We start from the raw sequence: 72,089 nt of genomic DNA on the forward strand, positions 1-72,089 counted from the left end.
AAGATTCAATAATCATGCCAAAACTGTTGGAAATATTCAAGATATAACAGGTTACTGAGAGGGGAGGGGTAAATCAGTAACAATACACCTTTTAATCAATTCAACATAAACCAGTAAAGTATTCATTCACCTAATTTGTAGCATGTAAGAGATAAATAAACATCCAAAACATATATAGACAAAGATTTTGGTGACCTAGAAACCTTCCAAAATAGAAAGCAAAACTAGGGTGGGGATGAAATCCACAAATCTTCTTTACTGCAGTAGGAAGTTAGCCAGTTAAGGCATACAATGATCACTTCTGATGGTCTGCCTTGTTAAGAGCATGAAGGATTGCTAGATCCACCTTGTTAAAGGATTTGAAACACACTTTATAAGTATGCACTCTGTTAGGAGATTTTATACAAAGACTGTTAAGTCTACCTGGTTAGACGATTTACAAGATCATTCACCTGTTAGGATGAACCAATCAGATCTATATATGACTTGATTAGATCTTTTACAATTGATCATCTCTTGTGATTGATGAAGTCATTGCTGCACCTTGTAGACCTTGCTAATATACTGTTCTGCTGCTATATTCACATCACACATCCTTTCATTGTTATTATTATTATTGTCATCTCCTTTTTACAAAATGTAAAGAATTATTTATACCATTCTAGTAATAATAGATGCAAGGTTCGCTGAACACAAGTAAACAAAATACAACTGAGTCTGCCAAATGGTAAAATAAACTCGGGTTCTTCAGACAGACATGATGACCTTCTGATACACGGCAACCACCACATTACATGGCATCATCATGCACTAGGTAGAGGTAGGGGCATGGTTCATACTAGTCATACAACGTTGCTTGGAACTCGGTAACCATTGGTGACTTGGTAGATATAGTGTCACTCGAAAAAAACTAACTTATTTGCTTACCGACTGAGCTTGGTTAACGTTGAGTCCTTCTTTACCTGGTTAATACTGCTTCCATCTTCACTCAATTAATACTACACTCAATTAACACTGCTTCCATCTTCACTCGATTAATACTACACTTGGTTAACACTAAGTGCATTTTCTACTGAGTCCATCTGCTCGGTTTGAACTGTTGTCATCGACGCTCGGTTTGAACTGAGTCTTCAACACTCGGTTTGAACTTGTCTTCGATGCTCAGTTTGGACTGTGAGAAAAGTGTTGTCACTAATGGAAAATAACTTTATGCCAACAATCTCCCCCTTTGGCATTAGTGACAAAAACAATTATGAATCAAAGTTTATGTACAAAAATTGACATACAGTTCAAAAGTTTTCAAAAATTCAAATCTTATTAGATGTGTCTACATATATGTCTCCCCCATACAATATGCACAGTATTTACAAGTCAATACATATGTCTTTGTACAGTTAGCTCTTGAAGTTCTATCTCCCCCTTTTTGACAATAATGCCAAATAATTTACACAGAGATTCCAAAATGAGAGATAAATCCTGAATGTACCTTGAGAATAAGAGCCAAAGTCTTATCCCAATTTTCTTGCAAAATTTTGCTGGTGGAGAGTGCTATTTGAATTTCTGCAGAAAGTTCAATCATATGATCTACAATTGAGAAGTTGTTGTCATGGATCAATGTTTTGGAATGGGCAATATGCTTCTGCATTGTATCCATGATAGGAAGAATCATATTCTGGATATCAATCAGAGTAGACCTGATTCTTGCTTCCTCTCTCAGCAATTCTACCTGTTTCTCTGACAAAAATCTTATTTTATGATGATGGGATGAACTTGCACTGTGGTCAGATTGCAGCATTTGGGCACTGACCTTCATGTCCTCGTCAATTTTATTCAATTTTTCTTTGATTTCTTTGGTATGCTCGGTAACATCACAAAGTTTTCCAAAAAGTGAAGTTACATTATTAAAAGAATTCTCAAAATTACTCAGAATTGTAGACAATTCTACCTGTTTTAATGCAATATGCTAAGCAATGTGCTCAAGCACCTTATTGTCAAATTTCTTCTCTTCCTTTTCAATCAATTTTTCTTGGTTGGAGGTATCCTCATTGAATTTATCTACAGCCTCTTCCAACTGAATCAAAATGTGTTGAGTAGAATCTACTTCAACACCTATAGCCTCTGTTATTATATTTTTAGCACTTTCAATAATGCTATATTCCTGGTCTCTTTCATGCCTGAGCTATTTTTGCCTAGCCTTCTGCTCTAATAGCTGACTGAGCATTCTCATTTCATCAACAGATGTTGTATCTAGATCTATTTTAGGAATGACAATGTCCTTATCCAAGTCAATTTCCTCATCCATTGTCTTGATGGAAAACATGTATCTTTTTGCTTTTCCTGCAAAGACTTCACCTTGACCCTTGAAAACTAAGATTATAGTTGATGAGGCAGGGCTGGCTGACAAAACTAGAATAGGACTAAGTAGAGGCAGACTGAGAGATGTGCTAATAGTATCAAAAATTGATGTTACTCCCAAAATTGCTGTATAGGATGGAGTGGGAGAACTAACAGTTGCCAAAATTGGAGCAGGAGAAGTCAAAATTGTAGTACCTGTAGGTACACTTACTATACACTTTGTAGTAGAAGTTGATGTGCTTGATGATCTTACTGCTATGAATGAGGAAGACTCGATCAATGAAGGTGGCTACAGCTCGGTTGATGAAGTGGTTGACACTTGCATAGATGGTACCCGGAGCTGAGAGGAGACAGGTGAAGATTGATCAATTGATGAGGTCAATGAGCTCACAATCTCACCAGTAGAAGCTGTAACTATTTTAGGTGGAGAGTGTGGAAGAGATGCAATGACTTTAGCTGCAATTTTTACTGGATCTTCTTCCTCTTTTTCTTGTTCATCTTCTTCTTCCTTCATTTCTTTTTCAGCATCTTCTTCCTCAATTTCTTTTCTAGCTTCTTCTTCAAATTATAACATTATTGAATGGAGATCCCCTAGAATATCTTCAATATCATCATCATCATCATCATCACTGTTGTCAATGACCTTGATTTCAACAGTATCATCACTGGATTTGTGTAGATGATAGATGTTTTTCCACATGTTTGTTGCATCATTTACCACATGCTCAATATCTTTGACAAGTATCAAATAGGTGTGGAATCTAATCATCATGTTACCTTTGTGGTCTTTCAGTAATGTCTTCACTTTAGCATCAGTGAGACACGGCAGGAGATTCCTCAAGGTCTGCTCATAGATGTCTTTGATAGCCTTGGTTGTAGCTTCCCATCTTGATTGCAACCTCTCCAATAGTTCTTTGGAGATCTGAGAGGCTATCTAATCCGATGAGTATTTCCATTTACCCATCTTGTTCAGTACCAGTTCCTCAATCTGCATCTTTTCCTGTTCTGTTCTGGTTTCAAACTTCAATGCTTTGAAGTTTGTGAAGCTAGCACCTGCTTCTAATTGCTTCAATCTTGCCTCAAATGTGAGTGGAGGCTTAATGAGTACAGGTTCCTTCTCCCCTGTCTTGTTCTTTTGGAGAAAGCTACAGTAGTTTCCCTTTTAGGTTTGGTGATGATCACCTTACCTTTCTTTCGTTGAGGCTCTTTTTCTTTTTCTGACTCGGTTTCCTCTTCTCCTTCATCATCTTCTCCTTTTCCTTCTGTTATCATAAGAGAACCAACTTCTATTTTTAGTTTTGCTACCCTTCTCTTTCCTTTGCTAATGGCCTGAGGGATTTTAATTTGAAGCTCAATTCTGGCCTTAGCTTGATCATATGTTCCAAAAACTGGTTGCCTTGGGTCTACTGGTTCATTCACCAGTGCTTCTATGATGTCCTTGGTTTCATCAATATTTACCTCATAGGGAAGAGGTTTCACCCATGCTACCTAAGGCCTGACTGCCTGTATGTATACCTTGTCATAGTCTACCATGAAGCATACTTCTTCCTTGTATTCTTCAACAAGTCTGGGTGGAATTCGGAACCTATGGTTCATTCTTTCCTTAAAATCTTCAAAATAGTTATCCAAAACACTGTCAAAATTTTTGCCTAATTCTGCAATGAACTCATTTATCTGATAAAGAATTGGAATATCTTTACTCCATACTACTGACCCCTTTGATGGAAAAGACTTTTGAATATAGAAAAATAAACAAATCAAAAGTGAACCGAATTTGCAGGGATTGTTTTTGGAGGTTCTTATGCTTTCCATATTCTTATTGAATTGGGACAAAAGAAATTCTGATAAATCAAATTCTACATTCTTCTTTACTATTTTGTATGCCAAATTCACAGCTTCACAGGATACACTGTTTGGATGGCTTGAACTGTAGATTTTGTGAGCAATGACATGAATACCAAATCTCAATTCAACATTAGCTACTGTACTGAGCTTAAGTCCCCTACCATCCCATTCTTCTTGGGTTAGTCTCTACAATTCTTCCCGACCTAGGGTTTTGGTAGTCTTGTCTTTGCTCAACAAAGAGAGTCCAATAATTTTGCTAATCATTTTCTTTGTGATGGGCACTGGTTGCTCTAACCACAATTGGCCATTGTGAACCTGACTGAGTACATACCTAACCCATTTTACATGAAATCTCCTTGGCAAGTGCAAAATTTGGGTTAACCCTTTTGTTTCAAGATGTTTATGTTCGGATTTTAGGTTTCCATTTATGCTCATTTCACCTTGGGCATTATCAATTTCTAGGTTTCCAAGTTCTTAAATGGAGCATTTGAAATGAGAGTGGATATCATTAATAAGAAGTACCTTTGTAGGGATTTGAGATTGAGCACCGTTAGGGTCCAGTGATTCTGCAATAGCTGGTGCCAATTTGAAGTTTGACACCTTCCATTCTTCTCTTTTAACCAGCATTTCTGAACCTTTCTTGGTCTTGGAGCTGCCACTTCTGGATGCCATTGCTACTCAATAGGTGTAGAAGAATTCTGAACTGATTCTTTCTCCCTTTTGAAAAATTTGCTCGAGAATGTTTTAAGCTTGCTCTGAAATCGTAGAAGATGACTTAGCTCTTTGTTCGCAGTAAAATTAAGATCAAATTGTGCCCCTTTTGATAACAAATTTGCCATAAATTTTTTGGTACGATGGTAGATGAAATGAGAGGTTGTCATCCACTAGCTCGGTAGATATTATCAACTCGATGATCGAATGAAAATATTGAAGTACCGACCTAACTCGGTTAGGTCATGAACTGACCTCGCTCGGTTGACACAACTTGGTTAATGAAACTTTGTTGCATCCGACCGAACTCAGTAAAGTCTCTTACTGACTCAACTCGGTAACTGCTACTCGGTTAATGAAGCTTTCTTACAACCGACCGAACTTGGTAAAGTGTTGAACATACCTGGAATCAAAGTGTATCTAAAATACTGATTTGATCATTCTTCTTCCTTTGGAGCTACTTAGGATAAATCTTGGAGGATGCAGTTCCAATATTTCTTATATGAATATTAATTGGAAATGGTGGAGTCACCCATTTCTTGAGTGACATTTCTATCTGACTTATCTTGCTCGGTAGATTTTGGAATCCATTGTTGTTTCATTTGCTTTCAAATGTTGTCTACTTTGATTTTCTTCTCATCTTCAATTCTTTTGATATTCATGCAATTTTTAGCTATATGACCAAGTTCTGTACATGTATAGCACCTTACAGTAGTGTCCTTCTTCCTTAGGTGATGTCTAGCACAATTTATGCCAGTATGTCCATATTCTCCACAATAGTGACATCTGCACCAGGTGTTGTAGTCTCATCTGAATATAGCTTTGACAAGTTGTTCAGCTGGATTGAATGATTTGGATTTGCACTAGAATGCCTTATGACCATGCTTTTGGCATTTGTGACAATTGCCCTCAAATTTTGGTTTTTCTTTACACTCATTTGCCTTGTGACCATGCTGATTGTAGTTGAAGCATTTACCATTGAATTTTTCTTTCCCATTGCTCCAGCATTTGTTTGATATATGACCTAACTTGCCATAGTGATTAAAAGTGAGTCTTTTATTCCTTTGTTCACCTTGTTTGGAGGATTCACCAGCTTCCTTGTATCCAAGACCAGCTTTGCCTGTTTGTCTGTGAAGATTCTGCTCATTTAATTGATTCACATCTGCCTGAGATTTCATCATCCTTACATTAACTTTCCTTTCAAAGATTAGGTCATTTTCCAAGCTTTGATTGATTTGTCTCTTAGATCTTAAGTCACTCTGTAGAATTTCATTGATTTTCTTTTCAGTGTTTAAATCATTCCTTATTCTTTCATTTTGTGCTCTGACAATCCTGATTTCTTCATTTGCATTAACAAGTTGATCTATAAGATCATCATGCTGATGAGATTGATTGTAGATTTCATGACTTCTATCTTTCAGTTCTTCTTGTGCTTTTTTTCTTTGATCCAAAACTTCACATAGCCTGATTGATTGTATTTCTTGTTCTCTCTTAAGATTTCTTACCTCTTCTTGTAGAGATCCATTCTTTCCTCGAAGTTCTTTGATTGCTTTGTCAGCTTCTTCTAAATTGCTTGATGGTAACAGATCTTCAATCCTTTCTTCAACATAAAGATGGTCATTCATTTGTTTTGCAAGTTCCCTTCTTCTTTTTAGGGATTGATAAAGATGTTCCTTTGCTTCTTTGAGTTGAGCCATGGCCATTTCTAGATCTAACTTTTCATTTTCTATAACTTTCTCCAGTCTCAATATCTCCATTGACTTTGATCTTTGCTCAAGCTATCAAGCTTTGTCCTAAGAACCAAAAAAGCTCTGATACCAATTGTTGGAAATATTCAAGATATAACAGGTTACTGAGAGGGGAGGGGTGAATCAATAACAATACACCTTTTAATCAATTCAACATAAACCAGTAAAGTATTCATTCACCTAATCTGCAACATGTAAGAGATAAATAAACATCCAAAACATATATACACAAAGATTTTGGTGACCCAAAAACCTTCCAAAATAGAAAGTAAAACTGGGGTGGGGATGAAACCCACAAATCTTCTTTACTGCAGTACGAAGTTAGCCGGTTAAGGCATACAATGATCACTTCTGGTGATCTGCCCTATTAAGAGCATGAAGGATTGCTAGATCCACCTTATTAAAGGATTTGAAGCACACTTTATAAGTATGCACTCTGTTAGGAGATTTTATACAAAGATTGTTAAGTCTACCTAGTTAGAGGATTTACAAGATGATTCACCTATTAGGATGAACCAATCAGATCTATATATGACTTGATTAGATCTTTTACAATTGATCACCTCTTGTGATTGATGAAGTCTTTGCTGCACCTTGTAGACCTTGCTAATATACTGTTCTACTGCTATATTCGCATCACACATCCTTTCATTGTTATTATTATTATTGTCATCTCCTTTTTACAAAATGTAAAGCATTATTTATACCATTCTAGTAATAATAGATGCAAGGTCGGCTGAACACAAGTAAACAAAATACAACTGAGTCTGCCAAATGGTAAAATAAACTTGGGTTCTTCAGACAGACATGATGACCTTTTGATACACGGCAACCACCACGTTACACGGCATCGTCATGCACTAGGTAGAGGTAGGGGCATGGTTCATACTAGTCATACAACTTTGCCTGGAACTTGGTAACTATTGGTGACTCAGTAGATATAGTGTCACTCGGCAAAAACTAACTTCTTTGCTTACCGACTGAGCTCGGTTAACATTGAGTCATTCTTTACTTGGTTAATACTGCTTCCGTCTTCAGTCGGTTAATACTACACTCGGTTAACACTGCTTCTGTCTTCACTCGGTTAATACTACACTCGGTTAACACTAAGTGCATTTTCTACTGAGTCCATCTGCTCGGTTTGAACTGTTGTCACCGACGCGCAGTTTGAACTGAGTCTTCAACACTCGATTTGAACTGTGTCTTCAATGCTCGGTTTGGACTGTGAGAAAAGTGTTGTCACTAATGGCAAATAACTTTATGCCAACAAAAACTTGATGCATTCTGCTTCACTCACCATAGCCCTTAAACCATCATAAGGACTCTTAACCTCCAAATCTTGTACTTAACCTTGTAGGGGTTTGGAGGTATTCCCAAACACTTAAAATAAACCAACTAGATATGTTAGTATTCTCACTTGATTCAACTTCTCATATGATTACATTGATTCTTTACAAATAGCCCTAAAATTCTACTAGCCCCAATTAGGTCTCATATTGTGAGAAAATAGGTATTTTATCCTAGTCTTTTCAAAGAAACCCTACAAATTTTCTTAGGATTCTTGGATCAAATGCCAACCTCTCAAGTATTTTTAGGATCATGGGGTCGCCACCCTCTGTACAACACCCTAACTTAATTTGAGTGGTTTACAAGGATTTTAGGTTCTATCTCATTGCTCTGCAAGTTCGAAAGTGTAAGGATATCAAATTGATTGGTATGATCACACCTTCTTCATCAAACTTTGGAAAGACTCCTATCTTGAAACTTCAAAGGTAATATGGCTCTAGATATCCACTTTTGCAAGTTATTTTGTGTACACTTTGGTCTTCCCTAGCTGAACTCACCATAGACTCGCCTAGGGAAAGACTTTAAAAATAGTGTTCTTATATTTTAGGGCCCAAGATCTTGTAAAATGAATAGTCATCGAGTCTACTTACTATTCCCAAGAGGTTTTTCTAGATGGATTGAGGGAAAGTGAGTTAGAACAACACATTTGCCAACTACCTAGACAAAACCAACTACAGTGCAAGAGCAAGCATATTTGCAAAAGGAAAATAAATCAGCAAAAATTGCCTATCTAATGCCACACTGAATTATGAAAACATCTAAGCAACCCACACTAGTTATTAGAGTAATACATTCAATCATCTAATTACCCATTATCATGAAAAATGGATCAAATATGCTTAGAAAATCACTTCAAAACCCCAATTTCAAAAATTATATCCATACAATGGGTTTCCAACCCTAAATATTTGCCATGTAGGGTGGTTGGGTAATTATTTTCACCTTAGGGATTCTTATCATCATTTTACAACTTTAGGATAATGTTGTCCGAGCAACTTTTACATCTTTTTGGCAAGTTTTGTGCAACTTAGCCAAATGAGTTCCAATACTTCCCAAACATTACCAAAGACCTTTACTATGGTAAAAAAAAATTTATCCTAGCACATCCTAGGCCCTACTAACCTCATGCTGATGTCATCATCAACTTTTTGTAAATCAAGGGCTTTTAGATCTTGTTGATCCTGAGTTGCACTTACAAGTGTCCTAAGACTCTTCTATTCCAACACTATTGTACTCCTACCATGGTCCACATGACCTTATACAAAAAAATTCTGAAATTCCTTAAAGACACATAGACAAAAAAGAACTTGGATTGATCAAGCAATCCTTGGATGCTCCTACACCATATATACTAGAATGTCTCTAGATTCACATAATTTTAATATTCTAGGAGAAGTTGTATATCTAAGGCATAACTATGTATATTAATGTAATCTTACTTCAAAGAAATACATAAGGAATTAATATTTTTAAGTGAAAAGACATGGGAAAGATTATATTATGTTCTTAGCATGTGGTCAACATGAAAAGGAAGATGTTTATAAAAATTTAGTATATTTATCCTATTCTCTTATGATGTTTTTGATTAGATAAATAGATTTTATAGGGACCCTGAAACCCAAGAGTTAAAACATAAACAAGGCTGATAATAAGGGTTAAAAGCCCAACCAAAAAAGAACATTTCTAAAGGATAATGTTAGTTTATGAAGGTATTCAACATAAATATTGTTATCTATTGATCATGTATATAGTAAACCATTTACTATCTCCTAACAAAAGTTATAAATGTAATTATTGTGAATGAAAAATTGATAATTTCAATTATAAATTATAAATAATTATTAATTAATAAAATAAGATAGTAAACTAATTGTAATGTTGAATATTTGGTTTATATTTACTTAGTGGATAAATTGAGTGTAGATTTATCAAGCACATAAGATACTACATCTTAAAGCATCACAGTCTCTTACCTAAATAATTAAAGGAAAGTGTTAGGGATTACACGAATGTTTATGAAATCAAAACCAATTAATGACATGAGTTGATCAAAGGAATAATTATATTAGATAGTTAACTTATATTTAATCAAAGTAACAAGTTAGGAACATTTACCTTGCATCTTAAAATAAAAATAGAACAATCAACACCATAAGTTAATAATAATCTTATTAATGTGTTACGCTAAGAAAATGTTGCTTTAGCACCAATGGTACAAAACCTCTAAGGATATAGGTTGATTAAATCTTGCATTCAAGTTTATCAGTAAGTGTATATTAAGTTTTAGGAATATAAATAATGATGTAGATTATTCTCATAAATAAAATTATTTCCATCATTAGAATTTTAATGTCTTATCCTTTTGGGTTGTTAGTGGGTAAATACAAAATATTAGAAAAATATAGAAACATTAAAATAAAAAGATAATCGAAGTAGATAAGCACATGATGCTCATTACTTGATAGAAGAAAAATATGAATAAAATATCTTTGATTGATTTTGTACATATAATTACAATAAAATGTTCAATTATAATTGTATTATTATATTTTATTATATATAAATTATTTTAAGGCTGATTTTGGATTTGATTGTGTTAGTATTTTTGCATCGATGTTTCTAGTTTGAATCTTGATCCATCATCAATATGATAATGGCATAGCATAAGAAGGAATTCATTGATGTGCGACAATAAACCAAATTAAAAGAGAGGGATGTATGTGGAGGGAGAGAGAGAGGGGGGGGTGGGGGCGTCGACTCGGGTAGGCATAAGAAGGAATTGAATGGTGTAGTGAATGCAAACCAAATTAAAAGAGAGGGATACACACACACACACACACACAAAGGTGGGGGGAGGGGGGGGGGAGGGGAGGGGGGGGTGGACACATGTAGGAAATCAAATGGCAAAATAACAAGCAAAGTCAATGAAGAGAAACAACAAAATTTGAAAAAAAAAACTTAAAGGTTTTTAAATGTCATTAAATAAGAAATATATATATATATATATATATATATATATATATATATATATATATATATATATATATATATATATATATATATAGTCTTTCTTATCTAGTAGTATTTTTTCAAATTTTTAATAAATTTGTGTTTCTTTTAAAAAAAAAATCTCTTATTATTTAGAATATTTAGTATTGTGTCTTTTCATTTGCCACTTGACATTCTCTCACTAATTATTATTCTTATAATAGATCATGAGTGGGATAAAATATGTTTTTGATTAAGGCTAAAAAGATTTTTTTTACTACGGACTAGAAATGCCAAAAGTTTTACATTAAAATGAAAGCATCCAAATTTGGCAAAGACTGACACTATAAACCATATAGCTAAAAACTAGATAACTAGCTAGCTAAAACAACAAGGAAAAAATGAGCAGCATAGACAAAAATATTATTTCTCTTATTATTCACTTTATTTATTATTTTATCTTTTCATTTGCAACTTGACATTCTCTCACCAATTATTATTCTTATAATAGATCGTGAGTGGGATAAAAATATGTTTTTGAAATTAAAAGTGACCAAAAGAAAGGAGGTCAGCCCAAATACACTCAAAAAGCTAGTAACCAACACATTACCAACCAAAACACTAGTAGTCAAAAAATTAACTAAGCAAAGATCCAAAAGTATGTAACCATGAACAAAGACCAGCACATAAGCTAAAACCAAAAAGGAGACAAATTAACTACTAGATTTCCACACTATCCAAAAAGGTACCCAAGCCAACCCAAGACTTAATTACAGTTGATAACTAGCAAAACCAATACTGCCACTCTAAAGAATTAAAAGTCTTCGGATCCAAAGATCCTAGTAACTCATAAGAACATTAAAAAACTTAGTTTTCCTTTTTCCCCTTCCCCTTTTCATGTAGTAGGATCTAGGCCCAGTCCTCAATAAGAAACTTGAAGAGCAACTTATGGTCCTCCATGTTGAAGCCCATGTCCTCCTTTTCCTATGGTAGCAATTGAAGGGTTGTTGCTATAGCATAGGTAACTTTAACACCAAATTTGGAGAAGCTGAAGAGCCCCTCCTCCAAATATTTGACCCTTCTTTCCAGATGCATGTATCACTCGTCCATCACATCAGTCCTATCTTTAGGCCTTGTGTCTCCCTTTGCAACAACCTCCTTTATTTTCTACACCTATGATTTATCCTACAAAAATCGTGGGTTAGAGGAAACCTTCAAATTATCCTTAATAGTGGATGAAATGGTTATGGGGGAATTATTCTTCTTCCTATTCTCTTCAAAAAAGGCAATAGGTTTGAGGGAGAAGCTGGCAGACACATGGGTAGTCTCCATTTTCCCTTCTTTTTCATCAGACGCCTAGGTTTGAGTATCATCCACCAAATTGTTCCTTGAGTTAAAAAATTTCTCCCCCTCCTCATTACCATCATCCTTCTTGGAGTTGATAATATCTTCCCCATCCCTTCTATCACTTTTGTTGCCAGAGCTATCTTCTTTGACCTCCTCCACTAGGTATCTAAGCGACTTCTATTTGCACCTAGCCTAGGATTAGGCAAGCCTACTAGACCTCCTTCTAGGTTTACCCTAATTATCTTTCCCCAAGTCTTCTCCAACAACCTCCACTAATTTTTCAATTTTAATCTTCTTGTTTCCCTTTTTTCCTAAGTCTATGTCAATTTTTTTCTTTTTCTTAGTTTCCTTACTAGGGGATGGCTTGGGGGTGTGCATTTACACCCCCATACTTGAGCTCAAGGGGAAGTTTTGACCATGGTGTGAGTTTTAAACAACCACCTCTCTAGGAAAACATAAGGCAAGGTGAAACTAATAAAGGCAGAAAATTAAGCCTTGATGAATTATGGTAAAATTTAAACCTTTACTCTTTTTTTCCCTAACATCAACAACCATGTCTTCAAGAGAGTGCAAAAGAAAAAAAGTAATAGAAATGAAGTCCTTATTTCTAAAATGATTCAATAGAGGAAAATGGTAGTAATATCATACACCAAACCTACCCTCCAGTGTCAGATACCTCATAAGGACTAGGCACACATCATCCTAGGGAGTGCATAACTTATCTCTTTTAAACCCACCTCTGTAACGAATCAGTTCCTCATCTTCTACGTAAAAGCTATTCTGATGTAGGAGCATCTTGCATGGGAAAATTATTTTTAAAAAAAATAATTGAAAAAAAAAACTTTGAAAAAAAAATTGTGGAGGAGAGAGAAAGTGACAAAAATTAGAGGAGAAATAATAAAAAAATAAAAAAGAGAAAAAAGGAAAAAAGAAAGGAAAATGGGATTTCTATTTTCGAGGTGCATAGGTGGCATAACAGAAAAAATAAAAAATAAATGGTTGTCATTCCATTTATCGAGGTGTGTGGGAAGAAATCTAGAAAGTTATGAATATTGTAGAAAGTTATGGATATTGTAGAAGGTTATCGAAGTTGTAGAAGGTTGTGGATAAGTCATGCATCGGGTGGTAAGTGTCTATTTAAGCAAGGCATATGAGCATTTCTAATCAAGCTTGAGAAGTGGAAGCTTGAGAAGTGAAAGCTCGAGAAGGAGAAGCTTGAGAACTGGAAGCTTGAGAAGGAGAAGCTTGAGAAGTGGAAGCTCAAGAAGGAGAAGCTCGAGAAGGAGAAGCTCGGGAAGTAGAAGCTTTGGAAGGAAAGCTTGGAAAAGTGAAAGTTGTGGAAGGTGTGAAGGCTTCAAGGTGTGAAAGAGAAGGAGGAAGTGAAGGGTGAGTTTTCCTGAGTTTGTGGAAAGAGCGCCGAATGTGAGGTAGTTTACAGAAGGATTATGGTGGAGTTGTGAGTGTAGACAGAGCACTGAATGTGAGGCAATTTACACTTGAATCTTGGATAAAGTTGGAGAGGAGCTAGTGGCTGCAGTTTAGAAACAAGGAGGTTGCTTGGTGGCCTGTGAGCACAAGTTGAGATCTCAGAGGTTTCTACTAGAATGTGGATTTGGACTAGCTTGGGTTTGGATTGAATCTTGAGAGATCTTGTAGAAATGTTATTGTAATTGCTAAGGATTTTAAAATTTAATAAAATTTCTTTGGAAGCATTTTATCTCTCTTTTTCTTCATATAGTTGCATTCTTGGTTGTGAGTTGGTAAGGGTGGTGTGGCCCTTTGTTAGTGGTATTAGAGCATACTACATCAAGTGGTATCAGAGCCCTACCTTCGTCAGTAGTATCAGAGCGGACCCTCATTAGTGGTATTAGAGAAGGAGTTCCGAAGTGTACAAGAAAATCGCTTAAGTGTGAGGCAGTTTGTACTAGGACCTTGGTTGGGTGAAGTTTATTAGGGTGAGAGTTCCTAAGCATGTAAACAGATCGCCGAAGCTGAGGTAGTTTGCACCAGGACCTTGGGAGGACACGCAGTTTGATCGATGGATGCAAAGATGAAAGTTTGATCTAGTTGAGGCATAATCATAGAGAGCTTGTGGATTGCAAATCCATTGTCCTAGACTTGTGATGTGGTTCTTGATTGTTTGTGTGAGGTGGCAGGTTGCGATCTGACTTGCAAACAATTCAAGGTTGTCACAAGGAGCGTGGGAAGGATTTTTTGTAGAGGGTTTATGAAGATCTTGGGAGATGGCTCCAAGAGGATTGGACCCTAAGATGATTGCGAAAATCCATGATATAGTGGAGAGGAATTTTTCTAAGATGATTTCTCGGTTGGATGCTAGATTGGCTGATCAAGCTAAGAAGGTCAAGGTGGAAGAGGTTGGTTTTGTTGATCAGTTTGTGGAGCTTGATGCAAAACCTGCAGAGCAACTAGAGGTTGTTGCTAAAGATATTCATAACTTTATTGATGTTGGAATGGAGATTGGTTCTCATGATCAGTTGGTTGAGTCTAACATGGAGATTGTGGAGCACTTGCTCATGGATGATCCAGATGTTGGTGGTGACTTGTATCTTGCAGAGCATCTTGTTGTGAGTAGTGAGGTTTTTGGTGTTGGTGTTAAGAGTTTGGCATGTATTGATGGTGATCCACAAGTTGGCGCTGATATGGAGTTTGTTGTTGCTAATGTGGAGTTTGTTGCTATGGGTGTGGATTCACTAGTTGCTGATGTGAGTGAGGTTTTGTTGATGAAGCATTACATTTAGTTTGTTCCTATGAGTGAGCATGCTGATTGGATGGTTGAGATGTTGGTGTTTGACATATGGATGCAGATGTGGAAGATTTGCACGTTGGTTTTGTTGTCCCCGTTGAGGTGGAAGCCTTTGGTGAAGATGAAGATGGTTGTAGATCTTTCTCTTTTGGCATCAAAGTGTGGGACACACTTTTCTATCTACCAGGGTAGTCTGATGTGGGAGCATCTTGCATGGGAAAATTATTTTTAAAAAAAAAATTTGAAAAAATAAAATAAAATCGTGGAGTAGAGAGAAAGTGACGAAAATTAGAGGAGAAATAAAAAAAAAAAAAAGGGGGGAAAAAGGAGAAAATAAAGAAAAATGGGATTTCTATTTTCGAGGTACATAGGTGGCATAATAGAAAAAATAAAAGAATAAATTCTTGTCATTCCATTTATCGAGTTGTGTGGGAAGAATTCTAGAGAGTTATGAATATTGTAGAAAGTTGTGGATATTGTAGAACGTTATGGAAGTTGTAGAAGGTTGTGGATATTGTGTAGGTGGAATTCTAGAAGGTTATGGATAAGTCATGCATCGGGTGGTAAGTGCCTATTTAAGCAAGGCATATGAGCATTTCTAATCAAGCTTGAGAAGTGAAAGCTCAAGAAGGAGAAGCTTGAGAAGTGGAAGCTTGAGGAGGAGAAGCTTGAGAAGTGGAAGCTCAAGAAGGAGAAGCTTGGAAAGTAGAAGCTTTGGAAGGAAAGCTTGGAAAGGTGAAAGTTGTGGAAGGTGTGAAGGCTTCAAGGTGTGAAAGAGAAGGAGGAAGTGAAGAGTGAGTTTTCCTGAATCTGTGGACAGAGTGACGAATGTGAGGTAGTTTACAGTAGGATTATGGTGGAGTTGTGAGTGTAGACAGAGCGTCGAATGTGAGGCAGTTTACACTTGGATCTTGGATAAACTTGGAGAAGAGCTAGTGGTTGTGGTTTACAAACAAGGAGTTTGCTTGGTGGCTTGCGAGCACAAGTTGAGATCTTAGAGGTTTCTACAAGAGTGTGGATCTGGACTAGCTTGGGTTTGGATTGGATCTTGAGAGATCTTGTAGAAATGTTATTGTAATTGCTAAGGATTTTAAATTTTAATAAAATTTCTTGGGAATAATTTTATCTCTCTTTTTCTTCATATTGTTGCATTCTTGGTTGTGAGTTGGTAAGGGTGTTGTGGCCCTTCGTTAGTGGTATTAGAGCATACTACATCAAGTGGTATCAGAGCCCTACCTTCGTCAGTGGTATTAGAGCGGACCTTCATTAGTGGTATCAGAGAAGGAGTTCCTAAGTGTACAAGCAGATCGTTGAAGTGTGAGGCAGTTTGTACTAGGACCTTGGTTGGGTGAAGTTTATTAGAGTGAGAGTTCCTAAGCATATAAACAGATCGTCGAAGCTGAGGTAGTTTGCACCAGGACCTTGGGAGGACATGCAGTTTGATTGATGGATGCAAAGATGAAAGTTTGATCTAGTTGAGGCATGATCGTAGAGTGCTTTTGGATTGCAAATCCATTGTCCTAGACTTGTGATGTGGTTCTTGATTGTTTGTGCAAGGTGGTAGGTTGCGATCTGACTTGCAAACAATTCGAGGTTGTCACAAGGAGTGTGCGAAGAATTTTTTGTAGAGGGTTTATGAAGATCTTGGGAGATGGCTCCAAGAGGATTGGACCCTAAGATGATTGCAAAAATCCATGATATAGTGGAGAGGAATTTTTCTAAGATGATTTCTTGGTTGGATGCTAGATTGGCTGATCAAGCTAAGAAGGTCAAGGTGGAAGAGGTTGGTTTTGTTGATCGGTTTGTGGAGCTTGATGCAAAACCTGCAGAGCAACTAGAGGTTGTTGCTAAAGATATTCATAACTTTATTGATTTTGGAATGGAGATTGGTTCTCATGATCAGTTGGTTGAGTCTGACATGAAGATTGTGGAGCACTTGGTCATGGATGATCTAGATGTTGGTGGTGACTTGTATCTTGCAGAACATCTTGTTGTGAGTAGTGAGGTTTTTGGTGTTGGTGTTGAGAGTTTGGCATGTATTGATGGTGATCCACAAGTTGGTGCTGATATGGAGTTTGTTGTTGCTGATGTGGAGTATGTTGCTACGGGTGTGGATTCACTAGTTGCTGATGTGAGTGAGGTTTTGTTGATGAAGCATTATGTTCAGTTTGTTCCTATGAGTGAGCATGCTGATTGGATGGTTGAGATGCTGGTGTTTGACATATGGATGCAGATGTGGAAGATTTGCACGTTGGTTTTGTTGTCCCCGTTGAGGTGGAAGCCTTTGGTGAAGATGAAGATGGTTGTAGATCTTTCTCTTTTGGCATCAAAGTGTGGGACACACTTTTCTATCTACCAGGGTAGTCTGATGTAGGAGCATCTTGCATGGGAAAATTTTTTTTTTTTTTTTAAAAAATTGAAAATTTTTTTTGGGAAAAAATAAAATAAAATCGTGGAGTAGAGAGAAAGTGACGAAAATTAGAGGAGAAATAAAAATAAATAAAAAGGGGAAAAAAGGAGAAAATAAAGAAAAATGGGATTTCTATTTTCGAGGTACATAGATGGCATAATAGAAAAAATAAAAAATAAATTGTTGTCATTCCATTTATCGAGGTGTGTGGGAAGAATTCTAGAAAGTTATGAATATTGTAGAAAGTTGTGGATATTGTAGAACGTTATGGAAGTTGTAGAAGGTTGTGGATATTGTGTAGGTGGAATTCTAGAAGGTTATGGATAAGTCATGCATCGGGTGGTAAGTGCCTATTTAAGCAAGGCATATGAGCATTTCTAATCAAGCTTGAGAAGTGAAAGCTCAAGAAGGAGAAGCTTGAGAAGTGGAAGCTTGAGGAGGAGAAGCTTGAGAAGTGGAAGCTCAAGAAGGAGAAGCTTGGGAAGTAGAAGCTTTAGAAGGAAAGCTTGGAAAGGTGAAAGGTGTGGAAGGTGTGAAGGCTTCAAGGTGTGAAAGAGAAGGAGGAAGTGAAGAGTGAGTTTTCCTGAATCTGTGGACAGAGCGCCGAATGTGAGGTAGTTTACAGTAGGATTATGGTGGAGTTGTGAGTGTAGACAGAGCGTCGAATGTGAGGCAGTTTACACTTGGATCTTGGATAAACTTGGAGAAGAGCTAATGGTTGTGGTTTACAAATGAGGAGTTTGCTTGGTGGCTTGCGAGCACAAGTTGAGATCTTAGAGGTTTCTACCAGAGTGTGGATCTGGACTAGCTTGGGTTTGGATTGGATCTTGAGAGATCTTGTAGAAATGTTATTGTAATTGCTAAGGATTTTCAAATTTAATAAAATTTCTTGGGAAGCATTTTATCTCTCTTTGTCTTCATATTGTTGCATTCTTAGTTGTGAGTTGGTAAGGGTGGTGTGGCCCTTCGTTAGTGGTATTAGAGCGTACTACATTAAGTGGTATCAGAGCCCTACCTTCATCAGTGGTATCAGAGCGGACCTTCATTATATTCACGTTGGCCTCGTCAGTAATTTTGGTAATTTTCCTCCATTTTTTGCCCTTCATGGAGAGGCCATTCACCATGGCGATTACTTCCTCTGTGACTTGGAAGGTGATACCATTGATGGTAACCTTCCTATCATTCTAACTATTCAAAAACTAGTGCACACAATTATCCTCATATCCACCCATCAACATCATGTAGGGAAAAAAAAACCCCTTCCTTCAGTGAAAACTAGGTACACATTCTATCCTTAAAGTTCTCATTTTTTCTTGGCTCCAACCAATTTAGGCCGCCCCCCCCATTTCCATTTCTCCAATTTTTGACTCCCCTTCTTTAGAAATACGCATTTGAACTTTTTCGGCTTTGATCTTTCTATGACTACTCTCCTTATTAAAAGATGAAAATAAAAAGTGCAAACCCATGTTTGATGAGCTCCAAAATCCCATACTAATTTATTATGGGATTCGTGGATGTGAAAAATCATAATTTTCTCACCCCAACGATTTCTGACACCCTAATTAATAATATCTTTTGTACTTCCCTTTGGAGAGAAATTTGAAACTCGCTACGGGTTTCCATAATTACAAAAATATATTTTTCTTAATTTGTAATCACTCCACTTGTCATTTGTATAGCCACATTTTCCTTTACTTCAAAAATGCAATAGTTTAATTTAGCGACTAAAATCATCATCTTGCCAAATTTGGCCTTACTTTTAAAGTTTATAGACTTCATCTTGAATTTTTCCTTCCTAATTCCTTGGATTTTTTCATTCTCAGATCTCAAGTCTTATTGATATTTATTTTCATCTTCCATTATTCTCATCTTCAAGTTTGTAATCTCAAGATCATGCTTCAAAATTATATTCTACTTCTCTAGCTTACAAATTACTTCATTATCCTTGATCTAATTATGTTGCTCTTTCTACTTAGATTCAGATGATTCAAGTCTCTCTTTTATTCTCTTAATAAAGTTTTCTGCATCTCTATCTTTCATCTTTAGTTTATTTCTATCCTCTATAACTATATCAAGTTCCTAAAGATATTCCTTGAGCTTCTTTTACAACTATTCCATATTCATAAAGATCTTACTCAAGTTTCTGAGCCTTCTTTGAGTAGCTAATCTGTGATACCAATTGTTAGAAATAAGGAATATTGAGAGGGGGGGCATCTAAATCAGTGTTCTACAAATATTTTCCCAACCATGGATATCATCAAAAATATTTAAACTTGTTTATATGATCAAACTATAAAGTAAACATAGTCATAGAACATTGCACCTCATAAAACTATTATTTGTTAACAAGGGAAACCTTGGCCAATTCAAAAACTTGATGGGGATGGTACCCATAAAATGATCCATTAATCGAAAGTATCTTCTAAAATGTATTGACCCTTTTAGGATTCTATTAAATATCTATAGTATATCTATCCTTATTAGAGGATTATGCCTTTTCAAAAGCCTCAACCCTATTAGGAGTTAGTATTATAGTACAAAATGTATGCTAGCAAATCTCACTACTCAAATAAGAAATCATATTTTTTAAGTGCTATCAAAGAGATGGATACAAAAACATTTTACACAATATTGATATAATTAATATCCCTTTTGACCTTGCATCTTTTTCTTTAAAAGTAATCATACAATTGTATTTCTCTATAACAACATACAAAATAGCATTGAAACTACTCATACATAGTAGGAATTCAACCATTATAATATTACATTACAATGCCACACTTCTCTGAACAAAATATTTTGCCTTTATACAAGAATATTTCATCCTGTTCACCTTGTTTCTTGGTATTTTGCTAAATATTTTAAATTAAAATTTGTCATGTGTAGATTAACATCTAGGATGTCATCCTAACATTGTTAAGTCATCATTTTGGGAAACCAAAATAATCCCTTAACCAAAATATCTCTATTTTGTCTTTTTTTATATCTTATGAGTTTAGTCTCATAACTAGTAGAATGTGTATAACTCTATCTTTACATATCCAAAACTTAAGCACTATTACCCACATCCTCTATATTATCCATACTAACTTTATCTAAGAGTGAATATGCTCACATGCCTCTAATGATCTAGGTTGAACAAAATAAGATGATTGTTCATAGTTTCTATTTGTGACATAGATAATTTTCTAAGCTTTAGCTTACAAAACATCATAATATGTTTTTGCCTCTTCATACAATGTAACTATTTCCATAAATGAAAATCCTAATATAGCTCCTAAGCCAAATTTCTATAAGTAGCATGTCATGACATGACGTTTAGAAATGTTATTTATTTCAAGTTGGCTAATGTTAGTTTAAGACTATGGCCTATGGCCAATACCTTATAATAAATAATATTTTACTTATAATACTATTAAATATTTGTGGTCTACAACAAAAAAAGGCTATTTAAGTTTACTATAGTGGTTAGTAGCCATAACAACTTAGTTATAGTATTCAAATTTATAAATGTGAGTGTATTTGAAATGATGGGATATATGTAGATATAGTATTAAGAAGAATTAACTTAATATTGTTTTCCTATGTATATCAATATTCATGCATAGAGTGAAGTAGTTAAATTTATTCATTTCAACTCACCCTAAGAACTAGTAGATGGGCCTACTTGTAACTCTTATGAGACCATTTTCATTAGTTATAGATTGCTCATGTGATTTATTTTAATTGTAGAGTGTATAATTTTATTATTGATTAATGATAGTATGCTCTTATTACTCATTGGAAACTAAATACATTCTATGTAATTAGATTATAGGATATGTGTGATTTGTAATTTTATCAGTTCTAGTTTTGAAGGAATGACTCTTTGATATTTGGGTTACCAACATCCCGACCTTAAATTTTACATTATTAGACACCTAAATAAGTTATATATAGTAATCATATAGGCCTTCCAAACTTATTAGAAATTTAAACTTCAAAAACTTCAACAATAATAACAACTTGGTGATCTCATTCAACTTTACAATTCATACTTGTAATAAATTTACTTCAAATTGTTATATGACTTTTCATAGTTTTAGTAAGTATCAAATATATAACTTATCTTTTACCTAGCTTTTACATAGTTGCATTATTTAGTAAACAACATGAAAATAAACTTACAAAACCAAATTAATCACACATTTGACACCATGATTTAATCTGGAAACTTTGTAAACGAAAAACCCACATAGGATCGACAATTCAAATAATTTCACTCTTCTAAATTGACTTATGCTAGGAGCCAACCTTGTTCAAGGTTACATGTACATTTTAAGTGCAACCTGATTAGAGGACTTTTAAATAAATATCATTGATACATTATCAAGCTCTTTCGTCATTTTTAAAGAGTGGCAAATTCTAAAGGAATTAAAAATATCAGTAATTTATGCTAGTATATAAGATTTTATAGAATTGTTAGATCCACTCAGTTAAGATATTTTTATAGTACAATGGGAAGAAATTAATAGTTAAATTATCTTTTAGGTTAAGCACTACCTTTCTTATTCAAATCTATGTTCATCTCTATCTTCTTCCTTCTTTGATCCCCTATTGGCTAATTCACTTCTTCACACTTTCACTTTGCTCCAATGCTATTTGATCTTCCTTCTTCTCTCCTCAATTCACCTTACATCTTTCTTTTTTTTCTATGTTAATAACTCCCATTTATTTAGCATTCAACCAACAGGAAAAAAAATTCGTGATCATCTCCTTAGATAGTGATCTTCCACCTTATAAAATTCCTTATATTTTGCCACTTAACTACAATCATAGATTTTATTTTCAATGTTTATTGTCACTTAGAAAATAGAAATTTTATTGAAATTTATGTTCACCTTTATCTTGATTCAGTCACCATCATCAGATCTTCATTACATTTTTAGATATAAATCTTGTAAATAACTTTAACATTAGCCTTTGAACTTCTCAAAAATTCCTTATTTTCTTCATTAGTCATTTGTATATCTCATCTTTCTTCACTTAGATTCTTTGAGCTCATACTCGATGAACATTATATTTTAGTAGGTAATATATCACTTGGTTAATACTATAATTACCTAGTTTATAATAAACATTATTCTATATACCAATATTTCAATGACAACTATAGTCAATCAATGAATATAATAATCCTTCGTTCACCTTGTTGTTAAGTTTAGCTTATATAGCTCAATGAATACATAAACTTCATTATTACATTGCATGATTATATTATTGTAAAATAGTAAAACCAACATTACATTATCATAATCCAACTCATTCAAGTGCCCATTGAATAAAATACTTACTAACTCTGTCATCATCATACTTCAAATTTTCTTCATGAATCAAATCTTCTTCGCCAATTGAATGATATGGCACTCTATGGAATCATCATGATGCTTGGCTAACTAGGACTTGACATTAATGACAATATAACAATTGATATCACTTTTTCACATACATTATCAATATTATTAGTTACATCATCAGTAGGGACTAATAATCTCCCCCTTTGGCATTATTAAAAACACATTGACATATTATTTTACATTACAAAAAAATACACATAAGATAATCAAATTTCTAGATTAACAATAATAATAAAAATTTGTTTGTCAACTTTTTAAAGGTTCTCTGCAATATATTTAATCATCACATGTACTGGGTCTATATTATCAAAACATCATCTTCAACATTTATCTCTCTTAAAAAATATTTTCTTTCTTGTTAGTAGTATCTCTTTTCTTCTAGTTAATTTATCAACATGTATCAACTTCCCCTTTGATATTTTATCCTCATTTATGATTGTCTTCCATGATGTACTTCTCAACATATTCTGTCCCATTGTTCTTTTTATTCCTTTACTTATTCTCTCCTCCTTTAGTCATTTTCTCCTTCTCTGTAGATTCTATCCCCCTTTGACAATAGTGGAAAATATAACTATAAGTTCCAATATGAAACTTATAATACCTTGTATTTGTATCTTACATACCTTGCATGTAATATATATATTGGAATTCATTCCAAACATTTTCACAACTTCAAGAATTAATTGCTACAGAGTGAACTTTTACATTAACTCCACAATGATATACCTGATAACACATGAATTGACAAGGAGGTTACCTTTGACTATTTATTCAACCTTTTTGAACTTTGGGTCATCCCCTCATCTTGTTAGTTGCTATAAGTTACTTCAAAAACATGTGAATTGATGCGAAAAACATCTTTAAAAGGTGAATTTTGGATAGGGGAAGGACCCCCATCTTACCTCCTTGATACTCTAAAGAATCCTTTGGTAATAAATTAGAAAATATGTTAGTAATATATTCTTTAGAATTCACATATTAAAGCCTTAATTATTTCTCTTGTTCTCTCTCCTTCAAGTAGTAGTGACACTTGATTGATATATATTTTTTCTTTACATGTGTCATCAAATTTGTTGATATATATAGTGTAATAGTGTTATCACAATATATAGTAATATGCTCAACTATATCCTCTTTCATTCTTTCTAATAGTTTATTAATCCAAAAAATATTAGAACAATGAATTTCAGCAACAACATACTTAGCTTCAATAGAAAATTGTGAAATATAACTCTATTTCTTTCTCAACCATGTAATTAGTCTTTTTCCTAAAAAGAAAGCCTCACTGCTTGTGCCTTTTCTATCATCAATATTACTAGCCTAATTTGCATCCATATAGACTTTAAGAGTAAAGTCATCATCTAGTTTATACCACAATCCAAAATCTTTAGTCACTTTAAGATAATTAAATAACCTCTTGAAAACAACCATATGTGTTTTCTTAGGACTAGAGGATAGCCTTTTAACAATTTCAACTGTATATACAGTATCTAGCCTACTATATAAGCCATATTTAAGTTTACCAATCATTGATTAGTATTGTGTTTCATTTACCTCATCATTAGCATCTTCTTTTTATTATTTCACTCCAGTCACCATAGGTGTATGAAATTATCTTGTCTCATCTAACATTAATGTTTTGAAGATTTCTTTTACATACTTAGAATGAGTCACATACATATCAATCCTTATTTGATGAACTTGTAAGCCAAAGAAAAATTTAATCGCACCAAATATTGATGTCTCAAATTCTTTACTCATTTGATGATAAAATATTTTTCATAGCAATTCAATTCCACCAAATATAATATCATCCACAATTTTTTTTGAATGAATAAAATATTTTCATATTTTCTTTTCAAATAAAGTTTATTGTTCCCACTAGCTCTTGCAAATCCTATTTTAATTAGATAATAATGTAACCTTTCATACCATGCTCTTAGTGCTTTCTTTAATCGATACAATGCCTTATTCAACTTGCAAATCTAGTTCTTCTTATCAAGTTCAACAAATCCTTTTGGTTGTGCTCTAAATATAAGAGGAGTACCTAAGAGGGGAGGGGTGAATCAGTTACCACAAAAATAAATCTCAGATCCCTTAGATGTCAATATAATTCAAACCAAATTGTATTGAAACTGAAAATACTATTGTAACTCAGGTTAGCATTGAATCACTCGACAAACACTAAGAATATCTATTACTTGGGAACCACTAAAATAAATCTTTCTTTAGAATTTTAGTGTTACTAACCAGATGTAACTTAGTTTTAGAAATAGAAATCAAATAACATGAACACATATGACACTAGGATTTAATGTGGAAACCTAATTTTCCACTAGTTGTAACTAGTTACTATTTTTCACTCTTTTGAAGTGAGCCCTATTAGGAAACAACCTTGTTAAAGGTTACAAAACATACTATTAAGTGTGATGCTATTAAAGGACTTAATAACCCTACTAGGAGTGGCCTTGTTAGAGGTCTTTAGACACTTCAATCTAAAAATTCAACCTTGTTAGAGAATTTGGCAAATAGCTTTAACCTAACTCTATTAAGAGATTTTATACACTACTACAATTATTAGAGAGTAACAATGATATAACCTGATTGATGATGCAACTGTATTGCTGATTTTAGATCTTTTTTCTAGCTTGAATAATTGATCCTCCTTAATCAAATAAAAATCTATAGCTTGGTCAACTTAGGATACTATGATATCCTTCCAATTCACTTCCTTGATTTAACTTTTCAATCCCATGCTTTTCTTATTCAATCCCACAACTTGAACTTATACTTATATCTTTTACCTTGTAAAGTCAACTTGAATACTCTTAGAAATATTCAATATTCATCCCTTAAGTTGGCTAGACTTAACAAATAAATCCATCAAACTAAATATGTTGTTTCAAGAAAAAAATATTGTTAGCCAACCCAGTTTGTTCAACACTAACTTAGAAAAGACTTTATTCAAACTTCCTTTGTTAACCATGTGAACCCAATTAACACTACATGCTAAACTAAATTTTTTTTGGTAAATGAGTGAGCTTAGTTAACATTGGTTATGTGCCAACTTCTCTTTGGTGCCCATGTCAACTCGGCAGACACTATCTTCCAGCAAACTTGCTTTGGTGCTCGTGTGATTTTAGTAGATACTAGAAACTATCTTCATTTCTTGAGTAATCTCGATAGACACTGACTAGTACAGACTTGGCATTTTGTGTAACATCAAAGAAAATATACAATTAAACAATTATTTTCAAAAATCTCCCTATTTAGTGTTGATGGCAACACAATATGTCAAAAGTACAATGAAATTTTAGAGAAAAATTAAAGTAAGGGTAATATCCTTAGTTTCATTATGATCTCATCCATGAGAACTCTATCTATCAATGTAAAATCCCTTTGTCATCAATCTCTAATTACAATGACTACAATATCAAACTCTCCCTCTTTGATATTTTTGATGTATATAAAGAATATCTCTAATATATGATAGAAAACTCTCCCTACCAAACATAAAATTTATCTAATGTATGATAAAACTCTCCCTCTTTGACATCTCATGCCAAAGATAGCATTCGATGAACTTCCATGTACCTAATGTATTAATTCATATGCAACCTTCCCTTTACAATACTGCATTAACCTAACTAATCTTCAACATTCTTGGTTGATGGATCACTAAAATCTGATTAGTGAGCTTCAGATAGTGCAATTGACCCTAGCTTACTTCTTAGATACAAAAATGTATCCTTAGGTAATGGCTTGGTGAATATGTCCACAATCTATTATTTTGTATTCATATATTTGATTCTTACCTCCTTATCTTGGACCAGTTCTCTTAAGAAATGATACTTAATTGCAAGGTGCTTGGTTTTTGTATGCACTATATGATTCTTGGAAATGTTAATTGCACTAGTGTTATCATAGAAAACAATAACTAGATCCTTGATCTCTTTCTTCATACCTATTAATAGTTGTTTGAACCAAATAATATTTGATCAATTGACTACTACAGTGACATATTCTTCTTTTGTTGTTGATTGAGAGATACAGTTATGCTTCTTGCTTGTCCAAGATACTAGCTTGTTAATCTTCACATGTGCACTTTATATAAATTTATGAGTAGATAGATTTAGACATTTTTATGCTTTTCTCTTATTGGCATATCCTAGAAATATATCTTCATCACTTTTCACATCAAATTTTCCTTTTCTAGACTCCTTTAGAATATAATATTTACTGCCAAAAACTTTGAAGTGAGACACATTGGGTTTAAAGCTCCACACCATAGTTCAAAAGGTGTTTTATTTGAATCCTTCATCACTTTAACTTGATTGAAGTTATAAACTATACTACTGGCTGCTTCCTTCCGGTGCTTGAAAGTAAAGTTCTTCTCTATTATCTATTGAGGTGTGCTAGGTGCAGACATTAGTCTTTTGATTCCTCTTTCCTTATAGAATTCATTGAATTCATTAGAAATGAATTTAACTCCTTTGTCTAAACTTAAACATTTCAATATCTTTCCTATTTCTTTCCCCACTCTAGCCAGATACCATTCAAATTTTTGAAAATCTTCTAATTTGTTCTTCAAATACATAACTATCACCATTATAGAATAATCATTGACAAATAAAATAAAGTAGTTATCTCCACAATAGCTTTCTATGCCAGTAGGTCCACAAATGTCTTTATGAACCAAGTCCAACACTTCTTCAAAATGATAGTTTTTTTCTTTTAAAACATGTCTTTCCCATATTATCAATTTGACAATTCTTGCACATACCAATGTTACGTTTCTTAAGATTTGGAATTCCTATAACCCTTTTGTTCCTTCTTATGTTTATCAAGTTATCAAAGTTTGCATGATGTAACCTTTTATGCCATAACCAATTTTCTTCTACTTGAGCTAGGAAACATGAACTTTCATTTAGATCTAGGTAGAATAGGTTAACCTTTGTTTGCTTGCCAATCCCAACCAGATTTCCTTTCCCATCTAGCAGATTGGCCTCTCCATTCATGAATTCTACCTTGAATCCAATTTTATTCAATTGAGCCACACTAAGTAGATTATGCTTCAATCCATCAACACAATAACCATTATCACATTTGAGATCATTTATTAGTGTAACACAACCTTTACCTTTCTCATAACATTGTTCATCATTGCCACATGTAACACATCCACCATCATAGTGTAGCAAGTTCTAAAATTTAGATTTGTCACCACTCACATGGTGACAACAACCACTATGAATATTCCATATATCATTTTTACTAATATGTGAGATAATCACCATCTTATCATTCTCAGCATCTAATTCATCCTTAACAATAATGTAGACTATTTCATCTTCTTCACTAATATTAGAATCTTTAGCAATGTAACATCATTTCTTACCTTTGTATTTTTAGTCCTTGTACCTTTTGAAGTCCTTCTTGCCCTTGTACTTGTCATTATTATTTTCTTCTTTTCCTTCTATATTTGGACACCTTGTAGTAATGTGACCAACTTCTTCACAAGAAAAGAAGATCAAAGGAATTTTACCTTTGCACTTCCCTTTTCCCTTGGGAAATATTCTTGCAAGTAATACCTCAATAACTTAAATATCTTCATCAAAACCATCTTCATTTGCACTATCAAATTTCCTTTTAGATTTTGTAGCTTTCTTCTTGAGTGATAGCTTGGCTTCAAATGAATACTAAAGGTTCTTAGAGTTAGGACCAAAGTTATCATAGTTTTCTAACTCAAATGCTATCAACCTTCCCACTAGTGCATCCAATGATATGTTATTCTTAGGGTCACATCTTATTTCTTGAATTTCGGAAACTCTAATTTTATATATAGGAAAAAGTGTTATGGGAACTTTTCTTACCATTGTTTCATCATCTATCTTTCCTCCTAAGGCTCTGATTGCACACACATGGCTTTTATTCTATCACTATATTTTACAATGTTCTCATCCTCTCTCATCTTCATTTGATCAAACTAACCTTTGAGACTTTCTATCTTAGCTCTCCTTACATTTTCATCACCTCCATAGATAGCTTTCAGCTTGATCTACATCTCATAAGTAGTATGACACTCTTTAACTTCATCAAATTAAACATAGTTGAGAGTTGAAGCAATATCAATCATCATAATGTTATGATTCTTATTTTCTATAATTTATTCAACAATCATAGTTTGAGTAGGTGCCATATACTTGGTGTGTAGGTACTTTATACTTGAGTCTCCAATAGTTACCAAATGTGATCTCATGAGTTCCTGCCATGCCTTGAAGTTATCTGTGTGTAGCTCAAGGATCTTCCTTCTATAAGACATCTTGATCTTTAGCTTAGGTCCTTGAAACCTTCTCTGCAATCACCAAAATATTTGATACCAATTGTTTGAATTATAAGAGGAGTAACTAAGAGGGGAGGGGTGAATCAGTTACCACAAAAATAAATCCTAGATCCCTGAGAAGTCAATAAAATTCAAAACCAAACTTTACTAAAATTGAAAATATTGTTGTTACTTGGTTAACATTGAATCACTCATCAAACACTAAGAATCTTTATTACTCAAAAATCGTTCAAATAGATTCTTCTTAATATTTTTGGTGTTTTTAACCAAAATTAACTTAGTTGCACAAATAGAAAGCAAATAATATGAATAGATATGACACCAGGATTTAACGTGGAAACCCAATTTGCGAAAAACCACCAATTGCAACTAGTTACTATTTTTCACTCTTTTGAGGTGAATCCTATTAGGAGCCAACCCTATTAAACATTACAAAACACACTATTAGGTGTGACCATGTTAAAAGATTTAATCATCCTATTAAGAGTGGCCTTATTAGAGGTCTTCAGACACTTTAATCTAGAAATACCACCTTGTTAGAGGATTTCAAAAATAGTTGTTAAGCTAACTTTGTTAAGAGATTTAATACACTCATACAATTATTAGAGAGTAAAAATGATACAAACTGATTATTGAGGTAATTCTATTACTAATTTCATATCTCTATTCTGGTTTCAATACTTGATCCTCCTTGATTAGATGAAACTCTACATCTTGGTCAACTTAGGATACTCTGTTATCCTTCTAATTTGATTCCTTGATTTATCTTTTCAATCCCACAATTGCACCTTATACTTATATGTTTTTCCTTCTCAAGTTGGCTTGAATACACTTACAAATATTCAATATTCATCCCTTAAGTTGGCTAGACTTAGCATATAAATCCATCAAACTAAATATGCTAATTCAAGAAAATCCTTTGTTAGCTAACTCATCTCAGTCAACTCTAACTCATAAAAGAATTTCTTTAGACCTCCTCTATTAACCATGTGAACTTGGTTAACAATGCATCCTAAACTGAATTTCTTTTGGTAACCAAGTGAGCTTGGTTAACACTAGTTCCATACCAAATTCTCTTTGGTGCCCAAGTGAACTCAACAGACATTATCTTCTAGAAAACTTCCTTTGGTGCCTGAGTGAACTTAGTAGATACTGGAAACTATTCTCATTTCCCAAGTTAGCTTGGTAGACACTAACTGGTAAAGACTTGATCTTTTTTGTAAAATCAAAGACAATATAAAATTTAACAATTATTTTTAATAGGTTGTTCTAAGTAGGCTTCTTTCACATGTATCTCATTAAAAAATGTAGATTTGACATCCACTTCACATACCTTGAACTCATTGTAAGTAGCATAAGCCAATGATGTTCTTACTCCTTCAAATCTTGTTACAAGTGCAAATGTATCACCATAGTCTACTCCTTTTTCTTGGGCATAGCCTTTGTAAAAGTCTTGCTTATTTTCTCACTACTTCTCCATTTAATTTCATCTATTTTCTGAAAATCTACTTTATTCTCATCACGTTAGTATATACAACTCTTTTTTTAAATGTCCATGTGTTGTTCTTCTCAATCTAAACAATCTCTTCATTCATAGCATTTATTCAATCGTCATTATCAATTGCAATATTAACTATTCTAGGTTCAAATTTAGCTATTAAATAAGTACTATCTTTCAACTTATTTAGATTGTCATTACTCCAACATTCTTGTCTCCAATGATTTTTCTATGTAAATGGTTTCTCCTTGCATATTTTGTTAACTAGGTTTAGATCTTTGATCCGCATCATTATTCTCACTCAGTTGGGGCTCAACTTCTTGCTCAGGTTATATTGTCAGCTACTAAGGTAAGAAAGGATGTTGCTCAATATCTTATTGGTGTAACTTGGATATTATGCTAGGTACACCTTTATAAAAATATACAAGTTTGTAGTAATCTTTGTTAGAATTAAACCATGGATAGAAATAATAATTACATGCAAATATAACCAATAATAGAAAATTAATATATCACATAAAAAAGAACACATGGCACAAAGATTTAACTTGGTTCACCTAATCCTTGGGCTACATCCACAAAATAGTAAGTCTAATATTATTACAATCTAGTGGTAACAACCTGATTGCAATCCATAATCCCTTATAGCTCAATAGTACCACAAGAAGCAATTTTGCATCACAACTTTTTTTTTATAAAAACAATCCCTAATCCTAAGCCCTTTTATACAAGTATTTTATGCTATTTTAGCATTACAACATGTTAGCCATATGTCGGCCACACATGAGCTACAACCCAAAAAAAATTATATTATGTACAGTACTTTCCTGATTAGTCACCACAATCTAACAATCTCCCACTTGGAGACTAATCATGTAGCTATACCACTACCACATGGGGCTCCCACAGGATCAAACCACCCTAGACTCTGTTGTTCTTGTATTCCTATTCTGTCTAGAAGACCAATCGAAGCTAAAGAGGAATTCATCTTCTCCCTTATGACTACCTTTCTCAACATATATGTAGGATTATCATCTGTATGTATTTTGTCCAACTTTAACTATCCATTCTCTAAAACTAACCAAATGAAATGGTACCACAACTGTATGTGTTTGGTCTTTGAATGCAGAGAAGAATTCTATGCAGGATGAATGGAACTTTGACTATGTTTAAACAAATAATAATCCTCCTAAGGGTCTCCTAATTCTTCCAAGAAGAACTAAAGACATATCATCTCCTTGGTTACCTTTGTAGCACCTACATACTCTACCTTTGTAGTGTATAAAGCATTAACTTTTTGAAACCTAGAAACCCGACTCATGGTTGTCCCACCAACAATAAAGACATAACCTGTAGTACTCTATCTGGCATCAGTATCCCCTGCCAAATTTGAGTTAACATAGCCCTATAAATTAGTAGTAGAGCCTCCAAAGTCTAAGCACTTACTGGATATCCCTCTCAAATATCTGAGAATCATTTGATTGCACTCCAATGCTCAATTCCTAGATTACTCATATACCTGCTAATGACTCCCACTGCATGTGTAGTATCTGGGCTAGTACATACCATAGCATACATTAAGCTTCCTATAGCTAAAGCATAGGGGACCTTGGACATCTTATCCTCTTCTTCTTGTGTCTTAGGAAAAATCTCCTTAGTCAATTTCAAATGACCAAGTAAAGGTGTGTTGATAGCTTTAGCATTCTCCATAGAGAAATGTTGCATCACCTTCTCAACATAATCAGCCTAAGATAGCATCAATGTTCTATTCCTCCTATCTCTTCAAATATTTATACCAAGTATTATTTTTGCTGCCCCCAAATCCTTCATAGAAAATCCATGTACTAATTGGCATTTCAACCACTTAATGTGATCCATGTTAGACCCAGCTACAAGCATATCATCAACATGTAAACATAAAATAATGTAGCTGTCATCATCCAACCTCTTAAAATAAATACAATGATCTAATTGAAACCTATTGTATCCATGCTCATAAATAAAATTTTCAAATTTTAGATACCAGTTCTAAGGTGCTTGCTTCAAGCCATATAAACTTTTCTTCAATTTGCTCACTAAGTTCTCCTTAACTTTGACTGCAAATCCCTGTGGTTGAGCCATATACATCTCTTCATCCAAATCACCATGAAGAAAAGTTGTTTTAACATCAAGCTGCTCTAAATGCAAATATTTAGTAGACATAAGACTTAAAATAGTACGGATAGAACTTATCTCAACAATAGGAGAAAATATCTCATCAAAATCAATGCCTTTCTTTTGTGCAAATCCTTTCACAACTAACCTAGCTTTAAATCTTTTCTTACCTCCTTCCTCTTCTTTCAACCTGTTAATGCACTTATTTTGTAAAGCTCTTTTACCTATAGACAACTTGCATAAATCTCATGTCTTATTCTTCAGCAAAGAGTCCATTTCATCTTTCATTGTAGACTCCAACTAAATCTTACTATCTGCCTACATTGCTTCATCATAATATTCAGGTTCACTAGCATTAGTAAGTAAAATTGAATACAAAGAGGGAGAGAAGCTTTCTTGAGGTCTAATTTGCCTTGTCGATCATATAACATTCATTGGTGTGTGTGTTATTTTTTGTTGTGGTTGTTGCACATCATGAGGAATGGTTAGAGCATTAGCTTTTGGAGTATCGTCCAACACTACATAGTCATCTTCTTTCTTCTCATGTTGTTGCAATAGATCTTTGTAAAACACTTTCTCATTGAATATGACATCCCTGCTTCTCAAAATTTTATGATTTTCAAAATCCCAAAGCCTATAACCAAATTAATTAATTCCATATCCAAAAAATACATATTTCTTTCACTTAGCTTCTATCTTGATTCTATTTTTAGAATATATATGAGCAAAAGCTTCACAACCAAAGGTCTTGAGAAAAGAATAACTCACCTTCTTACCAGTCCATGCTTCCTCTAAAATACCATAGCCCAAAGGAGTAGAGGGACCTCTATTAATCAAATATATAGTAGTATTGGCAACCCTTTTCCAAATGTGTAAGGGAAACCCAACATGCGACCTAATGCTCCTTGCACACTCCATTATAGTCTTGTTCATGCGTTCAACCACTCCATTTTCTTATGGAGTCCTTGGAATAGCTTTCTGTCTATGAATACCATTAGTGGAGCAATAATCTTCAAATCCATGACTACAATACTCACCAAGATTATCAGATCTGAGATATTTTAATTTCTTACCAATCTCATTTTCAACCAAGCATTTCTATTTCTTAAAAGTTTGAAATACATCAAATTTCTACTTAGGAAAATAAACCCATACTTGTCTAGTTGTGTCATCAATAAATGTAACATAATAATGAAAGCCACCAAAGGAAGATACTTGACCTAGTGCCCATACATCTATATGCACAAGCTCTAATTTCTCCTTTTTGTTTTCCTTCCTAGTATTTACAAAACTCACTCTCTTTTATTTTCCATACACACAACTTTGATAGAAATCCATATTGACACATTTTAGACTTGGTAAAAATTTCTTTGAATGCAGTACTTGTAGGCCTTTCTTACACATGTGCCCAAGTCTTTTGTGCCACAGTACTATATCAGAATCTATAGAAACCATTTGTTCTCCTTGCTCAACTGTAGCAATTGTTCCTTAACATTCATTTTTCTCTAAAACAATTAAAGTAGAAGGAACAATATGACCTATACAAAGATATAAGGTGCCTACTTTCACACATTTTTCTACTACAAGGGAACCATTTGAAACCTTCCAATTTTTATCATTAAAAGTAACTATGCAACCCTCATCACTGAGTTGCCCTACTGAAATTAAATTCCTACTCAGCCTTAGAACATGTCTTACCTCATATAGTAGCCAATGATTTCCATTCTATAACTTAATCTTAATTTTTCCCCTTCGAACAATCTAACAGGGTTCATTATCCCCCAAATAAACAAGCCCAAAATCCCCTTGGACATAATCAATGAAATAACCTCCATGAGGTGTAAGATGAAATAAAGCACCAAAATCTGAAACCCATGATTCATCAATACTTTCTAAAGATAGAATCTAAGCATCCTCTTCGGATTTGTTACTTATCACATTTACCTCCTTGTCTCCATCTAGTATATCTCCTTCATTTTTCTTTTGATTCTAACAATCTTTATTTTTATGACCTAGTTTCCCATAATACCAATAGTCGTTCGATTCTCTTGATTGAGACCTCCTCCCCTTTGGCTTTGCTCTTGATTTCACATGATTTCTAGAATTTCTTCCTTTCTTAGTCATTCTGCCCCTGCTTTTTGTATTCAAATTACTTCCTAATGTAGATCCACCTGAGGATTTCCTACAAGTTTCCTCACTCAAAATAAAACTAGTCACATTATCATATTTTAGGGCACTAGATCCAAGAACAAAATTACTCACCACCATTACCAAGCCATTCTAGCTTTTAGGAAAAGAACACAAAATCAAGAGAGCACTAATTTCTTCCTCAAAATTGATACCCACAGAAGATAACTGACTAGTAATAGTATTAAACCCATTTAAATAATCTACAATAGTTCCACCTTATGCCATTTTCATATTAAATAAATGCTACATGAGAAATACCTTGTTTGAAGTGGATGGATTTTCATATAGTTTAGCTAGGGTTTGCATCAATTCTTCTGTTGTCTTCACTTTTGGAATATTAAATTCCACTAATGGTGCCAAGCATAATCAAATGCTTCCAAGTGCCTTTCTATCTGGAAGATCCCATTTGTCATTTGACATAGATTCTTGATTCTTGGCTTTGCCTTCCAATGGCTTCAATAAATCCTTTTGATAAAGATAGTCCTCCATTTTCTCCATTTTCATCTTCCATAATTGGAACATCTATTCATTAAACTCGTCAACCCTCAGCTTATCCTCATTTTCCATTGCTCCCACTCAAGCGTGAGACTCCCACTCAACCATAAGACTTTCTTGCAAAGGATAACTGAAAAACAACCTCGCTTTGATACCACTTGTTAGGATTAAACCATGAACAAAAAATAACAATTAAATGCGAATATAACCAATAATAGAAAAATAATAGATCACATGAAAAATAACACAAGGTACCAAGATTTAATGTGGTTCACCCAATCCCTAGGCTACATCCACCAAATAGCAAGTCTGATATTATTACAATCCAGTGATAAAAACCTGATTACAATTTGTAATCCCTTATAGCTCAATACCATCACAAGAAGTAATTTTGCATCAATTTTTTTTTTAAGCAAAATAATCCCTAACCCTAAGCCCTTTATAGATGTATTTTATGCTATTTTAGGGTTACAACATGTCAACCATATGTTGGCCATATATCGGCCACACATCGGCCACACTTTGGCTATGGCTTGAACCCCAAAAAATTTATGAAGTATGTACAGTACTTTCCTGATTAGTCACTACAATCTAATAATCTTAAAGGTTTCTTCTTTCTCCCCACAATGTTTTTGTCGAAAAACTTATGAAATTCTCACATTTATATTTTCAATCATTGTGCTAGTAGCTTTGTTCAAAAATTTATATGTGTTTCTCATTGATGAATAGTGAGGAAAAAGATCTCCCTTTGAATAATTTTTTTCATTCCTTGTGTCCTTATGAATATAACACCTACTTCCAAATGTCTTTAAATAACTAGATAAGGAGCATGACCATACCAAAGTTCATATAGTGTCTTTTTTTCTCCTTTCTTCAATTGAACTCAATTACGAGTATAGACTATGTTACTAATGGCTTCTCTCTAGAACATTTGTGTGACATCATTTTCAATCAGAAATGTCCTTGTACAATGCACAATAGATCTATTTCTTCTCTTGAAGTGATTCCATTTTGTTATGGTGTCCTTGATACAGATAACTTTCTTTTCATACCATGCTTAGTACAAAAGTTAGTGAACTCAATAGAAATAAACTCATGACCTCTATCACATCTTAGGTGTTTCAAATGATTACCAATCTCTTTCTCAATACTATCATTATACCATTTGAACATTTCAAAAGCATGTGATTTTAACTTTATGAACATGACAGTGATCATCCTAGTGTAACCACACAAAAATAAATGGAATATTTGTCACTGTAATAACTTTCCATTGTCATTGGTCCTCAAAAATTCATATGCACTAATTCCAAAATATCATTAGAAGAGTGTATCGTTCTTGAAAAACTTGAATTTTTTACCTTATAGAGTTGACATTCTTTTCACATAGTATTCTCAAGTTTATGCAAATCTAATAAGCCTCTAATAATTTTCTTTCTACAAAACTTAATCATAATCTAAAAATTTACATGATCCAACTAGTATGTAGCATTATCACCACTTCATGAAAAATACCACTTTATTTTGTTTTTCCATGAGGATAATTTTTCAATGTTCACCTTTGGTACCTCGCTCTTGTATATCTTCATATCTTTAGCTTAAGTTCCTTTAAAATTATTTCTTTAAGAACTTAGCTCTGATACTAATTATTAGATATTTGAAGGGGGAGGGGTGAATCAATTATGTCTAGCAGCCCTAGTGTCCTTTAAAACACATTAGTGTTGATATATCACTGAAAAGATCCTTTGAGCTAGAACATTATTGTAACAAGTGTTTTCAATCATTAGTTTGTCACTAATGTCAAACCTGCTATATGTTGGTAAGATAATTGCTTATATGTCTCAAGCACTACTACTTAGTTGATTGATGAACAAGATTCAATCAACAAGATGTAACAAAAGTATCTAGAGGAAAGGTTGAGTTATGATTAAGTATTGAAGTGCATGAATCAGTTAAGATAGTGATAACATAATGTATTGATGATCTACTTGGGGTTACAAATGTTTTGCTACACTTAGAAAGTTCAAATGAAATAAGTTAAACAAAGTTCATTTGCTAAGCTTGACCAAGTTGATAGAAGGTGTTGAGTAAAGTTAGTGCAAGCTAAGAAAAAATCCAGTTGGAGCCAAGTGAATGCTTTTTCTAGTGGATGTTGAAAGAACTAACAGGTGCCCAGAAAGTTAGTAGATGCCAAGTGATTTTTAGTATGTGCTAAGCACCAATAAAATCTAGTTGATTCTAAGTGATTTTACAATAAGTATCGAGTAACATAGTATGTGTCAAGCATCACTAAATTGATAATGCAAAGCTATTGCACTGTGGAAAAGATCAAATATTCACCAAATAGAAGTTGACAAGTTTGTTTTCTTGGAACATGTGAATCAAGAGGAAGATAAGATTGATGAGCTAGAGGCAAAAAATCTTATATAAACTATTTTGGAGGTGGATTCAGATGGATTAGATTAGGAGAAGTTTCTAGAGAAGACAAGATATGGGGTAGATACATTGAATCCTATCTAATCCACCGAAAACCTTAATTTTTGAGATGGATATTGAGCAGGAAAGAGAGTTTTAATTTCCTATATGTAGGGATGCTTGTTCATGAAACAAAAGAATAGCGATCAAAAAGTTTTTGGATGTAAAAATCTAACAAGATGAAGGAAGGAGGGTTTGCTTCATCAAGTGACCTAAGTGAAAAAATTTGTAATGGCAAACTAAGCAAGAAGGCATAATGAAGATGAATGCTTGAATGGTGAACAAGCTATCAGAACTACAAAGATTGGAAGCCAAGTAGAGTTGAGGACTAAATAGTGATCTATAATCTGTAAGTAAGGTTGTAAGTTGTATTAGATCAAACTCTATTGTTATTCTTTAACAATTGTATCAGATTAGGTTAAATACTTTGGAGAAAGGTTGACTTAATAGTCATTGGAAAATCCTATAACAGGGTGGTATTCCATGTGAATGACCTAAAATCCTCTAACAAGGCTCACTTTTAATAGGGTAATTGAAATCCCTTAACCAGGTCCCATTTAATAGTGTTTTTTGTAACCTTAAATAGAGTTGGTCATTAATAGGGCATCACTTTAGAAGAGTGAGAAAGGAATAACATGTCACTCCTAGTTTTTCCCAAATTGGGTTTCCACATTAAATCATTGTGTCATGTGTACTGATGGATGTGTTTTTTTTTATGATTTATATTTTTGTATGTTAGTTTAATAGTAACATATCAGTTTTGGTTAACTCATAATGAATGCATGCATGGTGAAGAAATTTTTATGGATTCATTGGATTCTAAAAAAAGTTTATTTGGACATCTGGACCTTAAATAACCAATTCACCCCCCATAGTTATTCTAATAGGTGTTGTCAAAGTGAGGTTTCTTAAGAGGATTAGTTTCAAGGTACTAAAAGCGTAAAGATCAAGATGTCAAAGGGAGAGGTAGCCAAGCTAAATAGAGAAAACATTGTTGCATGGAAAAGTTTGATGAAGCTTCACTGTGGAGGTCTTGGGGACTATGCACAAACCTATATTATAGAAGAACATGTTGATCTATTAGGAGCCCTAAGTGCTAAAGATTAGAATAAAAAGAAAGAACAAAATCAAGCAATGTTGGAGATTGCCTCTGCCCTGAGCTATGCTAAGTTTGATGATATCAAAGACCTTAAAAGTGCAAAGAAGATGTGGGAATCCCTGAACACCATCTATGGAGGAGACAAAAATGTTCAAAGAGCCAAGTCAAAGAGCCTCAAAGGCAAGTTTGATGACATAAGAGTAGAGAAAGGTGAAAACATTGCTTAATATGTTGCTAGAATTAAAGATGTTGTTAGTGCTATAAAAGGTGCAACTGGTAAAATAGATGATCAAACTATGATAAGTAAAGTCTTGAGAACATTGTTACCTATATATGCCACTAGAGTATCTAGAATTCAAGAGTTAATATGTATACCAAGAAATGATCTAACCCTTGAAGGTATAGTAGGTAGAGGGTAAATGTGCAAATCTATGTCACCATTTATGATACCAAAACCTACTTTGGTCAAATCTCATTTCTCTATCAAAACTCAATTTTTTTTCAAAAACTAAAATACCCCTTCATAGATCTCAGATTTATTATCATCATTATATAAATTTTTGAGTGTTTTAATTAGTTATAATATTTTATAATGTTAAAATATTATAAGTTAATATTTCAACATTTCAGAAGATTCTCCCTCAAAAAAGGGAAAAAAATAGTAAATCATATCAAAAAAATTTAAAAAGTATATTTATCTTTAGAGAGGAGAGAATCCTCTTCACGAATATGTAATTTTTTTTTAGAAGGTATAGATTTGATAGGGAAGTTTTGAGAGGAGGGAAAAAATGTTGGATTTTGATAACGTTGAACTTCAGTACTTATAACAAAGAAAATATACATCAAAAATAATTATTTCTTTTTTTGTTCACTAACTATACATGTCATCTATAAGATATTTTCAAATCAGAACAAAAAAAGGTGATTTGCATATACTTGTTTGACGGGAACTACACCCTATATTTTTTATATTTAAAAAAGAGACTTCAAAATAAAATAAAATGAATAAATTCTTACTCAAAAAAATTATAGAAATTATAGGCATAAAATTCATCCAATTCTACACATTTCATCAGTTTACATCATCTTCATATTTTGAACACAAGTGCCATTTTTTCATCATTAATATTGAATTATTCATTTCTTTATAAAAGATGACACAAGTTTGTGCTTTTACCCTAGACTCACTGTATTTGAGTTTTCTAATTTTGACAACTATAGACTAGAGAGTATTGAATTAGCTTTCAAAGCTAAATTGTTACTAAAGGATTCTAAGGAGGTAAAGCCCAAGAAGAAGAAAAGAAAGATAAAGTATGCATCCAGTGATAGCAGTATAGATGAGGAAGACATTGAACAATCGAAAGCATTGTTGGCAAGAAGATTCCACGAAAGAAAAGATAAATTCAAAGGTAAGTTGCCTATCATTTGTTTTAATTGCAATGAAGTTGGTCATATTGCAGCAAGATGTACACAAAAGAAGAACTACAGTGAAGGGAACAAGTACAAAAATAGAAGAGAAGATGATGGAAGAGACTGTAGAGATAAAGGCAAGAAGTTATGCTATATTTCTAATGGAAACAACTTTGATGAAGATGATGATGAAGTGGTATATGTTGTAATGAAGGATGAATTAGATAAGGATGATGCTATTGCACTTATGACTTGTGTGAAGAAGAATGAGAAATAGATCATTGATAGTGGATGCTCACATCACATGACTGGAGACAAAAGTAAGTTCATTACCTTAACTTATTATAATGGAAATATTGTAAGATTTGGTAATGATGCACCATGTTCAATAAAATAAAAAGGGTCTATTATGCTTATAGATAAGATCTCATGTGACAATGCTTATTATGTTGAAGGATTGAATTATAATTTGTTAAGTGTGTCAAAATTTAACAAATTTGAATGCAAAGTTGAATTTGAAAACAAATCAGCTAAGATACATGATAAAAATGGAAATCTTATTGGGAAAGGTGACCAAACCAGGAGCAATCTGTTCTATTTGGATATAGAAGATGCTACTTGTCTTATTGTAAAATTTGATGATGTATGGATTTGGCACAGCAGATTATGTCATGTTAACTTTGATAATTTGATTAGTATAAGTAACATGAAAAGAGTTAGAGGTTTACCTAAGTTGAAGAAACTAGAAAACATAACATGCAAACAATGTAAACTAGGTAAGATGAAAAAGTCAAGCTTTAAATGTAAAGCTGATACCTCTAAGGAAATAATTGAAATTATTCATATTGACTTGTGTGAACCTATTAATGTCCAAAGCTACAAAGGAGACAAGTATATAATGTTATTTATTGATGATTACTCTAGAATGATGACTATCATGTTTCTTAGACAAAAATTAGGTGCTTTTCAAATGTTTAAATGTTACTTGGAAAGAGTTGAGAAAGAAATAGGTAAGAGCTTGAAATGCTTGAGATAAGATAGAGGAGGTGAATTCACTTCACATGAATTTGAAGTGTTCTGCAATGATCGAGGAATTAAAAGACAAACATTAGCACCAAGGACTCCCCCACAAAATTGAATTGCTGAAAGAAGAAATAGATCTATAATTGATTGTGCCAGAACACTAATGATGGAGAAAAATGTTGCCCTAAAATACTGGAGAGAAGCTATAAGTACTATAGTATACTCTCTAAATCATGTACAATTAAAGAAAGGTACTCACTAAACAACTTTTGAACTATGGTTTGGTCATCCACCTAATGTGAAATATTTTAAGGTATTTGAAGAAAATGTTATATTTTCGAAGATGTTAGAAGTGGAAAGTTTGATGCAAAGAGAAAAGAAGGTATGTTCCTTGGTTACTCCACAAGAAATAAAGCTTACAAGTGTTTAATTACTAACACTAACAAAATTGTGAAAAGTGCAAATGTGAATTTTGATGAGTTTATAGAAACACATGAAGCTGAACCTACAATAGAACCAAAAGATTACAAGAAATTTGCATACTACTATGAAGGAATGCCTACTGAAGGAGATGCCACAAATCATGTAGCAAATCAACATCAAGTTTCAACAACTACCGAGTCACACCTTTTGAATGCCGAGTTGTATTCAAATGCTAAGTTGTAGAATGAGGAGAAAGCACAATCTAACTCTGAGATTAGCACACATGAAAGAGGTGTTGAAATACCTGATAGAGATGCACATAGCAATACTGAAGCTGAGAGACAGAATACAGCCACAAGAACTAAGCCTGGACTGTCCATGTATGTTAAAAGACACCATCCTACAAATCAAATCATTGGAGACAAAGATGAAAGTCCAATGAAAAGAAATATATTGAGAGGTGAATCATGTTTTCTAAGCATAAAGGAACCTAAGACATTAAAATATGCATTGGAAGATGATGATTGCTGCAAGGCTATGGAAGAAAAAATTTAGCAAATAGAAAAGAAAAAGACTTGGAGCCTAGTTCCTAGACCAGAGGACAAGAATGTGGTTGGCACAAAATGGTTATTCAAGAACAAGCTAGATGAGAATGGTGAAGTAACAAGAAATAAAGAAATATTAGTTTGTAAAGGGTATGGAGAAGAAGAAGGAATTGACTATGGTGAAAATTTTGCCCCTGTTGCAAGAATGGAAGGAGTAAGAATTATGCTTTCTTATGCTATTTATAAAGGTTTCAAAGTATACTAGATAGATGTCAAGTCTACATTTTTGAATGGAATATTAGAAGAAGAGCTCTATATAGAACAACCAGAAGGATTTAAGAATAAGAACAATAAGAACATGGTATGTAAACTATACAAAGTTTCGTACAAATTAAAACAAGCACCAAGAGAATGGTATGAAACACTTCATACTTATCTTGTAAAGATTAGATTTGAAATAATATACAATAACAACAATTTGTACATGAAGGCAAATGAAGAAAAAGGTGTACCATTATCTAAAGAATTTTTTGATGACATTATATTTGGAGGACAACATGCTTTGTGTAAAGATTTCGCAAATCAAATGAAGTAACAGCTTGAGACGTCAATGTTCAGTGAGATCAAATTCTTTGTTGGGCTAAAAGTATATCAAATGAAGTATGGTGTATATATTACTCATTCAAAATATGTCAAGGATATTTTTAAGACATTTGAACTTAAGAACTCAAAACCAGTAAGTACATCTATGGTAACAATACACAAGCTATAAAATAATGATGAATCAGTTGAGGTCAATCAAATATTATATAGATCCATGATTGGAAAATTACAATATGTAGTACACGATATACCTGGTATTACATTAGCTATGGGAATAGTTACTAGATTCTTTGTGAATCCAAGAGAAATCACCTGAAAATAGTGAAAAGGATAATGAGATACTTGAAGGGAACATAAGAGTATGGCTTATACTATAAGAGGAATGAAAATTTTGAACTAAAAGCCTACACTGATGCTGATTGGGCTGGAAATATTGATTATAGGAAGAGCACCAGTGGAGGAGCATTTTTCTTAGGTAGAAGACTTGTTACATGGAAAAGAAAGAAGTAGAGCTATACTTCCTAATCTAGTATTGCAAAGTATGTTGGTACTGCTATCACTTGCACAAACATTGTATGGATCAAATAGTTGTTAAAAGAAATGAAGGAAGAAATCACTGAACCAGTGACACTTTATTGTCATAATAGAATTGCTATAAACATATCAAAGAATCATGTTATGCATACAAAGACAATGCAAATTTCAATAAAGTATCATTATGTAAGGGAGTTGGTTCAAGGCGAAGAGGTGAAGATGGAATATATCAACACAAAGAGAAAATTGCTGACATCTTCACTAAAGCATTACCTAAGGATTCTTATGAGCATTTGATAGGTAAATTAGGGGTGATACCCCTATCAAAGGTTATTTAAAGGACATAGGCATTATCCATCATCAAACAAGCTAACATGCATTTCATACAAATTGATGCAGTGGATCTTACTTTAGAAAGTTGGCTAGAGTAAGATAGTAGAGCTAGAACTTCAAATTAGTCACAAGCAAGATGATAGAGGGAGAAAATTGAAGAGCCTATAAAAGTATATGTTTGCATATGTTAGGATGCCAAGTGTTGCGTACATGTCTTTGGCATTGTTGTCAAAGAGGGAGAATGTTCCATAAACTGATCAAGTGCATATTGATCAACATGAAGATGATTAAAATAGGAAATCAAGTTAGAGGGATAGTAAAAGAAAAATAATGAAGTAAAGGCACATCATCATATGATCAAAGGACTAGACGTAAGAAAAAGGGAGAAACAGAAAAAAAACATAAGAGGGAGATATTCTAATCCATGACAAAAGAGAAGTAGATAAGTGAGATTTTGTAACCTAAGAAGGAGTTGTTGATAGAGGGAGAAGTGTTTTGGTATTTCCTTACTATTTAACCTAGTTAGTTTGATGCTTGCTTGGTTCATCAGTATGGTTTGCCATCAATGTGAAAGAGGGAGATTGTTGATATGTGATTGAAAAGATTATTTGAGTTAGAACATTGTTGTAAGAAGTATTTTCAATCATTATTTTATCATTGATGTCAAACCTACTATATGTTGGTAGGAAAATTGCTTATATATTTCAAGCACTATAACTTCATTGATTGATGAAGAGGATTTGATCAAAAAGATGTAACAAAAGTACCTAGAGGAAAGGTTGAGTTATGATTATGTATTTAAGTGCAAGAATTAGTTAAGATAGTGATAACATATTGTATTTATGATCTACTTGGGGTTACAAATGTTTGGCTACACTTAGAAAGTTCAGTTGAAATAGGTTGAACAAAGTTCATTTTCTAAGCTTGACCAACTTGACAGAAGGTGTCGAGTAAAGTTAGTGCAAGCCGAGAAAAAAGTCAATTGGAGCTGAGCGAACACGTTTTCTAATAGATACTGAGAAAACTAATAGGTGCCAAGAAATTTTGTAGATGCTAAGTGATTTTTAGTATGTGTCGAGCACTAGTAAAATCTAGTTGATGCTGTGTGATTTTACAATAGATGCCAAGTAAGACAATATGTGTCAAGCATCAGTAAATTGATAATGCCAAGTTGCTACATTATGGAAAAGATCAAAGATTTTCCAAATAAAATTTGACAAGTTTGTTTTCTTCAAACTTGTGAATCAAGACGAAGATAAGATTGATGAGTTCGAGGCATAGAATCTTATGTAAACTCTTTTGGAAGCAAATTCAGATGGATTCTAGGAGAATTTTCTAGAGAAGACAAGATATGGGGTAGATACATTGTATCCTACCTAATCCATCAAAAACCTTAATTTTTGAGATGGATATTGAGTGAGAAAAAGAGATCTAATTCCCTATATCTAGGGATGCTTGGTCATGAAGCAAATGAATCTAGAGGTCAAAAAAAATTTGGATGTAAAAATCTAATAAGGTGAAGGAAGGAGGGTTTGCTTCATCAAGTGACCTAAGTGAAGAAGTTTGCAATGGAAAACTAAGCAAGAAATCTTAATGAAGATGAATGCTTGAAGGGTGAACAAGCTATTAGAACTATAAAGATTGGAAGCCAAATAGAGTTGAGGACTGAATAGTGATCTGTAATCCACAAGTAAGGTTGTAAGTTGTATTAGATCAAACTCTACTATTACTCTCTAACAATTATATTAGATTAGGGTAAATCCTTTGGAGAGAGTTTGACTTAACAGTTATTTGAAAATCCTTTAATATGGTGGGATTCCATGTGAATGACCTAAAGTCCTCTAACAGGGCTCATTTTCAATAGGGTGATTGAAATCCCTTAATCGGGTCACATTTAACAGTGTGTGTTGTAACCTTTAACAGGGTTGGCCCTTAATAGGGCATCACTTGAGAAGAGTGAGAAAAGAGTAGTATGTTACTGGTGGTTATTCGCAATTTGGGTTTCCATGTTAAATCATTGTGTCATGTGTACTGATGGATGTGTTGTGTTTTATGCTTTATATTTTTGCATGTTAGTTTAATGGTAACATATCAATTTTGGTTAACTCACAATGAATGCATGCATGGTAAAGAAAGTTTTATGGATTCAATGAATTGTAAAAAGTTTTATTTGGACATTTGGAACTTGAATAATTGGTTCACCTCCAAACTCTCAGTTATTCTAGCAATTAGTACCAATTTGAACTTCATAAATTTCAATAATGTAGTGATGTCATTAAACTTCACAATACATACTTGTAATCAATTTACTTCAAACTATTATCTCATTGTTCATAGTTTTAACTAATTATAAGAGCTATAACTTAACTTTTGGCTAACTTATTCTAATTTAATATATTAGGTAAGAAAAATGAAAATCAACTTGTAACAAAAAAACAATAACATATTTGACACCATGATTTAATGTGGATACCCTTTAAAGAAAAACTCATCTTGGGACTAGAAATCCAAATAATTTTACTCTTCTAAAGTGAGCTCTAGTAGGAGCCAAACTTGTTAAAGGTTAAATTGTACATTTTTAGTTTGACTTGATTAGAGGATTTTAACATAAAGATCATCTAGAACTTGTCATTCCTTGACCATGTCTAATGATTGGATTTCTTTAAAGGACTTACAAATGCCACTAATTGATGGTACTACTTACAATTTCATAGACATGATAGGTCTACCAGGTTAAGATATTTTTCTTCTACAATGTTAATAAAGTAGTAGTCAAATGTTTTGTTGGGTTTAGCACTACCTTTCTTGTTCAGATCTTTTTTCCTCTATGTCTTCTTCCTTCTCTCATCTCCTTCTAGTTGATTCACTTCTTCCTGCTTTAACTTTTCTCTAACTCTACTTGATCTTCCTTTTTCTCTGCTTGGTTTATCTTGATTCTTTCTACTTTTTTTTTGTCAATAACTCAAATCCATTCAGTAATCAACTAGCAACCAAAAAATTTCTTGATCGCCTTCTTAAATAATAATCTTCCACTTTATCGAATCCTCTAAATTTTACCGCTTAAAAACAATCACAAATCTTATATTTAATTTATTTAGTCCCCTATAAAATATAACTTTTATTAAATTTTGTTCCCATCCTTACCTTGCTTCAATCTCCATCACTAGATCTTCATTACAATTTTTTGTCATAGATCTTGCAACCAGCATTTTCTTTAGCCTTTTAGCTTCTTAAACATTCTTTATTTTCATCACAAGTCAAGCTCAGATCTCATCTTTCTTAACATGTTCTTGTAGCTCATACTACATGAACATTACATTTCACTTAGGTAATACATCACTTAGTTAACACTACAATTACTTGGTTAACACTATACTTTACATTTTCTTTGTTGATTGCTCAATGAAAATAATAGTCACTCGGTTAATACAATATTCTTTCTTTTAACTTGTTACTTGGTGTAGTTTTTATAGCTTGGTGAATACATAAACTAAATAATTACATTACATGATTACTTGATTGTGAAATAATCAAACTAACATTATATTATCTTAGTCCAACTCATTCAAGCTCCCATTGAATATCAATGCTTACCAACTTTGTCATCAACATACTTTATTCAAATCCTCTTCATCAATAAAATTCTTTTGAGAAATGAAATCATATGGCACTCTATTGAAATAGAATAATTTCTAGCTATTTAAGACTTGACATCAATGAAATTATAAAAACTATTATGTCTCTTTCACATACATTATCAACATCATCAGTTATACTATCAGTTGGAGCTAACAACCTTCACTTATTAAATTTGAATCACTATCCTATTTTACACTACCATAGTCTATTGTGTACTACAACACTTTTGTATTGCCTAATGAAAAATGATACTTTTTGTTATAGGTTTATACAACTCATGTTGCAACCTTTCATTCTTCATTAAAATACCATCAAATTCCTATCATAACTTCCTATTCTCTATAAAAATAATATTAACCCCCTATCACAAAATCATCCTATAGTTTCATTTCCATTTTCTACAATATTCATTGTTATCAAAACTTCATTTTTCTTGTTATTATTCAACAATATCTTTAGAGGAAATTAAATGTGTCATTAAAGCATTGGAAAGCTAGTCTATGATTAAGTGTGATCTTATTAAACCTATAATAGAAATTTAAAATGTTTGCAGAAATGATGATGTGTGTCACTGAAATAGAAATATGGTTTGATTTACAAAACTAGGTGTATGATTTCTTTTACAATTTCATTCAATAGATTTCATTAAATAGACTTATGGTTTTCTTTGCAAATAGGTTCATGGTTTGGTTTGTAAGATTTGATTTATGAATCATTTACAAGATTGATAATTTATCTCACACACTTAGACAACTTAAAAGAAGAATCTAAGACTCACTCTTTTCCATAGCATGCATTTCCTCCTCACTTAAAATATTACTTTCATCCCTTCAGCAAACTACAAATTGTCTTTCACAGGGCCACACCTCTAGATTGACAATCCATAGATATAAAATGAACAACCAAATAATTCCAAACCTCAAGATAAAATAAAACACAATTTTAGCCTACATATTTTGTTAGTTCCTATCGTAGAACTATAAGCATCAAACTAAACCTAACAAGTGAATATTAATTGTAGTTTCAACAAATTACATTAAAGTTATTACTATTTTTAAAATTAATTTTAGTTTTTATTATGTTTAGATGTACATTTTAAAATAAATATAAATATAATATTATTTTTTTCAAATATGATTGACTCTCATGAATCACCCAATAAAGGCAGATTTCTCTGAAATATTTTGTGATACTAAAAAGTTTTTTAAAGATAGACTTTATATATGTTGTTAAAATAAATTAAATACAAAAGAATGCCATATGCACTATTTTCCTCTCATAAACTTTTTATATATGCACGATTTTCTTTTCTAATAAACTTCTAATTTTTTTTTTCCATAAGCAAGTAATTTTTTTTTTAACAAATGACAATGTTTGGGTAATAATATTTGTTGTTAGTTTGTGTGAAGTTATTCCTTAAACACCCTACTTTCTCCTCCATTAACTTTCAGTATGTTAACATTTATTAACGGCAAGAAATAGATCATTGGCTAGCAATATCTTATTAATGACAAGAAATAGATCAATGGCTAGCAATATCTTCTTGAATCAATTGAATTATAGAAGCACGAATTCTTCAACTCAAAATTACAAGGATAAAAGAAAGAACCTTCCCTGCCTTGATAACTATAGCCAAATATAGATGAATGCTTTCCAACGATCTTCTTAGCAACATTATTGCTTCCATTCTATTCTTCTCATTCTCCTCACCCTCCATTCTTATCTTCTCATTCTCCTTTCCCTCTCTTTTTCATCCATCTCCCCCAACTACTATTTCCAATCTTAGACCCTTCATTTTTGCTTGTATATGCCTCTCCATGCATGTCATCTTTTCCTTGTAGTTTTTTATTTTCTTCGCACACTGCTACGTTTACTATTCATATGGTATATTCTCAAGCTAGAGCTTTTAGCCATGCCATTGAAGCATAAGACATGGATAGAATAAGAAGAATGCAATTATTTGGATGACCTAGCTTTAGGAAAGTGAGTTGACAGATACAGAGCCATTTCATCACCTCTTTTCTCATCCTCATTTGTTTTGCATTTAGGGTTACAATTTATTTTTAGCTTCAGTTATATGGCTGGCCTAGGTTGCCATAGAAATTTTCCACTATCTGTCCCTGATTCTAATTTTTATCTATTGAATTGATAAATATAGATAAATGATTTCCATTTGTGATATGAATATCAAGATTTAACTGTGTGATTTTGAGTCAAACTCGATGACCCATATTTCATGAGTAGTGATTCAACATGAATCCATCTCTCACGAGAATGAATGGAACACTTAGCACTCATTGGATCTAGGTGATGCTCACAGGGGTGAAGCACCGGGACTTCCTGGGAGGTCACCCATTCCAGTACTACTCCAGCCCGAGCGTGCTTAACTACGGAGTTTCCTCCATAGTTAAACCCAAAGCTTGCAACCCCATTTGCAAAACCTTCACCAAGTGTTGTGCCTTATGAACCATTCATTAGAAAGCCCCTTAAGCCCCTTATGATTTCCATTTGTTAGGTAATGACAACATTCTCAAAATTATCAAAATTGATTTATCTTTTTTATTTATGAATAGTCTTTTTCTATTAGTAAATGATATACTACTTACAATTCACAAAAAAAGATTGGGGGTATTGATCTTTCACAAATTAGATTTTCAAAATATTTACCTTATGTTCTCTATTATAGGAATGATTCTCTGATATTTTAATTGGGTTTTCACAACCAAATAAATGACAACATGAATGGCTTTTATGGAAATGATCACCTCTATTATTATTATTTTTAAATATTTATATTATATGTTTATAAGTATGAAATACTTATATGAAGAATTGGAACAACTCAAGTGAATTTAGTCTATATAGTTTAAATCTTTATAGATTTGTTAAAAATGTCACTTATCTAATATATATATATATATATATATATATATATATATATATATATATATATATATATATATATATATATATAATATGCTATAACAAAATCTAAAATTAGAATTTATTTTTTACAGTTTATATTTTACACAACAAAATGTAATTAAATAGTATAAACCTTAAAAAATAAATTCTAAACATAATAAAATGTTATTATATATTTTATAACTAAGAAAATTAAATTCTAAAAACTATATATTTTATTTTAATTTTATCTATAATTACTAGTTTACATGCCTATAAAATAATTTCACAAACAAATACCTCTTTGCAAGTTCAAATGGTCATAACAAAATTTTAAAATTTTGATAGGAACTTGGCATTTGCAACCTTGTTTGAAAATGTGTTTTCCTAGTATCCCATAATGAAGTTCAACATTCTTCTAAATCTTAATGTCTATTGTATTGCTATAGTTCTCTAGAAATATGAAAATCATCGTAATCAAGTATTTCTATTAAATTCAAAACAACATTGAGAAATGTGAGAAAAAAAGAGGTTTTAGTATGAGTACATAGACTATGATTCACATATATGCATAGGTAAAAATAAATAAAAAAGATAAAACCATTGTTCTTAAAGTGGTTAAGGATAACAAATTGTTAATTAGAAACACTACATAAATTACCATCAATGTGAGATAATGCATAATTACATTAGCATCATTACCTTTAAGGTAAGAACTATATAAGAAACCCTCAATATTATTTTTTACTTTCTTTGTTTCACTCGGATGAAAAAAGATCATCACCAAATTTTTTAGAGCACACTTCATTTGTCTATAAAACTTCCTACCTTCTACAACTGTGATTGAGACCTCTATAATTAATTCTTTAATAATTTATAATTCTACATCATACATGACTACTAGACTACTTCCATCCTTTAAAAATATGCATCAATAATTTGAAATATGAGAAAGTGAAAATGGAAATTTCACTAGTACTATTGTACATTCTCTAATTAACTAATTTGATCAATTCATATATAAAAATCAGAAATATAAAGCTACATAATGTCCCTTTTAAAAATTCAAGTTATATCAACAAATTGTTCAAATCATTAAAATAAATCGAATTATCTTTATATTTTATATGACTAGTATATCTAACGATTTATATCTTACATTTTTCTATGAATGTAATGGAAGAAAACTAGTGCAATCCTAAGAAAGTTGTAGATGTGGTATATATTCAATAATCTATGGTGATTCTAATACCTAACACTTTACATACTCAATCTTACATGTAGGTGGAAAATATTTTTTTACTTGCAAACTTGTTGCATTTTATTCAATCAAACATCCTTTACACTCTCTTATTTTGAAAATTAATTTTATTTTTATATATGAAATAATACTTACAATATTATAGTTGAAGTATGATGATGGAAAGCATAAAATAGATATGTTTCTTTGAAATTATTTGGGATTGAAACTGTATTTATATATGATTTTTCTCAGTTAATTTTCAAATATAAAAATATGCATTTAAGACATTTTAGGATATAAAGTTTGAAACATAAAATCTATTCGAAACAATAATCAATGAATTTTTGATAAAAACAAAATACAAAAATAAAGGTAAGATTTGTTAATTTAATTTATTTTTTATTAAAATAAAATGTTAAGGCCATATTTATCAAATTCAAACTGATTTTTTTGCTTAGCTAGGGTTCCCTGCTTCATGCACACTTGCAATTTTCTTATGTATGGCTCTTTGTTTGAGCTTTCCTTCTATATTCTCCACTTGTCACACCGCATTTACTATAGGAGATTTTAGGCTAGGATATAATGGCCCCAGCCGATAGTGAACCAATTTTTTCTAGTTTTCACACTGTTGTTTTGGATTGTCATGGCACCGCCATAGAACAAATGCCCTCGCAAGTTTGTCCCAAAGGTTTTTCATGAGGTAATCTTGATATTATCCTTCCTTGACAAGAATTTGATGCTACATGTGGCTGGTTAGAACAACATACTTTGATAGGACATTTTGTGGGTAGGAATCCTCTTGAAGCTATGCTTTGAGAATGGGTTAACAAGTGCAAGACTCCTCATGGAATCTACCTTGACATTGTGCAAAACCTTACCAAAGGTTTTTTATTATTTTGCTTCGAGGTAAAAGTATAGATCTGCATCACTGTTTGTGATATCAAAACCTGTTTTGGTCAAATTTCATTTCTCTATCAAAACTCAATTTTATTCAAAAACTAAAAATACCCTTTTATAGATCTTAGATTCAATATCATCATTATATAAATTTTTGAGTGTTTTGATTAGTTATAATATGTTAGAATTTCAAAATATTATAAGTCGACATTTCAACAATTCAGAAGATGCTCACTTAAAAAAGGAAAAAAAAAATAGTAAATCTTACCAAAAAAACAAAAAAAAATAATATTTATCTCTAGAAGAGAGAGTCCTCTTCATGAATATGTAATTTTTTCTCAAGAAGGTGTAGATTTGATTGGGAAGTTTTGACGGGAGGAAAAAACTGTTGGCTTCTGAGAAGGTCAAGCTTGAGTACTTATAACAAACAAAATATAGATCAAAAATAATTATTTCTTTTTTTGTGCACTAGATATACATGTCATCTATAAGATATTTTCAAATCAAAACAAAAAAAGATGATTTGCATTTTTTTTTTCGACGGGAACTACACCCTATATTTTTTATAGTTAAAAAAGGGACTTCAAAATAAAAGAAATGAATAAATTCTTACTCAAAAAAATTTTTAAAAATGATAGGCGTAAATTTCATCTAATTCTACACATTTCATCAGTTTACATCATTTTCAAATTCTCAACACAAATACCATTTTTTTTGTTATTAATGTTGAATTATCACATTCTGATATCACGTTTCTTCATAAAAGGTGACACAGGTTTGTGCTTTTACCCTTCGCTAACCTATCATAGGAAAATGTAGTGTTTAGCAATGGAGCTTGGTCTATGCATTCATTCCTACTTGTTCTTCAAAAATGGTTGTGAGAATTCATAGTCTCTGATGATAAAAGGCTTAGGGTTCCTATGTGGGTCAAGTTCCCAAGCCTGCCCTTTCCATGCTTGCCTTTCATTGAGTCCATTGTCAAAACCTTGGGAAAATTTATCACAAAGGAGCCTAAGAAAATTTTTAATGCCCACCCATAGAGACATGTTTTCATCGAGGTTGATCTTTCCAAGGATCTTAAGGATTCTGTGGAAATCTAGATTGGGGCTCAAACCTTCTTTTAGAAGGTGCTCTATTTGAACCTCCCCGACACTTGTTATAAGTGCTAGTCTATGGAACACAAGATCAGGGATTGCCCTTTGGCCAAGCCTAGGGTTAAACCCATGCCTAAAGAAGCACCCACCAAGCTAGTTGGAGGGGCAAAAGAAGGGGAAAATGATGAATGGGTTACTGTTGGGTGCAAGGGTAGGGCTACTGGGAATCCCTTGCCCCATAAATAGTCCTATGCAATGGTCATCACGTCTCCTACTCTCCTCATAGAAGAATCAATTCCTGCTAGTGTAGGGGCACAAGCAGTTTCCACATCACCTATTTTGGGGGTTTTGCAGGTTTCAAACCCTATTGGTATGCAGGGGATTAAGGCGGCTACCAGGGCTTCTGCCTTGGCTATGGCTCGTACCCCTCTTGGTACTTCTTCCATAGCACCACAAACAACGTGGCATTCTCATAGTCCTCCTGGACGTGTGGAGATACCAGATGTGAAACAATAGGCTATAAGTGGAGAGGATTTTCCTTCTATCTTCCTCCAGGTTTCTACCTTCTTGCATAATAGCTACTCCTCTCTTGAGGACGAGGATGATTCATGAATTTTTTATCATGGAATGTTAGAGGTCTCACAAACCTCTCTAGAAAGTATTATGTTCGAGATACCTATCATAGACTTGGTAACTTAGATTTTCTCTATCTGCAAGAAGTTAAGATTTTTAGTTTCATGCTCTCTTCTACATGCCACATTATTTGGCAGGATGGAGTTATGTTTTCCACTTAGCAGAAAGTTGGTCGAGGTGGTGTAGTTACTCTCTTGTCAACTCTCTTCATTCTGCTATTATTTCGCACGATTCTGACCCCACATATAGAATTATTTGGCTTTTGTTTTCCATTAACAATCATTCTTTTAGAGTCATTAATGTTTATGCTTCCAATGATGCTATAGAAAGATCCTAGATGTGGGTCTGGTTGGCTGACAACTTTTCTCCAACAACTTGGGTTATGTGTGCTAACTTCAATATGGTTGAGGTGGCCTTTGACAAAGATGACATTTTGCATTTTTTGCTAGATAGCTGGGGAATAGGAAGCCTAGTGTTACATGCACAATAAATTGGGCCTCTTTGATTCCAATATTAACCATTGCCAAGATAGTGGGGTTTGGCACACTTGGTCCAACTTTTGAGCTATCTTTGACCGCATATTAAAGCATCTTGACTTTGCCATGATTATTGCACAATATTTTTTCTCTTTTTTTAAGGATTGAGATTTACCTATCATTCCCCTACCAGATGTGATGTTATCTAACCACTATCTCATTTATTTTGTCATTTCATGGCAAACAACTATCTTGAAAGTTGCCAAGCCTCAGTTCTTTCTCAACACATTTGTGTTGATGTATGCTTCCACCATCGCACATATCCTACGTGTTTGGAATTTGGAGCCATGTCTGCCTTCTTAGAAGGGATGAATTCAATGGTGAAATGATGCCATTTCTAAAATTGCTCATTTTTTGCACATCTATGGGCACCAATTGGTAGTTTTTAGAAAATAGTCATATGAAGCCAACACTCTTGCACTCAAAAAAGCCTTTGAGGTTCTCACCCTTAATCCATTTGATATGGATTTCCAAATTCAACTGGCCAAACTTTTCCATGAAAAACAAGTTGCTCATAATTATGCCACACAAGGAGCCCAAATCAAAGCCCATCTCCATCGGCCAGAGGTTGGTGATAAGCTTCGAAGGAGTTCTTTCAGGCTCTTCATGCCCTTCATACCAATGTTGGGATTAAAAAGATCAAGTAAGGCACTACTATTCTCTCTAGTCTCCCTGACATCCAACAAGCATTTGTTCATCACTATCAGAACATTTTTTCTTTGCAAGGAAATTTGATTGCTTAGGAGGAAGCTCTCAGAAAGTGTATCTTTATTACTCCAAACTACCTAGCAGTTGAGAAATGTGCTTTTTATGAGAAACTTCTTTCCCTCTAAGACCTTACAGAGGCAATCTACTCCATGGCTGATGACAAATCCCTTAGCTATGATGCGTTTCCTTGTGACTTTTACAAACACCTCTAGGAGCATATAGGTCCTGATTTGCACAAAGTTTATCTTAAAGTGTATGATTCTAAGAGCTTAGAAGCCATTATAAATAAATAAAATATCAAATTGATACCTAAAGTCAGCAATCCAAAGGACATTTGCAATTTAAGGCCCATTACCCTTTTGAATGTGTCTTATAAGATTATTGCCAAGGCACTCTCTCTCAAAATCTAGCACATGTTGCCTTTAATTGTGTACCTTGCAAAAACTAGCTTTATTAAGTTCAGATACACTCACAACAACATTATTGTTGTCTAGGAAGGCATGGAATGGGCTCGCAGGTCCAACCAAAGGGCCATCTTTCTAAAGATTGGTTTTGCTAAAGCTTATGATCACATTGAATAGCCCTTTATTTTGGCTATGCTCTAGGCTTTAGATTTTGGTCCCAATTTTTTTATTGTTTTTGGAGATGCTCTTTGGCGATGCTAATTCTTGCATTAACATCAATAATTCACAATTAGAGGCTTTTGGCCTTTTTTTCTCAATCAGGCAAGGTTGCCCTTAGGCTCCAGTGCTTTATGTCCTTGTTGTTGAAGGTTTTGGCTATTTGCTAGCTCATTCCATGTCTTCTAAACTAGTTCATGACATTTCCTTGCCCTAATCATCTTCACAGTTAGTCAATGGCCACTTTGCAAATGATTCATTTCTCACTCTTTTAGAGGATGAAGAAAACATCAACAATGCTCTAAGTTCCCTTGACACCTTTTGTCAAGCCTCTAGATTTTTCATTCAATGGCATAAAACATTCTTCTTTTACTAGTAATTCCTAGCAGTTCCACCTTAGCTTAGCCAATTTTAATGGAAATGGGTTATGCATAGGGAGATTTTCTACTTTATGCACATTCCTTTTTCTTTCTACACTTTGCATGTTGAATTTTGGAATGTTGTGCTTGCCAAGATCACCAAGAAGCTTGATTATTGGATTACAAAACTATTCTCCCTTGCTGGAAAATTCTAGATTTTCTCAAAGGTTCTTGTGGCTACTCATGTTTATTATTCTTCTTGCTAGGCTCCCTCCAATGCTTTTGATCAGAAATTGAAAAGATTGCTCAAGGATTTTCTCTAGATTTCTGGTTCAGATCATCATGGGTTTCACAAAGTTGCCTAGGATTTTTGTTGTATCCCAAAAGAATTTGGTGGTCTTGGCCTACTTTCCACTCAGAAACAAGAACTTTCACTTTGTGCTAAATGGATTACTCATGCTATCACTAGAGATGAAGCCTAGAAGATTTTGGTTTGACATTTCATATCTTTTGGCTTTCCTGTCAATAGGCCTTCTTGGAATGGGATTGGTTTTCACACCCTTCTCATCATGCATGAGCCAATGACCATATAGGGCTCATTTATCATCAAGAGCATATGGAAAGCCTTGGCTTCGATGGGATGGGGATGAGTTTCACAATGGATTCTCCTTGAATCAATAGAACCTATGGTGGTCTCCCCTATTTTCCATCCAGGTACTCCCCTTGTCAATACTCAAGGTGTTAATGCTTCGCATCTTTCAAATGAGGTATCAGAACTCCCAAGGATCTCTTCTTGAGGGTTTTCATGAGTTTTAGATTCTAGGAAGATATGCAAGTATAGTACCACATTATCCATTCATATTGACAAACTTTTGACCTATTGCTCTCTTCAATTCTAGTCCACTTAATTCATAAAGTGGGTATTTAGTTTGTTTGGCCTTGGTGGCATGATTGGAAGTGGTATCTTGCCACTCTATTTCCCAATTGTAACCCAAGTTTGGGATATTGATGGGTTTCGCCCCATCTGCTGATGGTGGACATGCTCAACTAGAGATGGCATTTGCAATCTTCTCTTCTTCAATGGAGAAAATGCTTTGATACCATTTGGAGTGCTATAATAGAACCCAAGATTGCCCATTTTTCTTAATGCCTTGCCTTCCAAGGTCTTGGCTAAAACATATTGGCGTTCCTAGTTCTAGATGCCCTTTTTGTGGACAACCATAGTCTTTCTTGCATATCTTCTGGTTTTGTAGGGTGCCCAAAACTATTGGCACTAGATTCGTGATTTTTTCAAGCCATTCAGGCTTGAACCTTTTTCTTGACACATGATTTTGTTGGGTGATTCTCCCAAAATCCGTAAAAAATTCTCCCAAATTTGGCATATTTTCAAGATGGAAATTTTATTCACTCTATGGAAAGATAGGAATATTGTTCTTTTCACACATAGCTTGTTGGATATTAATATTGCAATGTACACAAAGGCATGCATTTGTAATAATGTAATTATGTAGATTCAGGTGCAAGCTAACAAAGTTGCCCTTGAGGTAGCTCACTTGTAGGAGCTACTGAACCACCGTGGTAATGCCCCCTGCACTATTGCCAGAGTTCCTCCTAATACTGCGCTAGAAACCTCGATGCCTTGTGCCTGTCATTCACAGCATCATTCCTCAGGTCACCACTTGCACACCCCGCGCTCCCAGGCTTCTCGCCACTACTCTCGGTGCAGGTGATGGTGGATGGAGGCACCGCTCAACTTCCCTACCCTGTGGTGGTTCTGGTTGGCCCCTGGCTCATCCTTCGGATGCTTGTCAAGCATTTTCTTGGAAATAGGCTTGCTTGGATTAGGCGATTTCTCCTCTGCGGCTAGAGGTCAAAGATGTGGAGGCTGCCACTGGTCCTCCTGCTACTGCTACTGAAGATGGTTGGACTATTCCTATCCCACCCCAAAATCTCAAAGATGATTGGGACTTCCATGACGGAGATGAGCTGTTGTCTTATATTTGTTTTTCTTATGAATAGTGTTGGCTGCGGCCATGTGAACTCATTTGCGTAGTGATCTTGTATCCTCTGACCCCTTTTTGTGAATTGTATTCTTAATATATTTTTATTTATAGAAAGAGACTATTAATCCAAAAAAAATTCAAATTGATAAATGATTTACAACATCTCTATAAATGGCATTAAAAAATTTATATGATATTTTCATATTAATTTTTATTTAGAACACAGTTCATTTAGACCGCACTCATCTTAATATTATCTCTGTATATATCTTAAACTGTTATGGTTATTTTCCTTATTTCTCAGCCTCCTATAATATATAAATACGTCAGTCGTTTTTTTATGTATCTTAGTTCTTGTTCTTCCCTACATATCTCATAAAATGCACTTTCTGATTCCGAAAAGAAAGTAGCATAACAGTATTCTATGGCGCAAGAATAGAGTTTCTATCTTAATTATAATAATAGATGACACAATGCTTCGACATAAAAGGTGACATAATCTTGATTCTGACGACGTCATGCCACAGTAATAATTCCTTGTAGATAGCCACAGACTTCATGCCATATTTCTTTCCTTTCTGTATTCTGATTCTCTGGTATTCACAAATGGGTTTGTATTCTGATGCTCTTCTACTTAGAAATGACTGTTTATTCCGATGCTGTGGGACTGATTGAAACTGTATTTATATATGATTGTTCTTAGTTAATTTTCAAATATACAAATATACATTTAAGACATTTTAAGATATAAAGCTTGAAACATAAAATATATTCTAAGCAATAATCAATAAATTTTTGATAAAAACAAAATAGAAAACTAAATATAAGATTTGTTGATTTAATTTAATTTTTATGAAAAATAAAATGCTAAGGCCATATTTATCAAATTCAAATTTATAAACGATTTACAACATCTCTATAAATGGCATTCAAAAATTTATATGATATTTTCATTTTAATTTTTAGTTTAGAACACAGTCCATTGAGAGCGCACTCACCTTAATATTATCTCTGTATAGATCTTAAACTGTTATGGTTATTATTCTTATTTCTCAGCCTCCTATAATTTAAAACTACGTCAGTCGTTTTATGTATTTTAGTTCTTGTTCTTCCCTACATATCTCGTAAACTGCACTTTCTGATTCGGAAAAGAAAGTAGCATAACTGTATTCTATGGCGCAAGATTAGAGTTTCTATCTTAATTATAATAGTAGCTGACATAATGCTTCGACATAAAAGGTGACATAATCTTGATTCTGACGACGTCATGCCATAATCATAATTCCTTGTAGATAGCCACAGACTTCGTGCCAGATTTCTTTCCTTTCTGTATTCTGATACTCTGGTATTCTGATGCTCTTCTACTTAGAAATGACTGTCTATTCCGATGCTGTGGGACGTCCTGATATGTTAGCCTTTTGGTCCTTTCGTTTCTGTATTCCGATGCTCTGGAACTGATGAATTAACTTTTCGGTAATTTATGTTTTGGGGGTTGAGCTATCCACAATAAACGTATTTTGCAATCCTATATAAGTTCAAAAATCTCTTCCCATTGGGCACCCATTGTGTCCCGAAGTGGTTGAGCAAGTGCTGTGAATATGGGTGAAGGAAATTTCGTGAGTGATACATTATTTTTCCTTCATAGAGTAGCAGAGCAAGTTCTGCCACCTTGTATACATGATGTCGTTTGCACCCAACGTTGTAACCCAAACCTGCCATGTCAACATTCTCCTACCAAACAGCCATCTCAACCCTGTCAGCCCTGTCAACATGGTCCAACCATAATTGTATTCACTGATTCCGGATACGGCGGTAAGCCATCTCCTCAAGCCAACGTGTCACCCAAAGTCAACAATGATCAGAAAAATCAGTCAAACGTGGGCGATGGGAACAAGCAGCAGAACATAGACAAACAATCAGGTGGCACCAACAGGTGGTAAAACCCTTTATTAGGGCACGTCAGTAAACACTGAGCGGTAAAGTCCGCGTAAACAAAACTCTTAAGTATGTGTTATGTCTCATGTCACCGTATTGAGCTGTCCACTCAATGCGCGTCGTAAACAAAACTGTGTCTGTGTGTGTTTCGCATCTCTTTTGGGTCATTTATGTTACCGTGTTAAGCTGTTCAATCAATGTACGTGTTGTAAACCTAAATAAGCAAAGAATCTAAGTGTGTTGTATTTGTACTTTGTGTTAAAATCTGCATACAATTAGTATTTTCACTAACTTTTATGTTATTAATAAACAAGACTTTCTCCTTGTGATATTGCTATCAGAACTGTGTGATTTTTGAGTCGAACTCATTGACCCATATTTCATGAGTAGTGATTCAACATGAATCCATCTCTCATGAGAATCACCCATCCCAATACTACTCCAGCCTGGTGTGACCTCCCGGGAAGTCCCGGTGCTTCACCACTATGAGCATCACCTAGATCCAATGAGTGCTAAGTGTTCCATTTATTCTCACGAGAGATGGATTCATGTTGAATCACTACTCATGAAATATGGGTTAATGAGTTTGACTCAAAAATCACACAGTTAAATCCTGATAGCAATATCACAATTTGACTTGCTGTGGAAATTATCTCCTACTTATCAAGACTTTCTCCTACTTATCAGACAACACTTTCTCAAACTTTTGCATAAAGAATAGAAGATCTAACTTATCCTTGCCCCCAAATATACTATGATTATAAAGAAGCAGGATGATAGAGTATTATGTAAAGATACTTTTAGTTAAGTTGGAATTTGAGCTTTCTGGGTATAACCTAATATTTGAAATTGGAGAAGAATAGTTGATTGGGAGTATAAATCTGGTTTCTTGGAACTTAGCAGTTGGCATCATGATGCAACTGTTTGACATGTTGAAGGCAACACGATAGTATGCATCGCAATGATCTGCAGATCAATATCATGCATATCCAGTTTACTCGAGGCAAAAAGTTGAAGAAAATTGTGCAGGAACGAAAGAATGTTGACATTTTGCATTAACGTCAATAGCTTTTTAAATTTGTACAACTTTCGGCAAGGATAGTTTGAATATTTTATTATATAAATAGTTCCTCCAATGAGGGTGTTGCATTTTGGAACATGGGGAGTTTATAGGTCATTTCCCAGTATCAATTGTCTAATGTCTTTATGAGAGTACAATTCAGCAATAAAAATTTATAATTATAATAGCGTAGAAAGTGATGTATAAGTTTCTATTAAATAATACAAAAAAGGTCTTATGAGAGTACATAAACTAGCGATAATATTAATGATTTTGTTATGAATGAAAGTATGTGAATTGGAACAAATGAGTAGTAGAACATTTACATTGCAAACTAGTTCTAGGATTCTTGGGTGATTCAAATATTGTAATTAGTAATAATGCCTCTGAAAAATTCTTAGAATGGATGTATAGATCATGAACATAAGGCGATGTAAATTTTGTTAGATATGGTAGACCGTCACAAGTCTCAATGTTATATTTTGAAGAATAACCAGCTAAAAAAATAAAGTGGAGGTAGGGAATAAGTCTTACATTTTTCAATGTTGATGATTTTTTAGATGTTATAAATGTTATCTTTCTAGTATATAGAGATTCATTATACTTTCTTGTATAATAAGGCCTAAAGTCTAATGAAGCTCAGTAAACATATAATGGGGTTTCATGAGGTGGGGCTACAACACTATTTTTTAAGTAGAGGTTGTCTCATGAGAAATATTATTTTGGCAGCCACAAGTTTATTTGGAATCTTTTCATCCAACATATGATCCCCAGCTTTTTAGGTCTCTAAATTTGAGCATTTGAAAATAGGGTGTAGTTAGAAATTACCCAACCAACGTAGGAAATATTACTAAAAATTGTCAACATAGTTCTATTTTTAAGCAAGGTCATCTTAATGGGAGCCCATCATAACACCCCATAAAGTATTGGGAAACTATCATTAGGAGGTACTCTATCAATTTTCTTTAAGGAAGGAACTATTTATATCTTCTATTATTAAACAAATTTGAAAAAATAGCTTTTTAAAGTATCATAAAGTGTGACAAGTTTTTGAATGCATTGCTTGAATTTATGGTCTCCTAAGAAAAATATTGAAAGTAAGAGTATTGGAAATCTCATGAATATGCATGTGTAAATTTATAGGTCTCACATGAATAAGTAGTCTAATTATACATAGAGGTTTTCTACTAACATTCTAAAGCCTAACATATAGAGAATCTAATTGAATGATAAAAATTTCCTCATTTCATTTAACACATTTATACTATAAATATTAAGACACTATCTATCAAATATATTATATATAATTCTATGTTAATCAATTAGAATGAGAATTATCAAAATCTTTTTAATGGTTTTGGGTTTTCAAAGAACATAAACTATGTTCCAAGATCACAATATGTATTGTTATTGTATGTTTTCTCCAACAAGGGTGCAACAACATTTAGTCTTATAGAGTTAAATTCATATCTTCTCGAAAACTTCTTTTAGTATCCTACGACATGCATAAGTTTTTAATATGAACTTCAAAAGGGAGGTCATAGGTGATAAAACTATTGGCAATTTGGATAAGAGTTAAGTATGGAAATACATTGAGGTGGTCATTTATGGAAATATATCATCCATATTAAGTCAACAAGTTGTGAAGAAAGGGTTATGGTTTGCAGACTTATAAAACTATCTATGTGTTATAAAGACTAATTGTCAATAGACACACCCTTTTGGTTTGTGAAGTTCATAGACAATAAATTGGCATATGCATACTTGAGGCAATATAGAATGGGGTACAATGATCCTATATGTTAGAGTGTATGTGATTATAAGTGGTATGGACATATGTACTATTGCTTTATTAGTTGTACTCATGTACATGAAGAGCATAGAAGAAGGGAGGAAATGATCTATTATGTTAAAGAAATACTTTGATTAACCAAAATAATTACTTTGCTAATTAGCAATAATATCCTAGATGTTTACCCTTACCTAATAGAAGTATTTTTTGTATTTTTGATGAGTGTGAAGACTTGAAGGCTTATAGGAATGAATAACTTGGCATAAGGGAAAGATTTTTGTATGGGAAGTGATGTGATGTCTTTATAAAATGATATATACTTGATATATGATGCAAACATTGTATTAAATTAGAGAAAGGATAGTACATGTGAAGTTGAGTAGAAAGATCTACAAAGGACAGATCAAATATTGAAGATTTTGGCATTATCAAGAGACTTTTGTATCTATACTTTTTGTGTACAAAATATATCATTGTAATTGAATTTTTGGGTAGTGGTCTCATCTTGCATACTTTGTAATTGTAAATAAGACTCCTAATAGGTTTGATGCTTTTAACAAGGTGTTGTCATCTAACAAAGACATAACACTTTATTAATGTAATAGACTTCTGACATAGTTAATTTCTTTTACAAGATACTTTTGATTAGTGGATCATTTTTTGGGTACCATACCCACCAGGATTTTCCCTTGGAAAGGGTTTTCCTAGTTATCAAATATTGGTTCTATGAGTTGCATCATGTTATGATCATTTTTTCTTTTCAATTTGATCACATATGCATACTTTAAGGTTGCTAAAGATATCCATTATTGTGTAAAATTTTTTTAGAATACTAATTCACACCCCACCCCCATATGATGGGCTTTTGATTAGCACTCATACTCCCTTATGAACAATGTATGGTTATAGAAGATCGATGGTAGCCCCTATCAGTTAAGACACTGAGCATCTGATCTAAATTCAGCATGGGGAGGAAGGGGCTAAATGGATTCCTCAGAATTTTCTATTTATAACAATTGGTATCAGAGCTTAGTTACTAAGAAAAGGACTAACAACTTGAGTAAGATCACTATGGATGTAGATTAGTTGCAAGAGAACCCAAAAGAAGCTCTTGAAGAACTTGATGTAATTACAAAAGAAAGAGAAAAACACAAAGAGGAAAAAGATTACATTTTCAAGTTAAAAAACAAGATTGAATCTAATAATTCCAAGAATAATGAATCAAATAATAGAATCAAAGTTAGTGATGCATTCCTAAGCTAAAGATGGAGAATGGGATTTTGAGGCATGAACTTGAGATTTAATGCAAGACCATCCTACATTGCCTTGTAATCTTGTTCATTTTTTCATTCTGTCAGTTTTAACCAAGTTCAATCAGTGTTAACTAAGTTTAGTTTTAACATAGTTAGAGTTATACAACAGTGTTAATTGAGTTCTTGTAGTAACTAAGTTCCAGTGTTAACCAAGTTGTCCAATGTTTACCAAGTGACCCTAATATTCGCTAATGCTCAGTTCTTTCTTTGACCAAATTTGTCTATGACCTTTTCTTAGTTTGAGCCAACTTATGCATTTAATTTGGATCATGAATTTAATGATAAGATCTTAGATTGGGATATGTGAAGATCATTCTAAGGTTGGTCATTCTTTATGTAATGATATAGAATATTTTGTAAGATGTTTTGGCAAGTATAATGATGGAGGAGCATACCTGGTTGGCTTGCAATACTGTAGGAGGTATGGTTTTTCTTTGGAGTTTGAGAACTTAGTCGAAGAAAGAATTGTGACTCATATGATACTAGGTTAGTTTGGTTGTGGTGTTAACAAAGTGACTTGGTTAATGAAGGCATTTGAAAAAGCTTGGAGCACACAATAGATAAAAGGAGCTTGGCTTGCACTAAGAGATCACCATTTGTGTTGCTCGAGTTATCTTAGTCATTTAAGGGAGTTCAACATAATCTTTCATATTTAGAATACTCTATGGAGGTTAGCATGCTCTCTAGTGCTAGGAATGCTCTGGGAGCTTGGCAATGCTTGGGAATTTGTTGATGGTTAGTTTGGTCTTTCTAACTCTTGGTTTGGTCTTGGTCCCCATTGGTGTTAAGTTTTCTATGAGCTGACTTTTGGCATTTAATTTATGTATGGGTATTTAATTTATGTTGTAGCTGACTTGTGGTTCAACATATATTTAATGTGTGGGATTTTATTTATTTTGTAATGAACTGGGCCAACTTGTGGCTTAGTTGGGTATAAGTAGGAGGTTTTATGGAGTCTTTAAAGAGATAATCATCTAGCTTGGAAAAGAGGATATATGATAGATGTGAACTTTGAAGAGATAGTAGGTATGACTTGAGAACTAGAGAATTTCTTGGTGGATCTAAGGGTACAAGTGTAGATTCTTCTTGGTGTTCTTACCTAGTTGTGGATTTAGGCTAGCTGAGATGGGATTGTAAGTTGGATATTATTGGATCTTGTAGAACTATTATTATAATTTTTGGGGGCTAGTACATATCCTTTGGAAATTTTCCTACCTTGCACTATATTAGGCGATATCAAAGCAAAGGTTGTGCTTGAGTGTGTAGATAGATTATCGATGTTGAGAAAATTTACACTAGGATTTGTAGAGAAGACTAATATTGTGGAGCTGACTAATCTTCTAGATTGGTAGATCTATTTCTTTGGGTTTTCATAAATTTTGGAAGATGCCTCCAAGAATATGGGACCCTAGGGAAATTGATGATCTTAGTGATGTTGTGGACGAAAGGATTTTAAAGAAGGTTAAAGTAGATTTCAAATCTAAAATAGAGAAGGTTAAAGCTAGTTTGATAGCTCAGATTGCATTGATGAAGAGTGACATGATTGCTTAAATTGTGAGTGTTTATGTGGTGTACCTAGGCATGTGGCTACTAAGGATGGTTATGAGAAAGTTGCTGAAGAATTTGAAGTTATTGGATCTAATGGTGAGGATATATTGATATATGTGAAATGTCAGCCTCAGATCCTCACATACACTTCAACATGGTCTTTACCTAAGAGATTGTCTCAGAATGAGTATGAGATTATTCATTTGAGTAATCCAAAAGTGCAACCTATTGCCTCCTGACTAGAAGGATTTTTCCTTTGCTCTTAGACCAAGAAGTGGGCAACTAGACCCCTAGTATGAAGGATTTATGCAGCTATATGAGAGTGCAATATTGATCTATATGTATGCATTGTATTAAACTAAATGATATTAAAATGCTAGCAAATAAGAAAGCTTATGTGAGCAAAGTGACTAAGTATTTTGACAAAAATTTGATGCATAAAATATTCCACCCCTATAATGAGTAATTGAAGGTCTCTTAAATAGAGTTGCAGAATCGATCGATGGTCAAGATCAATTTGGATGGACAATCAAGCTTAAAGGTGAGATTCAGTTAAGATGGAAACTTCCTTGTGCAAGTGAAGTTAACTATTTCAGATTTGAGTGTGATGAGTAGTTAATTGAGCTTCACATGAGTGTGAGAACAAGTTGACTAAATTAATTCCAATTCGAGAGATAGTTCACTCAAAGTTTTCATTTTGAAACTGAAGAGAAGATTCAAAGAGATTATTTAACTTAATAAAGTGAAATATGACCTCATAAATGCATAAACTTCAATTAATTGTATAATTAAATTCAATAATTAAAATGAGGACATTATTAAATTAAATACATTTAATTCCCTTATATTATTAGCTAAAGAAGTTATTTAATTTAATTAAATTATGAACACTTATAATTAAATTAAATTTAATCAATAGGTTTAATGTAGCTAATTTGAGTCAATAATTTAGGAAATAAATAAAGAATGTGATTAATGTAGATTAGGTTTTTCTACATCTGACACTTAGGTCAACTAGCAAGCATCAAAATTAGAATTGCCTAGTGAAATAGGACTTAAGAAAAATTGAATAGACCAGGATTGGTAATCATGGCAATGTGCCAATTTTGGGGTATTACATTTGTCCCTCTTTGAATGAATGTGTGAGTAGCACTTTCAATTCAGAGAAATCAAAAGTGTGATGCATAGATCAAGAGATGAGATTGGTTCCAAAATTGTTGATACAGAGACCAATTGATAAGCTTTTAAAAAGTTATCTTCAAAACAAAGCTTAACCTTAAGGGATCCCAATATAACACCTATATACCAAGATTGATAAGCTTTTAAAGGTTATTTCTAAAATGAAGCTTAAGGGATCTAGATAGAACACCTAGATACTGAGGTTCATAAGCTTTTAAAGGTTATCTCTAGAATGAAGCTTAGTCTTAAGGGATCTAGATAGAATACCTAGATCTAGGATTGATAAGCTTTTAAAGGTTATCTCCAACATGAAGCTTAACCTCAAGGGGTCTAGATAGAACACCTAGATACCAAGATTCATAAGATTTTAAAGGTTATCTCTAGAATAAAGCTTAACCTTAAGGGATCTAGATAGAACACCTAGATATCAAGATTGATAGAGAAAAGATTATCAAGTTTCATCAAATTATTCTTAGAATGAGACTCAATCCTCAGGAGTTTGGAGTTTAGGCTGTCCTAATGTTTTTCCAATAAAAGATGACAAGATTAATCATGATTCGTAGAATTATCCCTAGAACAAGGCTTAATTCTCTACAAAAGTTAGGATCATCTCTAGAATGCAGCTTGATCCTTAGCCAAAATTTGGAATTATCTCTAGAACAGAGCTTAATCCCCTACAGTCTAGATAGAACACCTAGATACTGGTCCATAAAAGATAATAAGATCCAATCATGAGTCATAGAATCATCCCTAGAATGAAGCTTGATCCTCAGGAGTCGAGGTTTAACCTATCCTGATAACTGTCCATCAAACTCTGACCAAAAATGTTATAAGATGTGATTAGCTGATCAAAAGATGACATAGATGACATAGATGCTAAATAGAAGAGAATGAGATTTCCAGAGTTATAAGATGCCTAAAGTGATGAGGACAAAAGATTCAGATTGAGTTAAAAATCAGACTCAATGATGTAATCATCTTGCCCCTTCAGGAGCAAAATCAAAAGATGACACACTAGAAATGTGATACAGAGAAGTAGATTGAAAGATACTAAAGAAATCAGAGATTAAGAAGAATATAGAAAAGACTAGAATGATTAGAATTTTTCTGAAGTAGATTCAAAGTGATTTCAAGGTCAAAAAGAACAAGTTTGACCAAAGTTGACTAGAGTTGATTTTTTTTAGAAATTTTGAAAAATGTCAAGAAATGTGATTTAAAAGCATTCACAAAGATTCACAAAGTATTAGAAAAATGGACTACACAAGCATTCAATCGCGCTAGTCCCAAAATTTTAGAATGTGATTTTGAGTTGTTTAAGTGTGTTAGATTTCAAATTTGGTCTTGAAAATGGATTTTAATCATCCAAATTAGCTAGGGGTGATTTTCATGCAAATCAAAGCACTTTGAAAAATTAGGTCAAAACCTATAAAAGACCCAAAGGGTCATTTTCAAATCGTTTGTGTTTTTTTCTTTTGTGAGGAAGAGAGCTCTGAAGAGAAACTGGTGATGCCTATGCAGAGGCATCGATTTGAGTGCTCCTAACGATATAGCCAATTGATAAAGTACAAACCTCCAATGAGTAGTCGATAATCTTGCTCCACATTTTGAATTTCATACATTTTAAGTCATTTTAGCATTTTTTAGGTGTTTTTAATAATTTGTTGTGCCAAATTTTGCACGAGGATATTTCTCCTCGTGCAAAGCCCAATAACTCTTTGCATGAAGAAGTACCAACTTGGTACTTCATCACATGCCCCTATGGGTTTTTTCATGCAGAGAATACCCATCTCTTGAGTGAAAGTCCCTAATTCTATGTAATTTTTCCTTAGTGTTTAATTGCCCTTTGCATGAGAAAGTGTGTCCTTGTGCAAAGGTGGGATATCTCAGATAGAAATTTGTATGTTTGGATGAAATTCTGGTGTTAAATGTAAGTTTTAGCATTTAAAAATTGATTTTTCATCACAATTTTATGCTTTCATTTGTGTTATTTGTTGATCAAATACTTACCATTTCCGTGTTGTTTTCATTTGTGCAAGTTGCATCTCTCGATGTTAGATTTTGATCCCATTACCTACCATATGGAGCTCTATTATGTCAGCCTAACAATGCTAACATGGCACATATTGACAGATTGGACTTATCATATCTTCGCCATATTCCACTAGTGTTGGTGAATCATGACCTTTTGACTGTAGTAGTAGAGTGTTTCCATTCAGAGATGAACACATTTCATCTACCATAGGGGGAGATGAAAATCACCCCAAAGGATATCTATGGGATACTCTGTATACCATTACACATACCATGGCTAGTTTAGAATACAATTCCATGAGTAGGCATAGAGGTATTGAGAGCCATCTTTTAGGAGGACCTAATTATGGGTAGAGCAATCACATGGGATGAGCTAGTGCATACATATGGGCCCACTCATAGATTACCTACAGTTCTAGGTGTGTATCAGTTATTTCTTGATGCCTAATAGAGGTCATTATAGACTAGAGTATGGATGGTGTGTGATGTTGTAGTAGATACTAGAAACCCTAGAGAGATGTGGGTGGGGTTAGTACATACTCACTCACATGTATCATGAGATGTATGATATAGTTTACCATCAGAGGAAGAGCATGGATATTGGGGTCTATGTTCTTCAAATATGGGCATGGGATCACTTGCTAGTGAAAAGACCCATTTTTGTAGATGAGAGGCAGCCCATCAAGGTATATATATGTTGATATAGAGGCCAATTGACCTAGGCATCTCTGAGGAAGATTGAGCAGTGGAGAGGATGTCTAGATGACTTGGTAGTAGTGGTATGGTGACCCTAGAGAGAGACAAAGGATTGGGACAATGCATAGGGACATTTCATAGGAGTACTACTCTTGCACACAACTAGTGACAGATTTAGACTATGGATGGTCCCCGATGTTGGATCCAGGGAGACTGATGATAAATATTTGCAGCTTGGTTCTAACATAGAGGGACTACCTGCCAATAGTAGTAGATAGGGGGATGACTCCTACATATTAGGCTTACTTTGTGAGTCATCATTTCCCTAGGTTTACAAATCTAGTGGCAATGGTCGCACCCAAATAGCTAGTGCAGGCATCCCAGGAACCACCATAGTAGCTCCAATAGGAGGGAGTGAAACACATGGTACACTAGGTGTATATTATACCTTGGTAGAAGAGAGTGGATCCAGGTGTTGGTAATAGTGGTGCAAGGCAGAGAGGACCCCAAGGAGAGATGGGTTCCCTAGGAGCCATTGGAGGAGAGGCACAAAGGTGGATTAGCCAGTAGAGAAGGCCAATCAGGGAGATGTAGGATCAGCCTATTATAGGAGCCCAGGGTGGAGATATCTTGGTACAGACTCAAGAGGCCCTAAGCAGAGCTAGAGAGAAGACATAGACCATGTAGTGACAACTAGGAGAGCTACAAATATAGGCAACTATTAGAGGCTCTGAGATAGTGGGCTAGGAGTGTGAGATCTATGGGCTATGGGTGCAGTTAGAGCAAGAGGCTCAATAATCAGAGCAATTGTAGGATGAGATCCAGCTGCAATTAGTTAGGGAATCCTATTATTTTGTAGCTTATGTAGTGGTTGTACCAGATGATACTGAGCAAGTGCCTCAATTTTCATAGTATGCTCGAGAGTCTAGAGGAGCATGACCTATAGTGAGACTAGGCATGCCTCCTACTCCTCCACTTCCGCTAGGAGGAGGTGAGGGAGCAGGAGAGAGTTAGGTTTTTTTTGCTCCAATTTTCATCTGGCTATGTATCAATTGGTGTGCTAGCACCATTTTGTATTATTTTTGAGATTGACAGTGCTCAAGTAGCATCCATTTCTGCCCCACTGTACTCTTTTGACTTGAGATTTTGATTTGAGTAACATTTGCACATGTCACTATCTCTCTTTATAGTTTATTGTACATGTGATGTTTACGCTTATGATTACAAATACAATATGATATATGGATGCACATTGGATATGGTGTATAAATATAGTATAGATGAGATAAATTATGATAGTATGCATGAAATGGTAAAAAATGTAAATGGACTAACATCTCATGCATTATTCTATTTGTTGATAGTGATAGGTATTCCATGAAAATCAAGAGAGAACCAAACATTTGTGTAGCCATAGAGAAGCATGATACTTTGAAGAAGCCAACACTCCCTCATCACAAGGGATGGAAGTAAATTTTCAATCAAATCATGTGTTTTTGCTAGATGTAACTTTAGGCTAATTGCAACCCTAGGTCTAGTTACCAAGCTTTGACAATTATCATCACTATGAAACCCTAGGTTTCATACTATTCCCATTGACATTGTAATCATAGGAATATGAATAGGACATCTTTTCTAATTTTGTCAGGATTAAATGTAAGCATTCGAGGCACAAGAAGCCATAATGACTAGAACATTTGTCCCTTTTAATCTAGCAAGTTAACATAAGCATCAAAGCATAAATGCTATGATCACTAGAATGTTTGTTGTGTACAAGCACATCAGACACATGAGAGATCCTTTTTATGCTATGTAATTAGTACATATTCTATCCATGATGACCCTTGCATTCGTAACCTA

Source organism: Cupressus sempervirens, chromosome 10 (assembly GCF_028749045.1).
Source record: "Cupressus sempervirens isolate cs-2001-9-10 chromosome 10, ASM2874904v1, whole genome shotgun sequence".
NCBI classification, from domain to species: Eukaryota; Viridiplantae; Streptophyta; class Pinopsida; order Cupressales; family Cupressaceae; genus Cupressus; species Cupressus sempervirens.